The sequence below is a fragment of the Hemibagrus wyckioides genome, linkage group LG06, assembly GCF_019097595.1.
Source record: "Hemibagrus wyckioides isolate EC202008001 linkage group LG06, SWU_Hwy_1.0, whole genome shotgun sequence".
NCBI lineage: Eukaryota > Metazoa > Chordata > Actinopteri > Siluriformes > Bagridae > Hemibagrus > Hemibagrus wyckioides.
This window is the reverse complement of record NC_080715.1, coordinates 1,413,445-1,485,533: the sequence shown is the minus strand read 5'-3', so window position 1 is coordinate 1,485,533 and position 72,089 is coordinate 1,413,445. Positions and strand designations below refer to the sequence as shown.

At 42.0% G+C, this 72,089-nt stretch overlaps 3 protein-coding genes across 3 annotated transcripts; 1 reads left to right on the top strand and 2 right to left on the bottom strand.

Annotated features, from left to right (window-relative positions):
- The first annotated feature begins 31,886 nt into the window (after positions 1 to 31,886).
- cdk5r2b (cyclin dependent kinase 5, regulatory subunit 2b (p39)) lies at positions 31,887 to 32,846 on the top strand. Its single transcript, XM_058392872.1, has one exon. The coding sequence runs from the start codon at positions 31,887 to 31,889 to the stop codon at positions 32,709 to 32,711; it is 825 nt and encodes a 274-aa protein (XP_058248855.1). The 3' UTR covers positions 32,712 to 32,846.
- A 3,530-nt stretch (positions 32,847 to 36,376) lies between these two features.
- fev (FEV transcription factor, ETS family member) lies at positions 36,377 to 41,946 on the bottom strand. Its single transcript, XM_058392873.1, has 3 exons — positions 41,259 to 41,946; positions 40,676 to 40,747; positions 36,377 to 37,682 (listed from the first exon to the last, which is right to left on the bottom strand). The coding sequence occupies exons 1-3, from the start codon at positions 41,329 to 41,331 to the stop codon at positions 37,132 to 37,134; spliced, it is 696 nt and encodes a 231-aa protein (XP_058248856.1). The 5' UTR covers positions 41,332 to 41,946; the 3' UTR covers positions 36,377 to 37,131.
- Positions 41,947 to 54,230: 12,284 nt separating this feature from the next.
- Positions 54,231 to 58,274, bottom strand: cryba2b (crystallin, beta A2b). The gene is made up of 4 exons (XM_058392951.1): positions 57,939 to 58,274; positions 56,100 to 56,241; positions 55,854 to 55,996; positions 54,231 to 54,475 (listed from the first exon to the last, which is right to left on the bottom strand). The coding sequence occupies exons 1-4, from the start codon at positions 58,103 to 58,105 to the stop codon at positions 54,328 to 54,330; spliced, it is 600 nt and encodes a 199-aa protein (XP_058248934.1). The 5' UTR covers positions 58,106 to 58,274; the 3' UTR covers positions 54,231 to 54,327.
- Positions 58,275 to 72,089: the final 13,815 nt, after the last annotated feature.

Sequence of the window (72,089 nt, the reverse complement as noted above, 5' to 3'; positions counted from 1 at the left end):
CAACCTTCTCGCCCGAGGCCAAGATCTTCCACCTTGTTCAGGAATGCAGGCGTCTGACTGCTGCATTTTCTTAAACTGACACTTTCCTTTCAAGCTCTTGTTGTAGCAGTGCCGTGGCCTCGGGTCGTCTCTTTACACTCACCTTTTTTATTTAAAATCACTGGTCTTCTGGTTGAAGCAGAGCCCCAAGGACACTAAAGAAACTATAGTGTAGAAAATTGTCTTCTTCCTGTATTTTAAATAGTTGCAGACATACAGTACATAGTGTTCTTACTTCACTGCCGAGTGGGAACGGGTGGATTTGTTTTTTCAACAAAGACCTCAAAATAATGAGTGAAAAACAACCAGGTCAAATAAAGGCTCAGATCTCTTCACTTCACTCTCCATAGCTAGAGCTCATATTTGAACATTAACTAATATTAACTTTCAATTCTTGAATATTTTGCTCAGAACAGGCCTAGTTCTGTAAAATCTGTAAAAAAAAAAAAAAAAAAACACCCAGAGCTGAGGTCAGAGAGGAGACCAGCAGGCTAAACTGACCGCCTGCTAGCTGCAGTCATTCACCCAGAGTTTACAATAGACACTGTGTCTGTTCTGTCTTTAAAGTACTCTGTTTAACAAAATCATGGAATAAACTAGATGAGTGTGTAGCATTAAATAAATCTTTTCCACCAGAATAAAGTTTCATACAGTACATCAGCCTCACCTGTAGCAGAGGAGGTATCACAATGATTTATGATGATAATCTAGGTGTCACACAAAAACATAGACAGTTCTTTATATAAACACAATGTACATTCCCACAAAAAAAAATTCTACCAAGATGATTCCACTAATTGTTATTTACAGACACCCAGAGCCAATTCTTCTGTGAATTTGCATATTTCATTTCACGCCATGTTCTTTCTTTAGACAAAGCATTAGTTTCAAAGCATTATGTTACGTTTTAAATTCCAATACCATAGCAAACAAACCACTTATTAAAATAATGACATTTTACATTAGCAATGGCTACGTGCCTAAATATTTTAAACTAATCTTTTATCAAAGCCCTGATTTAAAAAACCTGACCTCAACTCATCAGCTGTCCAGCTACAGGTCAATATCAAACCTCTCCTTTATCTCCAAGATCCTAGAAAAGGCTGTAGCACAGCAGTTATGTTCTGAGCTACACAGGAATAACATTCATGAAATGTATCAATCAGCATTTAGTCCTCATCATAGTACAGAGACAGCACTGGTTAAAGTGGAAAATGACCTGTTACTGACCTCTGGGTTGTGTCTCCTTGCTGGTGCTACTGGTTCTTAGTCCATATTTTGACACCATTGACCACACTACTTGATAGGCTAGAACATGTTGTTGGTGATAAAGGAACAGCCCTCTCCTGACTCAGGTCTTATTTGACTGACCGTTATCAGTGTAAAGATCTAAATCTCTTCTTTTCTCTTCTCTAAGCATACTAAGGTTATGTTCCGCAAGGTTCTGGTTTAGGCCCACTGCTTCTCTGTGTCACATTCTCATTCTATTTTTTACTTATCAAAAACCTGCAGGCTCAATGTAGTTTAACTTTAACAAAGACAATTACAGTATAGCCTACAACCTGTTCCTAAACATCAACAAGCCTAAGGAAGTAGTGGTGGACTTAAGAATGGAACAATCGAGGACTTTCACAGTTCTCAGAATATATGGGATCTATCTGTGGATAGAATGTATTTCAACCAGAACTCCACATAGGACTCAACTGACTGGACTTGCTATGTTTCCTACACACACCGCACATTTGCACATTACAGGACTGTGGTACACAATACATAAAACATAAACATATATGTTGCACATTCTGCTCCCGTTTATACACAATGAGGACTTGTGCACATCTGCACTTTAAAGATGGACATATCACTGCTTCTCATCATCTCATCACCTTATTTCACTCCATGACCACCGTACTGCTGCTGTCTGCATACTGCGCATTATTGCACACTATTCACTTTATATAGTTCTGTATAATACAGTTGTTTACATTTTACATTTCCTTATATATATTCTATATTTTATATACATATTCTATACATATATTCTGTATACATATATACCCTACCTTACTTTATTTACATTTTATTTTATTTATATTTTATTTTATTTTTTATTTACCTACTGGGGAAATTGTAGTTTTTATATTTTATATTTCATATTTTATAATTTATATTTTATCCTTGTCTTTTTTTCTGTCCTTATTCATTTTTCTTTTTTCCTTTTCAAGGGTCAAAGCAAATAGTGGTGTAAGCATTTCACTGCATATCATACTGTGTACCATTATATATGTGACAAATAAAATCAGTGTAACAAAGCTCATCAGTGAGGATCTGTCATAGACTGTCATGAACATTACCACCTGCAACAGGAGTAGCAATGAGTTCTGCTGAACAAATCACCAGGTCAGCACTATCCACCCTGCAGTTTGGTGACCACTGGGATTTGAACTCACAACCGTTCTAGCAGTAGTCCAAGATCTAAACCACCAACATCCTGTGCTTGTGCATCATGTACATTTACATTTCTGGCATTTGGCCTTATCCAGAGAGATTTACAATCTGTAAATTTGTTACAATTAATCTCATTTTTTACAACCGAGCAATTGAGGGTTAGGGGCCTTGCTCAGGGGCCCAGCCGTGGCAGCTTGTTGGACCTGGGATTTGAACTCACAACCTTCTGATCAACCTTAATCACTGAGCTACCAACATCACAACAGTGTACATCCATATGAAAACACAGCTAAATACAGATATACTCATAGGTGTATTTTGTTATGCTTTTGCTTTGCCTGCATTCTCCCTTACCCCTGAACCTATTGCATTATTATCTGTATAGTCTATTTATCGCTCTTGCTCTGCACGGGCTTTGACGTGTTGCTGCATCTCCTCTTTAAAGCCAGATCTAGATGATTCACATGTTATTGTTATGAGCAAGATCAAATAAGAATGTTGTCTATATAGATGAGAACAAATCGGTTTAACTTTACCCAAAATAGGGTAAAGGCTTAGATTGCCAAAATTGTGTGAAGCAAATCATGATAAGAAGTGACAGTCACTGCATCGATTATGTCTGGTGAGCATCCAGGCTCCGAGTGTGAGGGGTAATACTGCTTGACTGTTACTTTTTCTCTCCATAAAGAAGCAATGGGAGATTTGGAAAAGCAAATATACCCTTATAGTGAAAGCATACTTTTCCACGGCTCAGTTTTCTGGTACTGATTTGGATAGAGAGATACAGGAGGGATGTACAGAAATCATGACAGCAGAGTTCTGTCAATTTGCCATTTCTCTAAGAAACAGAAGGCTTACGGCTGGCTAACCACAGTATTCCCAGCACCGTGGGTTTTTGAGACATCTTGGAGATGTGAGGAAGGTGATAAATTCAGTATACACAGATATAGGGAAATAGTCTAGATTTCCATTTTGCTCCAAGATGCTTAGTAGGTGCTTCATAACAACTATGGGAATTTCCTATTGGTGTTATTTCCTCATACAGGTTTCCAGCTACATTTGAGGCAATTTGAGCCCGAAAATATTGTGAGTGTGATCACCAAAATAAACAAGATGGTACAGTACATTTATGAGCTTCTAAAGTGGTGGTGATGGGATGCTGACCTGGGATGCAGAGCCATGGATCACATTAATGTTCCATTTCTCTGCAGGACAAACAGCAGCCCTCATGAGTGGGAGCTAGTCAAAAGGAGAAGCCTTTCCAAATTTCCCATAGGATTGATAAAATCTGAAGACTTCATCACACCACCCTGTTGTTGATTATTTTTCTATAACAGCACAACACACACACGTGTTATATAAGCATGATGAGGAATACTGATCCAGGACAGAAGGGGTTAAAAGCTCGGATATTTATGATCTGGTTTATCAGGTTAATATTTTGGCTGTGTTTGAAGAATGTTGCACTGGGTGGTTTATGTAATTGTTATCAGTTGAAAGATTTATTTGAACACACTGAAACGCTCCTGGCGACTTGGCAAGTGTTTTTTTAATCATTTGGCACTGATGACAGAAACCCCAAACAGAACCCCAGCAGAACATCTCATTCATTTCCACCTGTTCATAATGTTATAGAACATAATGTCTCACCTTTATATAACATTTGTTGAAACAGAACACTGTTCTAAATACTACAACTGAGTGAAAAGAATGAGAGACACATGTTCCTGAGGAAAACCTCCACCGTCAAACGCCAGCCTTTATTACAGTGACTGAGTCCAGAGCAGGCTTTAACCACACCGCCAGGTCTAACTGCACTGGAATGGTCAGAATGTGTTGATTATTTATTTATACCGCAGTGGAGATGCAACACGTTATCACTTCTATGGTAACAACTCATTCACAGGGATGTGTACAGTAGATACTCCACATGATCAGATTAAAATGTGTTGATATAGTGAGGTTTTATGGTGTGTGTGTGTGTTATGATGTTTTAAAGATAGAGTTTACACTTCTTTGCAGTTTCTCAGTAACATGCATGACAAACTGAGATTTTTTTGTCTGATTAATTTAATGAGAGAGAGAAAAGGCGAGGCTGGTGAGGGAACAAGCTGCTATAAAATAAAATATTTAGTTACTCATGAAAATTTGCAAGATTGCATTTAAATTTAGACTGCAGTTTTGAGTAAAAGTCATCTATAGCATTAACGTGATCCAATTATATCTATTGTTAAATTAGCCTGATTTAATAGCGTGTGGTCCAGAAGCATGACCACGTCTCAGCTGCAAGCCTCCAGCTGTGAACCTGAGCTCCAGAGAGTGCCTACTGTTAGGTTTTATTCAGAGCTTTGAATCAAAGAACCTTTGAACAATTCCTTTTGAGTGCAGCTCCCTTCATTCATGTGGAACTAATGTACACATTTAAATCAAATAAATCCAATAAACCTTTTCCCAAAATGGATTTTCAGCCAGCTAAACAATCTTATATACATTATAGTATTGGGACACCCCTCCAGATCATTGAGTTCAGGTGTTGTTTTTCAGGGGTTGGGCTCGGCCCCTTAGTTCCAGTGAAAGGAACTCTTAATGCTTCAGCTTCATACCAAGACATTTTGGACAATTTCATGCTCTTTGTGGGAACAGTTTGGGGATGACCCCTTCCTGTTCCAACATGACTGCACACCAGTGACCAAAGCAAGGTCCATAAAGACATGGATGAGTGAGTTTGGATTAGTCTCCTCTCTAATTCATTCCAAAGGTGTCGGATTGAGTCCACACCAAACTCATTCAACCATGTCTTTCACAAAGCATGAAATTGTCCAAAATGTTTTGGTATGAAGCTGAAGCATTAAGAGTTCCTTTCACTGGAACTAAGGGACCGAGCCCAACCCCTGAAACACAACACCTGAATTCAACGATCTGGAGGGGTGTCCCAAAACTTTTGGCAATATAGTGTATGAATATGTATATATATAAATGAAAGAGAAATCTGGCCTGAAATCAGTCCAATTACAACTGTTTATCCAGTTACATTATTTTTATCCAGCATTTTTACTTGAAGTGTGTATGAAGCAGAATAATCCTGTTTTATTGACTTTTCATGCTGATTAAACATCACACCATATCACTATATCTTCACTCCACTCTTAGAGCTGATTTGATGATGATGATGATGATGTTTTGCGTGATTCACTGGAAATAATTTGCACTTTAACTGTGTTGCTGGAACTCACCGAGCCTGGAATCACCTTTCACATTACATCAAGTCAAACTATTTCATATAAGCTTTTATCAGCTCATGGAAGCTGAGTCATGTTACCTGGCCATCTTTCTAGTTCTTTAAAGACTTCCAGAGAACTGCACCTGGATGACTGACTGAGAATCTCACAATATTTCTGCTATTTAATTATAACTCAGTGTTATTTGTACAGCAATTTCACAAAGCAGCTTTCAGAGAGAGAGGACTGACACAGCAGACACTGCCTCTAACCCAAACCTCTTTCTTCTCAATACACCTGTTTCTCATACAAACAAAACTTTCTACTGAATTATAAAGCTACATTCGGTGAAAGTCTTGCGTTGAAAAGTTAGCACTGTTCTGTTCTATTCGTTTCCTGTTAGAAACTGGCGTGTTAACAGCCAATCCAGTTGCCATCTGCTGGCTCCTGAAGCCCGAGGCCAGAAAAGTGTACAAAAGCTACTTCGTGACTAGTGGGCGGAGCTTCTGAGCCCAAACTTTAGAAAACACTACTGATTTAGTCAACATTTGTAGGATAGTAGCCTCGGTCCCTGAGGAGGAAACCTGTTTAGTTTTGACTGTTATTGTTTTTAATGACTAACACCTGAGTGTTTTCATCTCTCCTGCTCTCGGCCGGTCGCAGCTCACCCTGCTGCGCTGTTACTCATTAAGAATGACAGAGTGGGACTCGGTGTTTGATAAGTGATGGAGTAAACCCGGTCATTGGACAGGACTTTAAGGGCTGCTGAGGTTTCCAGCTTCACGCAGGTCTAAATAAAGCCAACAGAGTCCAGACTTCCTCTGCAGCGTCTCTACCACAGGCACAGATGGCCCTGATCTCACCGAGTCCTCCAGAAGATCAGTGAGGGATCTGTGGTCTGGACCAGGCCTTTTGGACCACGCTACACACACGCTAATGTTTATCACATGTTGACCGAGAGCTTCATAGCAAATATAACTCCGACAGCACACCGGTTCCTCCTCAGCTCCATATCACATTCAGAGCTTCAGACTTTTCACTACTAACACACAGATTAACTCTTCTAATGAAGGTCATACTGGACATGACTACATACTTCTGAGTATTGTCTCAGTTTGCCGTACTGAAGCTACGACTCCTTTTGGTCAGTGTGTAAACAAAACGCTGATACTGATCAGGATTGACCACGTTGCATATTTATCCTGGATGATGACTGGACTCATAATACCAGGTTTATAATACCAGAAAAATCTGTAATTTCTCAAAATCCAGTATGATCATTTAAAGAAAGAATTCATTATAAAGCCAAGGGAAATGAAATTAAATGAAATGGTAGGTATAAATGGTATTATAATATATATAATAAAAAATATGACAAAATTATGAAAATAATCATTAAAATGATAAAAAAAAAATTAAAAATAATGTGATAAACATTAGAATATTTTTGAAAGGAAACAAGAAAAAAATGTGTAAATAAATAAATTAATGAAAAGTTGTATGTCATACAAAAATAAATAATAATAATAATAATAATAATAATAATAATAATTATTATTATTATTATTATTATTATTATTATTATTATTATTATTATTATCATTATTATTATTATAACATGTTCATTTAAATTGATCATAGGGAGAAAAAAAATAAAATCCATATAGTAAAATAGAACAAAAGAATAAAAATAAAATATTGTGTTAAAATCATATGAATGTTTCCATAACAACCGTTATTTATTAAACGTTATTTTAGTAAACGTTTTTTAACTGTACTACACTGAAGTACTGATATCTCCTCACTGAAAACACCAAGACCTTAGTGTGTGTGTGTGTGTTTGTGTGTGTGTGTGTGTGTGTGTGTGTGTGTGTGTGTGTGACAGATCGATCCCAGTCTCCCAGTCCACGCCAACCTCATGACACTTTTGAATGTGATTCAAAACACATTTTTCTCATTTCCTCTCAGATTTACGTAAAATCTCTGCTGGAGGTATTTCCTATTATTCTCCTGTCATCAAAATGATGAACACTGAAGATGTTTTAACAAAACAGCCTCATGTCCTTTCATCTGCTGGTCAAAACCAATTTGGACTCAGCGGCGGGGAAACTGTTTCTGAAAAGCGTCTCAGTGCTCGAAGCTCAGTGAAGAAAAAAAAGAAGAAGAGAAACAGAGCCAAATGTTTGAAAGAAATCGGCGAAATGGTGGTTTGTAATTTTCTTTTAATTAGGGGTTATTTTCTTAGTGAGATCACCCACGTGTACACACACACACACACACACACAGCATTATAGGTACTCATTATCACTGGACACATTTAAGTCTTAAGCAAGTACATTTAAGCAAGTTTAACATTCATTAACTTTATTATTATTATTATTATTATTATTATTATTATTATTATTAAAGACTTGTTTCCGATTGGCTGGCAGGTGTGTGTAATTTTCTGACTTCTAATGTAGATCCCGATACACTGTTACCATGCCAACAGGCATAAATACCAGTTTGGTCTACACTAGTATTTACACTTAAACAAATTACCTTAATTACTCAGAAAGGAATTGTTTTGCTAATGTTAGCAAGCGGCATACACAAACTCTGAAGGGTAACCATGGCAACAGGCCTATAAGCATGAACCTGTTGATATCAGTGTTATATGCGTTTATCCAGATACAGAAATAGCCTTCATTTGTCACATATACACATATTACAGCAGAGAGAAATTCTTTCTTCACATATCCCATCCTTGGAGGTTGGGGTCAGAGCACAGGGTCAGCCATGATACAGCATACAGCACCAGAGCAGGGAGGGTTAAAGGCCTTGCTTAAGGGCCCAACAGTGGCAACTTGGCGGTGCTGGAGCTTGAACCCCCGATCTTCCAGTCAATAACCCAGAGCCTTAACCACTTGAGCCACCACCACCCCAAAAGATTCTTTCACACTGCTCACTGGATTACACACCATGTGTCCATAAAGGATTCTGAAAAAATTATGTGTTTGGTCCTGCGTGGGTCAATCAGACAATCAGACCAAACAATTTGTCCAATTGCCATCAGGCTGTAGTTTAATTTTTCTCCATCTGTCACCACGTCCCCTAAAATCTGCTCTCTGAAATAACAGACAGCGTCCCGGAGACCTTCAATTTAACAGTCTGGCTGTTCGTGGGGGTTCGATGTCAGACGGAGCGAGGTTGAGGGGGGTGGGGGGGGGTAAAACTAGGTGGGGGAAGGGGTGAAGCAGGGTGGTCAGTTAGCAGTAATGGTTGAAGGACTTTGATGTGGAACAGAGTGAGACTGCAGGCCGAGGGAAACAGCTCGTAACTGACCTCGCTGCAGAGGAACGTCATGAACTCTCCTGCTGCTCCTGCAGTGTGTGTGTGTGTGTGTGAAGAGCTTGTGAAGTTCCAGTCTGGTGTTCAGATGAAACATTAGACATGTGGTAAGTGTGGCTAATTCCCCAGTGTGGATCTAAGAAGCTTAGATGTGCTGCTTAGCAACAAAGATCAAATAATGCGACCAGAGAAGATGTGAGATGTGTGACACGATAATGACACGAGAACATGAGATGAGGAGATGAAATAAGATGAGAGTACAAGATATAATGACACCAGGAGGCAAAACAAGACAACATAAGATGAAATAAATTCAGGTCAGATGAGATGAAGTCAGACAACATAAACTCAGATGAGATAAACGTCTCTTGTTACTGGAGGTAAGAAGATATGAGGCGATACGTCATACTGTCCCACTATAGAATATAACTCTCATGTTCATCCTATCAGTATCTGATCTGATCAGTTGAACACCACACCTTGATACTGTGTTGTACTGCAGATACTCACCGCAGAATCACGCTGCAGTAACACTAGACGTTTCCTCATGAATCCAGTCCATGCTCTGATCCAGAGATTGAGACACCATTTTGTCATATTCAGCTTTTACTGGCTTTTTATGGCTCTGGCTAAGTTTCTGTGCAGTTTTGTGGGTGTGGCTAAGTGTAAAGCTTATTACTTAATTAATCAGAGATTGAAGCTGATTGGATTTTATCCACATACACACCTGAGAACGAAAGCGAAACTTTTATAAACATGACAGGAATTTTATTTCTGACTTGAGTTCAACTGAAAATGAAAATGAAGTTGCATGAGAACCCATTCTCCAAGTCGAACTATTTTGGGAGGAACCGGACTCCTGTCATTTTCAGTAATTCTCTGTTGGTTTTCTGGAGTAAATAAAAGGCTGTTGTTCTTTAAACCTTTAACCCGTGCCTGCACTACGTCTGTGTTTACACATCTGTTTCCAAATTAATGCAATCTTTCTGCATGGAGAAAAGAAAAAACACACACACAGATCGAAAATATCGGGATAAAACCCCTGTGTGAAATGTTTCAGAGTCTGCCTGAATGTCTAATCTAACCTCATCCCCACATGACCTTCTGCCGATTCATTTGGTGAATTGTGTGACTCAGCCACATTATCGGTTCTAACACAGTTCAACACACTGCATATTTATTTTTGGGCCAGAATCAGACACACCGCTTCGGTCCCGTGTTCTGTCGAGGAAATCTGTGTAACATCCAGAATAACTGGCAATGAATTGCTTTTGAGATGCGAGATGATGTTAATCAGGACATTGTGTGCTCCTCCACTGTCTGTGCGGTATGACATCATCACTCCGCGACCCCTGACACGGCGATGAGGTCACACTACTCAGGAGATCTTTCAGATGTTCACGTTCATCAGAGTCTGGACTTGAATCAGTGTAGACATGCTGAAATTGCTGCCTGCTGCTGAATGAAACAGACACTGCTGGGCTTCAGCACCACTGACCACCAGACATGAAAGGAGGTTTGATGTCCACTGAAAACTGTAGGAATGAGCAGGACTGTGATCTTTAATCAGATGGGTCTGGATCATACTGAGATCAGAGTCTCCCTCTGCTGGTCTCTGCACTACACTGCAGCCTGCGTAGGGATCAGGGGTTAGGGAGTAGTGCACAGAGAAACCATAGGAACAATAATCTTCCTTTAAATTCTGTAAAATAAATGATGTCCATAATCATTTCATGTCATCTCACACCATCTCACCACATCTCACACCATCTCACACCATCTCAACACCATCTCATCACATCTCACACCATCTCACCACATCTTACATGATCTCACCACATCTCAAGCCATCTCACACCATCTCAACACATATCACCACACCTCACACCATCTCACCACATCTCACACCATCTCAACACCATCTCATCACATCTCACACCATCTCAACACCATCTCATCACATCTCACACCATCTCAACACCATCTCATCACATCTCACACCATCTCAACACATATCACCACACCTCACACCATCTCACCACATCTCACACCATCTCAACACCATCTCATCACATCTCACACCATCTCAACACCATCTCATCACATCTCACACCATCTCAACACCATCTCATCACATCTCACTCCATCTCACCACATCTCACACCATCTCAACACCATCTCATCACATCTCACACCATCTCACCACATCTCACCACATCTCAACACCATCTCATCACATCTCACACCATCTCAACACCATCTCATCACATCTCACACCATCTCAACACATATCACCACACCTCACACCATCTCACCACATCTCACACCATCTCAACACCATCTCATCACATCTCACACCATCTCAACACCATCTCATCACATCTCACACCATCTCAACACCATCTCATCACATCTCACACCATCTCACCACATCTCAAGCCATCTCAACACCATCTCACACCATCTCACCACATCTCACACCATCTCACACCATCTCACCACATCTCACACCATCTCACACCATCTCACCACATCTCACACCATCTCATCACATCTCACACCATCTCATCACATCTCACACCATCTCATCACACCTCACACCATCTCATCACATCTCACACCATCTCACCACATCTCACACCATCTCACCACATCTCACACCATCTCACCATACCTCACACTATCTCATCACATCTCACACCATCTCACCACATCTCCCACCATCTCACCACATCTCACCACATCTTACATGATCTCACCACATCTCAAGCCATCTCACACCATCTCACACCATCTCACCACATCTCACACCATCTCATCACATCTCACACCATCTCATCACATCTCACACCATCTCATCACACCTCACACCATCTCATCACATCTCACACCATCTCACCACATCTCACACCATCTCATCACATCTCACTCCATCTCACGACATCTCACACCATCTCAACACCATCTCATCACATCTCACACCATCTCATCACATCTCACACCATCTCATCACACCTCACACCATCTCATCACATCTCACACCATCTCACCACATCTCAAGCCATCTCAACACCATCTCACACCATCTCACCACATCTCACACCATCTCACACCATCTCACCACATCTCACACCATCTCATCACATCTCACACCATCTCATCACATCTCACACCATCTCATCACACCTCACACCATCTCACACCATCTCATCACATCTCACCACATCTCACACCATCTCACACCATCTCACCACATCTCACACCATCTCACCATACCTCACACTATCTCATCACATCTCCCACCATCTCACCACATCTCACCACATCTTACATGATCTCACCACATCTCAAGCCATCTCACACCATCTCAACACATATCACCACACCTCAAGCTCTCATCACATTTCACACCATCTCAACACCATCTCATCACATCTCACACCATCTCATCACATCTCACACCATCTCACCACATCTCACACCATCTCACCACATCTCACACCATCTCACCACATCTCACAACATCTCACACCATCTCACCACATCTCACACCATCTCACCACATCTCACACCATCTCATCACATCTCACACCATCTCATCACACCTCACACCATCTCATCACATCTCACACCATCTCACCACATCTCACACCATCTCACCATACCTCACACTATCTCATCACATCTCACACCATCTCACCACATCTCACCACATCTTACATGATCTCACACCATCTCACCACATCTCACACCATCTCACCATACCTCACACTCTCATCACATCTCACACCATCTCAGCACCATCTCATCACATCTCACCACATCTCACCACATCTTACATGATCTCACCACATCTCAAGCCATCTCACACCATCTCAACACCATCCCATCACATCTCACACTATCTTACACCATCTCATCACATCTCACACCATCTCACCACACCTCACATCATCTCACATTACCTCACACCATCTCACCACACCTCACACCCTCACCACACCTCACATCATCTTTCTACATCTCACCACATCTAACACCATCTCCACCGAGCCTATCAATGTCTCACAGTGTCTCATGCCAATTCTCAACATCTCTTGGCACAACATCTTACACCATCTCACATTATTTTACACCATCTTACACCATTTTTACACCAGCACCTGCTGTGAATTTCTCCACATCTCTTGGCACATCTCAGAGCATCTCATGGCACCTTGGAATGTCTCTCAAATATCTTTCAGTGTATCGCAGCATCTCTCAGACTTCTGCACCATCAATTTCTCCTGCCGTCTCATGGAGTCTTTCACCTCTCTGTCATTCACCAGTCCTGTAACAGACATCAGCAGTGATGAGCAGCTGCAGGAGTTTACACCAGGTTTCTCTCAGATGAAGCGTTGATGCTCTGGATCCATCTGTAAATTCAGAGGTTTATTTTGGGAGGAAGTGGCTTTATCAGCAGGAACTGTGGGTAATGAGTTTTGTCTCCAGGGTTCAGCCTGTTGTTTGATGATTCTGGCTTTAGTGAGACTTTATCTCTCCTGTAGTGCTCACAATTTCTCTTCAGATTTTATAGCAATATTTATGTTAAAATTCCCCAATTAATCTTCTCTCATCTCTTTTCCTGGATAAATACACAGCCACAGAGTGTGTTCTGCTAGACAGTGCACATGATGTTACACTCTGAGGAACACCTTCTGCTCAATGTGACCTTCATCACAGGGTTTTCTGTCTGTTACAGAAAGTGAAGCCAAATCGTGATTTTCCGTCTCAGTCCACACGGAGTAAACATTTAAATCTGGTTCTTTTAAATAAAAACAAACATCATTCAGACTGACACACAGGAGGGGGGGGGCAGAGAGAGAGAGAGAGAGAGAGAGAGAGAGAGAGAGAGTGTCCCTAGTTATGTTAGTTATCACAAACATTATATGTAAATTCCCTCTTTTATCTTTTTCCACAATGTAATCATTCTATATAAGTTCTTGGAAAGCTCAAACACAGATTTCTCAAAAAATACAAAACATGACATTGTCATATTATTAGAAACATGGTGCTGTGCAGACACAGACACTCACTGTCCCTCAGTCTACAAAGAAATTCTTCTACCATCCTTTAAAAGAGGAAATATAAAACATGGCAGAGACTCTGGTGGAGTCTCAATATTTGCCTTCAGCTTAAAGAAGGTATAGTGAACAATGAGAAAAGGCTGTTTATCTGTGCAGTTTATACTCCACCTGCAGTCCCCATACTACAGGAATGATTTCTTCCACAGTCTCCACACAGAAAGCTGCCATTTCCAGGCTCATGTACTGCTATGTGGAGACTTCAATGGCAGGACAGGGTCAGAAAGTGAAACCATAGACATACATAAAAAAAAGAACATATTTAATACACTCCCCTATCTGGCCCCTAAAACAAAAGAAAGAGTCAACCCAGATCCTGTTGTAAATAAGAATGCTCAAGAGTTAATGCAGCTCTGTCGAGGCCTGGGCCTGTACATGTTTAACAGGAGGCTCAGAGGAGACTCATTAGGTCAGTTCACTTACTGCTCCGCTCTAATGTAGTCAACTACGCCTTAACTGACATGGACCCCTCCTGCATAAGTGCATTCACTGTCAGACCACAGTTACCTTTATCAGATCACTGCCAAATTAATGTCTTCCTAAAAAGAATCCAGCCACCAAACAACACAAGTAAAAACTACAAACTGCTAAAACTTAATCAGTGTTATAAATGGACCCCTAATGGTGTGTCTGAACTTCCCAAGGCTATGAATTCTGCTGAAGTTACTAATCTTATAAACAAATTTCTAATAACTGAGTTCCAGCCCAATCACACTAATGTAAACCTAGCAGCAAGACAAATAAATTAAATATACTACACATCTGCAACTAAAGCAAACCTGACCAAAATAAATAAAAATCATATCCAATAACCCAAAAGTGGTTTGATCCGGAGTGGGAATCTGCCAGAAAGAAACTCAGACAGCTATCTAACCAAAAACAACTACAAAACACTGAACTCACACAAAAATACTGCTAAACACTTAACAACTATAAACTGAGAAATGGAACAATCGAAATAAAAAACAAAGCCCGGACACGTCCATTAAAGACCCAGCAACATGGAAAACCTATTTTGAATCAATCTTTTGAGAAATTTTCCTCCAAAATCTTACAAAAGATCAAAAATTAACCCAAATTAAATTAGACAATTTAGAAATGATCATAAAAAACAACCAGAACCCACTTGACTACCAAAATACAGAAAAAGAGCTGGTTGAGACACTCAGGAACCTCAAAGATAAAAAAGCATGTGGCTCTGATAGCATCAGGACAGAAATGCTCCTGATCTGCAGAGGGCCTTATTAAAACTCTGGCTGCTTTCCTGATATCTGGAACCAGGGGTTTATATCCCCATCTTTAAGAGTGGAGATAAATTAGACCCCAACAACTCCTGGGGCATCTGTGTGAGCAATCATCTGAGGAAGGTTTTCTGCTGTATCATTAACGCCCGGATACAGGCCTTCCTTACCGAACACAGCATCCTGAGTAAGAGTCAGATTGGTTTTTTACCAAATCATCACAATTGATCACATTTACACCCTAAACACCCTAATCAGCATGTTCACCAGAAAAACAAAACTAATATATTTGCATGTTTTGTAGCATTTGATTTGATTGACAGGAATATTTTATCAGGTTCTAAAAAGTGGTGTAGGGGGTAAAGTTTATGACATCAAGTCTATCTATCTCAACAATAAATGTAGCATAAAGCTCGACAACAAAAGGACAGAATACTTCACTCAAGGGCGAGGCGTGAGACAGGGATGCAGCTTGAGTCCAACTTTGTTCAGCATCTACATTAATGAGTTAGTGGTGTTACTGGAACAATCTGCAGCCCCTGGACTCACCCTGAACAATACAGAAATTTCTGCTCTATGCAGATGACCTGGTGCTGCTGACTCCTACTAAACAAGGCTTACAGCAGCACCTGAACCTGCTGGAGCAGTACTGTCAGAACTGGGCCCTGACAGTCAATCTGGCCAAAACCAAAGTTGTCATCTTCCAAAAAAAGGCCAGATGTCAGGAGGACAGACACATGTTCAGTCTAGGAAACACCACCCTGGACTTCTCACTACACTACAACTACCTGGGGCTTAAACTCAGTGCCTCAGGAGGCTTTGATCTGGGAGTGAATGCACTGTGAGAAAAGGCACCAAGAGCTCAAGAAGAAATTCTACAGAATAGACATTCTAATTAGAATTTGGTGTAAAATCTTTGACAGTGTTATCGTGCCTGTTGCACTGTATGGATGTGAAGTTTGGGGCCCCCTCAGTACACACGACTACTCTACATGGGACAAACATCCCACAGAGTCCCTGCATGCAGAATTCTGCAGAAATGTACTAAACAAAAAACACCATCCAATGCATGCAGGGCAGAATGAACTCACACACATACACACACCATGAACACACACACAGACAGAGAGAGAGAGAGAGAGAGACAGACAGAGAGCTAGAGAGAGAGAGAGAGAGAGAGAGAGAGAGAGAGAGAGAACAGTACCCTCTGCTGGTTAGGATCAGATGCACTGGATTTTTCCATTTGGAATTAAATTATAAACCCTCTACAGTAATAGTTTATACGGTTCAGTAATAAACCAGTTAACCAGTAGTAGTTAACTCAAGTAGTTCACAGGTTAATGCTAAACAAGTAATTAATAATCAAATCAAGAATATTTACTTACATTTACTTATTTTATTTAATCTATTAACCTTTAGGTTGAAGGCTAACTGTATAATAATTTACCATTAATTTAATTACTATTGAATAAGAAAACTAGAGAATAATATATATATATATATAATTAGGAAACACACCTGCTTTCAGGCGTTTCATCAGGTCACCTCAGTGTCCACTCAGCTGTTCATTCTGGACAAGACTGAAGCATCCTGGCCTAGAGACATGTTTCTGACCATTATGGCTTCTCAGATACAGGTTTGTTACCCTTTTGGTGTCCCACTTTCCTTATTTGGTCATTACTTCCTGTGCTTGTTAACTCTCTGTTTCTGTGTTGAGATGTTCCACCTGGGCCTCATTTCACACCACTCTATTTCAGCTCCGGGTTTCGCTGAACAGGATTTTCAGCATTTTGTGAGCTGTGTGTGTGTGAAGTAAAAAAAAAAAAAAAATACACTATAATAATAATATAAAAACATATACTCATTTATATACTCACAGTCTTTGTGGTGAAAAAGCAGACAAAATGATTGAACACATTAACAATCAGGTTTAAAGGGAAACTGCTTTTTATTGCTCATTAGCAGATTTTTGTTTCATCTGAACCCTCATAGATCAGACTTTATTCATGTGTTTGTTAAAAAAAAAAAAAAAAAAAAAAAAAAAAAGCTGTATAAACCTCAATGAACAAAACGGAACAATATGGCATTAAATACGATGCTCGCATTTCTTCATTTTAATGCCTGGAGAATGATTTGATTGAAGGTGAGAAGAGATAAGGGATGAAACTTTGATCCTGGGCTGTAATACTTTTGTTAGTTTGTTGTTTATTTATTTACTTTAAAGATTGACAGATTTTCCATGGTTATCAGATTCATCAGGGAATTTCAGCTGGAGTGTTAATCAGGAGTTGAAGTGGAAGTTTCCCACTCTGGTTCTGCTTCATCTGTGATCTGTTCCACAAAACCCGCAGCAACAGAACAGTCTTTTAGGAGATGGGAATCAATTCTAAAAATGTTTTTACCTGTGATGGGGTTTTGTTACTGTTGGTAAGCTTTCTAGCATGTTAGCAAACAATTCTTAAAGTAGCAGGATTTATTTACTTTATTTTTCAACTTAATTTATGGAGTTTGGTCACTCCAGTTTCTCAGAGCATCATGAAAGATCATTTTTAAAATGTGAAGACTTTTTTTTTTTTTAAAGAACAGCGTGAATTTTATTTATGACTAAATCCATAAAGCACTACTGTTCACTTCATATAGTAATACATCAGATTTATTAACTGTTGGGGGTGTGTGTGTGTGTTGGCAGTAGCTTTCCAGCTGAAAGCAGAACTCTGTCATGCTGAGTTATATTGCGCTGATGGAGTGTGTGATTTCAGGTTATTAAAGATGGTGCTGGACTGATGAAGGCTGTTGCTGATGGAAACTGTCCACCACACACACACACACACACCCCAAAAAACACTGCAGCCATGTTACACAACTTACTCAGACTTGTATAAACTGTATTGATGCTGCACATGTGTAAAAGTTTGGTCACGTGTGAAACCCAGAAATCGAGACATTGCATCAGTTTGGATTTGCTTTGCTCAGTGTGTTTCAGCTCCATGTTGCCTCGGTCCTACAATTCTCTACATTGATATAAAACTTGTGTACAAACATTTCATGTACAAATTTCATATTGTACTGGGGTTTTTTGTTTGTTTTTCTTTTGGACATCAGGTCTGACCTTTTGAAGATCCTTTTTATTTCCTTTAAATTATTTTAAAGGAATTTACAGCTGAGGATGAAAGTGGTTTCTGAGAATATAACACAGTCTACAAGTTACTGATGAAGTTTCAAGTGTGTTAATCGTGTCCAAACCAGAGCAGTTCTACTCCCTGATGTTCTGTAAGTGAACTGCAGAAAAGGAACTTAAAGTACAAGCAAATAATCCAATTCAATGATATTTGTATAACCCTTCACAATGGACACTTCACTAAAATATAAAAATTCTGAATAAACATTTGAGTTTAATATTTATATTTATTCCTAATGAGCAAGCCAGAGGTGAACTCCCTGAGATGATATGAGGAAGAAACCTTTCTTAGTGAGCGAAGGTTGGTGAGGTGTAGAGCTGGGAGCGAGAAAAATATTCACCTATTGCAGAGGTTTACCAGTGTGCCGTCTCGCTTGGCCCGCTTCTGAATTTTCCACTTACGGTTGCAGTGGAATGCGGCAGCTGTGCCAAATAAAATGTGGGGATGTGGTAGCTTAGTGGCTAAGACGTTGGACTACCAATCGGAAGGTTGAGTTCAAATCCCAGGTCCACCAAGCTGGGCCCTTACTTGCTCATCTGCAAACACTGACTCGAGTTTCCTGATGTCGAGCAATTCATTCAATTCAATTCAATTTATTTTGTATAGCACCTTTTACAATGAACATTGTCTCAAAGCAGCTTTACAAAAGAAGAAAAACAGAGAAAGGGGAGGGGAAAAATGAAAAAATAATTAATTAATTAAAATAACTAGAAATAAGAGTAAATCATCAAATTTAATAATTAAACTAAATTATCCCTAATGAGAAGCCTGTGGTGATGGTGGCAAGGAAAAACTCCCTGGGATGGAATAAGGAAGAAACCTTGAGAGGAACCAGGCTCAGAAGGGAACCCATCCTCATTTGGGTGACACTAATTAGTAAATAATGTAACTAACTGATTAATGTCCTTTCTACAACAGCAACCAATGACCCATGAGGAACTATTAGGTCAGTGTAATTTCTAAGGTCATTATAGACACTAATTCTTTGCTGTCACAGGCTGACAGATGAAATGGCAGATCTGTGATGGTGTGAAAGTCCCCAAGTGGCTCTGTCCATGGCTGTCTCCTGGTCCACACAGATCCATCCACAGCATCAGTGGGCACCACCAAGTGACGAGACTCTGACCAGGGGTAGGGCAGCGGTCGCACTGGAAACTGGCAAACACTGGGAGGTCAGGAGTGGGGTGTATAGCTCCACAGAGAAAGAGAAAGATATTAAGAATTATTCTGATCATGTGATGTTTAAGACAATGTAGATTATGTGTAAAGTGCAGGCAGGGACTCCGGCAAGACTAGCTATGACATCATAACTAAAAGAGAGAGCCAGAAGGTCACAGACATGAAGGCTTCCCGGGACATAAAGTGTCCAACCACTTCACAGTCAGTGACCTGAGTGACTTGTGAGGGTGGTAAGATGACAGCATCCAACACATCCCAGTCACCAAACACTCTATGACCATGAACCTTCCAGATCTGCTCCTTTACCTAAGAAAACTATACATTAAAAGCTCAACTAAACAAATGTGTCTTCAGCCTAGACTTAAACATTGAGACTGTGTCTGAATCCCAAACACTAATCTGAAGGCTGTTCCATAACTTTGGGGCTTTGAAAGAGAAAGCTCCGCCCCCTGCTGTAGCCTTTGCTACTTGAGGTACTACCAAGTAACCAGCACCCTTTGATCGGAGTAGGCGTGGCGGATCATAAAAGACTAAAAGATCGCTCAGGTACTGCGGCGCGAGACCATTTAGTGCTTTATAGGTCAGTAACAGGATTTTATAATCAATGCGAAATTTGACTGGGAGCCAATGTAGTGTGGATAAAATAGGAGTGACGTGTTCATATCTTCTGGTTCTAGTTAGGACTCTAGCTGCTGCATTCTGGACTAACTGGAGCTTGTTTCTGCTCCTACTGGAACATCCAGACAGTAAGACATTACAATAATCCAACCTAGAGCTAACAAAAGCATGAACTAGTTTCTCTGCATCATGAAGTGACATCATATTTCTTATCTTGGCAATATTTCTGAGATGGAAGAAGGCTACCCGAGTGATATTATCTACATGAGCTTCAAATGAAAGACCAGAGTCAATAATCACACCAAGATCTCACCAAGACATCACTGCATCAAGACAGCTGTTCAATGAATGTGAGGCACAGATTTGCAGTTTAGAGTCTTCTGGCATTCACTGTGATTTTTACGGCAGATGCCTTTGCCCAATTCTGATGCAGCTGATCCCAAATGACCTTGCACTCACTTATTCACGAAAGGCTGGCACGAACGATGTATGGAGTGTACCTGAGTTCATGGCATTTTTGCAACTTTAAGTTCAGAGCAGAGAAAGAGCACAACAACTCAAGACAAAATTGCGTACAAAGGGATGCTGTCCAGAAATCATTCAACAAGATGGCGTCAGGTAGTGAGACATGGCCAAAGAGACTGAGTACTCCATCAGCTGCTGTGCTGCACACAGCTTGCCTTACAGTTCCAGCAAATTGTATATTTTGTGACAGCACAACCCATAAGTCAGAGCGTTTATCCCGAATATTTAGTATCTGCACGCAAAGAGAAATTGAAAAAATTGGGCAGATGTTTTGTGTGTCTCAGTACGAGACGCATAGCAAAATTCTGCAGAGTTAAGGGAGTTGCATGTCTGCTCTGCAGTCATCGCCATCATTGGTCGGTGTGTGAACAAAGCAAAGAAAACCCAGAAACTTCTAGCATGAAGACAGACACTGTGGTTTCATCTGTATCAAGTACAGTAAATATCAAATCAAGATAACCAGTGTTGCTGCAGACAACGAAAGCATGGACTGAGGGTCCAGGAGGGAAAAAGATTGCATGGTGTTTGATAGATGGAGGTAGTCAATGAAGTTTTGTTCATGAAAAGCTGGTGAGAAGTTTGCAGCTGCCAGTAGTGAGACAAGAGACATTGAACCTTCACACCTTTGGCTCTCCCAATTCTGTGATGACCAAAGCATAACACTAAAAATAATTTTAGAAAATGTGTGGAACACAGAACAGAAAATCGAGATTGAAGCTATTGAGACCCCACAAGTGTCCTCAACTGTTATGAAGGTACCTGATCAAATTCAAACACTGATAAGAGAGAAGGGACTGCAGCTCGCAAATTTTCTGGTTGAGGGTGCTGACCCAGAACATCTAGTGCTCATTGGATTCCCTTGTGGCTCTGAAAAGCCCCTTTGGCTGGACCGTTCAAGGTATTATCAGAATTTAGTAACAGAAAATTATCGGTCATTCAATCTCTAATATCTTTGACACACTCAGTTAGTCTAGACGAATTAGATATTTCATCTGGTTTTGATGAGATATATAACTGGGCATCATCAGCATAACAATGGAAACTAATCCCATGCCTTCTAATGATGTCACCCAATGGAAGCATGTATACCGAGAAAAGCAGAGGTCCTAAAACTGACCCTTGTGGGACCCCATATTTTACTGGCACCACACTGGACAGTTCTCCATTTAAATCTACAAAGTGGTATCGATCAGACAGGTAGGATCTAAACCATTTTAATGCCTGTCCCTGCATACCTGTGTGATTTTGTAAGTGATCTATGAGGATATTATGATCTATAGTGTGGAATGCAGCACTAAGATCAAGCAGGACTAAAATGGAGATGCAGCCTTGGTCCGAAGCTAAAAGCAAGTCATTAGTGATTTTAACTAGTGCAGTTTCTGTACTATGATGGGGCCTGGAACCTGACTGAAATACTTCAAGGATATTGTTTTCCTGTAAGAAGGAGCATACTTGAGCTGTCACCACTTTTTCTAGTATTTTAGATATAAACGGAAGGTTTGAAATCGGTCTGTAATTTGATATTTCATCAGGGTCTAGTTTTGGTTTCTTAAGAAGAGGCTTAATAACTGCTAACTTGAGAGATTTTGGGACATGGCCTAGAAATAATGAGGAGTTAATAATATTGAGAAGAGGCTCTCCAGCTGCATGTATCACTTCTTTCAGCAATCTATTTGGAATTGGATCTAACAAACACGTTGTTGGTTTAGCCGTGATGATAAGTTTAACTAGCTCTTCCTGCCCTATGCTGGTAAAGCATTGTAGCTTTAAATGTGGAGCTTTAGGCTGGTCTGGATCACCGGATGCCATCAGTGGTTGAACATCCAATATTTTGTTCCTGATACTATCAATTTTTTCAGTGAAGAAATTTATAAAGTCCTCACTACTAAACTGTGCTGAAATACTCTCTCCAGAAATCTGATGCTTTGTTTGTCTAGCCACTGTACTGAATAAAAATCTAGGATTGTTTTGGTTTATTTCTATCAGTTTGCTCAGATGCTCAGCCCTAGCAGCTTTTCAGAGCCTGTCTATAGTTGGACACGGAAAAACTTCTGATTTGGTTTTTCTCGATTTTCGCTCGAGGTTACAGGTTGCTCTCTTGAGGGCATGAGTATGACTGTTATACCATGGTGCAGGAGTTTTTTCTCGCACCTTTTTTAGTCGGATGGGGGCAACAGTGTCTAGTGTGCTGGTGAAAATAGTGCCTATGCTGTTGGTTGCTTCATCTAAATCATCTGCATTTCGGGGTTTAGTAAGAAGTTGAGACAGATCTGGCAGATTGTTTGTAAATCTATCTTTAGTGGTCGAAGTTATGGTTCTACCAAGTTTATAACGTGGGGAGACGTGTCTAATATGTTCTACAGGTAGAGTGTACACTAAGAGGTGATGGTCTGTGATGTCATCGCTTTGAGGAAAAATGGTTATATCAGTAACATCAGTCCCATGTGATATAACTAAGTCTAGTGTATGATTAAAACGATGAGTTGGTCTATTAGAAAAGGACAGTTGTTTGTCCATGGTTACCCTAAGGTTGTGAGCAGTGGCAGAAGGGGAGATCATTGAGTTGTTCAGAGATAATTCAAGATCCTGGGCTGGGGATGAATCAACTGGGAAGACCAGCAGTTCAGTTTTGCTGGGATTAAGTTTCAGCTGATGAGCTGTCATCCAAGATGAAATGTCCACCACACTGAAATGACACACTGAGATCCGAGCAGAAGCCATGGTATCTGAGGGAGGGAAGGAGAAAATAAGTTGGGTGTCATCAGCATAGCAGTGATATGAAAAGCCATGTGAGGATATAACTTTGCCAAGAGAGTGGGTGTAGAGGGAGAAAAGGAGAGGACCAAATACTGAGCCTTGTGGGACACCAGTAGAGAGTCTGCATGGAGCAGATGTCAATCTGCAAACATGTCCATGTTACCTGATATGAGCGACCATCCAGGTAGGAAGCAAACCATTCCCATGCTGTTCCACAAATTCCAAGACTCCTGAGGGTGGACAAGAGAGTCTTGTGGTTAAGTGTCAAATGCTGCAGAAAGGTCGAGGAGGATGAGGACTGATGAAGCTTGGCTGATCTAGCAGCATGTAGTTTCTCAGTGACCGCCAAAAGGGCAGTCTCTGTGCTGCTTTGAAGCCAGACTGGTTGGGATCATAGAGGTTATTCTGCAAGAGATAGTCAGACAACTGATTATAAAAAATTTGTTCAAGAATTTTTGAAAGAAAGGACAGAAGTGATACCGGTCTGTAATTATTGATGTCAGAGGGATCCAAAGCAGGTTTCTTCAGTATAGGGATAACCCTTGCTTGCTTAAAGGCAGTTGGTACCTGTCCTGATGTAATGGATCTATTGATGACTGTGGTGATGAAGGGCAGGAGGTCAGGTCAGATGGTCTGGAGCATAGTGGAAGGGATTGGATCCAGTGGGCAGGTGGTGGGATTGCAGGAGTGGATGATTTGCAAAACCTCTTTTGCTGCTATGGTTGAGAGATGCTTCAGTGAAGGAGTAGCTGAGTCCTGGCTGTGTAATGTAGATGAAGTTGGGGCGGACATGAAGGTCTGGCAGATCTTCTCAATCTTCTCCGTGTAAAAAGTGGCAAAATCAGTGGTCAGGGAGGATGGAGCAGGTGGAGTCTGAGGGTTGAGTAGTGCAGAGAAGATGTTGTGGAGCTTTCGGGGATTTTGTGCAGAAGATTCAAGCTTTTCCTTGTAGAAGGAAGTCTTGGCAGAAGTCACGCCCGAAGAGAATCTGGACAGAAGCATACGATAAGAGGTGAGATCTGTGTCCAGTTGAGATTTCTTCCACTTCCTCTCTGCTGTTTGTAGTTCTCTCCAAGCCAAGAAGCAGGACAATAATGTATTCCTGCATTTAGTGGATAAAAGGGCAGAGAAGGTCTATGGTTGATGAAAGAGAGGAGAGAATAGTGTCTGTAGCTGAGTCCAGGGGTAGGGAGGAGTGCAGGAAGCTACAGAGGAAGGAGAGATAGAGTGAAGGTTCTGGTGAATGAGAGAGGGATGCTGGGAGTTATGTTTGGGTAGGACAGGGAGAATGATAGTGAAGGATACCAAGTGGTGATCTGAGATGTGAAGTGGGGTAGCAGTCATGAAGTGGGGTAACAGTGGGGTAGCAGTCATGTTTGTAGCTGGGGAAGGGCAGGTGAAGACCAAGTCCAGGACGTTTCCTCCCTTGTGTGTTGGAGGGCAGCTGTTAAATGACAAGGAGAATGAATTCAGAAGAGTCAGAAGCCCAGAAAACTGAAGCTTGTCTGATGGGAGATTGAAATCTCCAAGGACCATCAGAGGGATTCTTGAGTCTCTGTGCATGTGTGCATTGTTCTGAAGCACCTGCATAATGGGAGGAGATTAAACAGATGGTGTCCAGGGTCTGTAATGTCCTTTGTGATATTATATTCTCAGCCCTCCTCATGCAGCGAGTGCTGTAAAAAATGTTCTAGTAATGGCTGCTCTATGAAAAGAATATCTTGTGGCATTTTCACAAAACACTGAAGGGCTTTTTTTACAACATTTCTGCAGCTGCTCTCTGTGGTGCATCTGTACAAGTTAACAGCTTTTGGGGGAGATTGGCTCTCCTTAGTCTCCTGTGGGCATAGTGGTGTCATACCCTCCACTGCTGAGGTTTTGTGAGCCCAATAGTGGTCCTCTGAGATTGTGATTTGCAGGAACTTAAAGTTGGGGAGACTCTCCACAGCCTGTGTGTTGATAATGACTGAAGTCTGTATGGTATTCTTGGTCTTGTCCTAAAATCCTCAAAAATCTCCTTGATCTTTTTAGTATTTAAGACCAATTCAATTTTATTTATATAACACTTTTAACAATGGACATTGTCTCAAAACAGCTTCATAGAACATTACCCTTGGACTTCTGTACTATGTTTGTTAGACAAAATCATCCCTAATGAACAAGCCTGAGGTGACTGATGAGGAAAAATTCCCTTAGATGGTAAGGGATGTGTGATACAGATACAGGATATGTAGAATGTTATTGTGTGTATTTAGAGGTTGTTGTCCATCTCTGGATGCCTCAGGATCCTCGCAGGGTTGGCCTCTGTCTACTGGAGCTGGCACATCTCTAGATGCGTATGCCTGGATAAAGAGATATCTTTAATCTACATTTAAACTGAGAGACTGTGTCTGAGCCCCCAACACTATCAGGAAGACTATTCCAAAGTTTAGGAGCTAAATACAAAAATGCTCTACCCCCTTTTGTAGACTTTAATATTCTGGGAACTACCAGAAATCCAGAGTTTTGTGATCCTGAAGAGCGTGGTGGATTGTAACATGTTAGAAGACTGGAGAGATACGTGAGAGCTAAACCATTTAGAGCCTTGTCTGTAAGTCTGTCAGTTCAGCGTTCAACACCATAATTCCTTCCACGCTCACCTCTAAGTTGGAGGTCCTAGGTCTCAGCACACCCCTGTGCCAGTGGATTTCCAACTTCCTGACAGACAGACCACAAGCTGTACGGATGGGCAAACACATCTCATCCTCCATCACCCTCAGCACTGGAGCTCCTCAAGGTTGTGTTCTGAGCCCCCTGCTGTACTCACTGTACACTTATGACTGTGTGGCCACTTCCAACTCCACCACAATCATTAAGTTTACTGATGATACTGTTGTGTTGGGCCTGATCTCAAACAACGACGAGATGGCCTACCTACAGGAGATTAAAAACCTGGAGAGCTGGTGCCAGGTGAACAACCTACTCCTGAACATCAGCAAGACTAAGGAGTTAATAGTGGACTTCAGTACAAAGCAGGAGCGGTCATACCAACCGACCACGATCAGTGGAACCCCAGTGGAGAGAGTGGACAGCTTCCGGTACCTAGGTGTTCACATCACGCAGGACTTGACTTGGTCCTGTCATACCAACACCCTGGTGAAGAAGGCCTGCAGTGTCTATACCACCTGAGACACTTTAGGGACTTTAAACTTCCCTCCCAGGTGCTAAAGACTTTTTACACCTGCACCATTGAGAGCGTCCTGACGGGTAGCATCACTTCCTGGTTCAGGAACAGCACCATGCAGGACAGGCGAGCCCTCCAGAGAGTGGTGCATTCAGCTGAACATACCATCCACACTGAGCTCCCTGACCTGCAGGACATCTACAGCAAGCGGTGCCAGATCAGGGCCAGGAAGATTGTGAAGGACCTCAGCCACCCCAACAATGGAATCTTTTCTCTGTTGCGTTCAGGGAAGTGCTTCCGCTCCATGAAGGCAAACACAGAGAAAATGAGGAGGAGCTTCTTCCCACAGGCCATTCGGAGTCTGAAACAGGAAACACCTAGAACCTGATACAGATACGGGGACTCTCTCTGCTTTTTTTTCATCACTTTTCATCACTTTGCATAACCTTGCACATTTGCACAAACTGACACTTTGACACTGGACTGGCACCAAGTCACTTTATACAATTATTCCAATTATTCCAGCACATGGACACTTCAATGATGAACACTGGATCACCTCAATATATACCATATACACAAACATCCCATCACGTTCATGTCCGCATTTATGTGTATATATGTGTGTATACCACTTTGTTTATATATATATATATTATTTATCTACTTGCACCTATATTTTCATATTCTTACACCTATATTTTCATATTTTTACACATATTTTATTTTATTTTTATTTATCTATATTATATTTTTTTACTTTATTTTCTATTTTCTATTTTTATACTTTTAAGATAATCTAGTTTTATTTTTATGGATCTCTTTCTCAATACTTTTATATATGTTTACATACTGGACAGTCGTGAAAAAACATTTCACTGCATGTCATACTGTGTATGTATGTGACAAATAAAATTTGAATTTGAATTTGAAGTGGTAAGTTTATAGTCAATTCTAAACTTAACAAGTAGCCAGTACAGGGATGATAATATTGGGGTTATATGATCATAATTTCTTGATCTGGTAAGAACTGTGGCAGCTGCATCCTGAACTAACTGTGGCTTGTTTATTGAAGATATAGGAACACCACCTAGTAATGCATTACAATAGTCCAGTCTGGAGGTCATGAATACATGCACTAGCTTCTCTGCATCAGCTACAGATAAAATGTTCCTAAGCTTGGCAATATTTCTAAGATGGAATATTAATACTAATATTACGCCCAGGTCTTTCACTGTCCAGCTAGTAGTAACAGTACATCCTTCTAAATGTAAGCTGAATTGCGAGAGCTTCTATGTACTGGTTTTTGGACCAATAAATAATATCTCTGTCTTATCAGGATTTAGTAATACAAAATTATCGGTCATCCAATCTTTAATATCTTTGACACACTCAGTTAATCTAGACAATTTAGATATTTTGTCTGCTTTTAATGAGATATATATCTGGGTATCATCAGCATAAGAATGGAAACTAATCCCATGCTTTCTAATGATGTTACCCAATGGAAGCATGTATACCGAGAAAAGCAGAGGTCCTAAAACTGACCTTTGTGGGACCCCGTATTTCACTGGCACTATACTGGACAGTTCTCCATTTAGATCTACCATATGGTATGGATCAGACAGGTAGGATCTAAACCATTTTAATGCCTGTCCCTGCATACCTGTGTGATTTTGTAAGCGATTTACGAGAATGTTATGATCTATAATGTCGAATGCACTAAGATCAAGTAAGACTAATATTGAGATGCAGCCTTGGTCCAAAGCTAAAAACAAGTCATTTGTGATTATAACTAGCACAGTTTCTGTACTATGATGGGGCCTGGAACCTGTCTGAAATTCTTCAAGGATATTGTTTTCTTGTAAGAAGGAGCACAGTTAGCAAACACCACCTTTTCAAATATTTTAGATATGAATGGAAGGTTTGAAACCGATCTGTAATTTTATAATTTATTAGGGTCTAGTTTAGGTTTCTTAAGAAGAGGCTTAATAACTTGAGAGGTTTAGGGACATGACCTAAATATAATGAGGAATTAATGTTTAGAAGAGGCTCTCCAGCTGTAGGTATAACTACTTTTATCAATCTAGTTGGAACTGGATCTAACAAACACATTGAATTCGCCATGGTGATAAGTTTATAAAGCTGTTCCTGTCCTATACCTGTAAAGCATTGTAGCGCTAAATGCAGAGCTTTAGGCTGGACTGGATCAACAGGATGGTAGTCATTCAGACAGGACACTGGAGACTTCTTTGGCACAGGGATGATGGTGGTAGACTTTAGGCATGTTAGGATGATGGTGCTGCTCAGGGAGATGTTGATGTTGGTGAAGACATCTGCTAGCTGTTCTGAACATTCCCTGAGCACTCTGCCAGGAATATTGTCTGGTCCAGCAGCTTTCCGTGGGTTAACTCTGCATAGAGTTTTCCTCACGTCGGCTGTGGTGAGACAGAGCACCTGGTCCTCTGAAGGAGTGATGGTCTTCCTTGCTGTCACGTCTTTCCTTTCCTCAAATTGAGCGTAGATGCTGTTCAGCTCATCTGGAAGGGAGACATCACTGTCACAGGCAGGTGGAGCTGCTTGTAGTTGGTGATGAACTGGATGCCTTGTCACATGTGCCGAGTGTCACCACTGCTCTGGAAGTGGCCGTGAATTCTCTGGGAGTTTGTGCGCTTTGCCTCTCTGATGGCTCGAGACAGTTTCAAGTCTCTGGATTTTAGCAATGCATGCACCTTTGCGGTCATCCACAGCTTCTGATTGGAGCATGTGGTGATGGACTTGGAGACAATCACGTCATGGATGTACTTTCCAATGTAGCTGGTCACTGATGACATTTATTCCTCCAAGTCATTGGTTTCACTGTTGGTTGCAGCCTTCATGAACATGTCCCAGTCAGTGCACTGAAACTTGAAACAGTCCTGAAGAGCAGAGATGGCACCTGCTGGCCAGGTCTTAACCTGTTTCTGAACCGGTTTAGAGCATCTGATGAGTGCTCTGTATGCTGGGATCAACATAACAGAGATGTGGTCTGAGTCCTGAGGTGGGGCGGGGCTTCACACGATACGTGCCGGGAATGTTTGTGTAAACAAGATCCAGTGCGTTCACTCCTCTGGTTGCAAAGTCCACATGCTGATGGAATTTAGGGAGAAGAGACTTTAGATTTGCATTGTTGAAATCTCTGACGATAATACAGTCCATCGGGGTAAGCATTCTGCAGCTCACTAATAACTCTGTAGAGTTCACACAGAGCCTCCTTAGCATTAGCGCTGGGGGAATGTACACTCTGACAATGAATATGGTGGTGAATTCCCGGGGTAAATAAAATGGTCTGCATCTAACAGTCACAAACATCACCAGCGATGAACAGTAACTAGAAACAAGCACAGAGTCCTTACACCATTCCATGTTGATGTACACACCGCCACCGCGAGTCTTACTGCACAGGGCTGCATTTCTGTTGGCACGAAACACGGTTAGCTCAGCTAGCTGAATGGCGGCATCTGGAACTCTGTCACTGAGCCACGTGTCTGTAAAAACAAAAATGCAGCAGTCTCTGTACTCATGCCGTGTAGTTTGCTGGAGTCCAATGTGGTCCAGTTTATTATCCAGGGAGCAGACATTTATTAGAGGTATGTAGGGGAGTGCCGGCCGACTAGGATTTGTTTTTAGCCTAGCATGGACACCCACCCTATTGCTGCGCTTCCTCTTTCTTGCATAGCACTTCTGTCTACTCCTCTCCTGGCCACCAGCATCATGCTGCGCCGCCATCTTGGCGTGTACCTAATGTAAACCTCTGCTGTAGTCCCTCTACAGCATGTGCTCTGGCTTTCAATACCTACTAAGAGGTGGTTGTTTTTTAACACCCAACTATGGTGTCTGTCGAGGTGAGGCAGGAAAAGGGCAGTGAAGTCTGAGCTGTCTGTAAAGCTACCACCAGCTAATGTCTTGCTGCTCTCCTATTGGTGTTGCTATTGCTAGAGGCATGATTTGTCATCTTGCCTCAATGATGACTACATTCTAGCACCTAGCCATAAATTTGAGGTTGTAGTTTTTAAAGTAACTGCTCACAAATGAATGTTAAGCTCCTGAGATACAGATACATTTCCCATTCCCATTTCATTGAGATACATTGTATCTCAGATACATTTACCATGTACTTTTTTTTCTATTGTGCTTATTTAATTTATTTAATTTTATATTGAGGTCATGTGATCATTGCACAGAGGGTGACTCCCTTCAACTTGTGTGTATGTAAGAGAGAGCGCATGTTAAGGACACTTAATCCTAAGAAACCAAAGAATGCATGCTGTTAGTAACTTAATTAACTCAGGGCATGAAATCAGAACCTTTCCACATCCACAAAAACATTAAGCCCTGAGCGCACACATTACAGTTCAAACCTTTGGAGAAAGTGATCACCTTTTCTCAAAAATTACTGCATTTTCATGGATGGTGCCAATACTTCTGAGTTCGATCTTACTGGATGGTTTACTGTGTTGAAAAGTGTTTTTTAAGATTAAAACTGGGAAACACTGTCCAATTCAGTTATATTAGGCAGGTCCTACTTTTGCAAATTCACAATTAATGGCAAAAGTATTGGTGCCATCAGAAGACTGGGCTAATGTCATGTTACATAACCAAAAAACAAAGCATTTTTCATGAAAAGTTGTATTTGACTACTTGCTGTTAGCTAGGTTTACAATGTTGACAACTGATTCTAAATATCTCAATGAATGATTTATATGTAATCATTCGTCTTATTTTCATCCAAACTGATGATGTGTAGACTATATGTTGATGGTCTGGTTTTAAAATCACATGTCTCAACTGAGGTAAAGACACATGACCTCAAAGGAACTAAATTTAGCTCTAAAAGCCAGATTACAATTGGTCTGTGTTCAACAGTCATCTTCAGACCTGATTGGATTATTCTGTGCTGTGGACAGAGGAGTTTGTGTGCATTGCTGTGGAGGGTGTGTGTGGTCCCGTATTGTCCTCCTCTTTTGAGTTTCTGATTCCTTTCTTGTCACAGAATAAACATTTTGAAGTCCTATGCTGCAGGAATAATGGGCACAACGATCTCTGTATCCCCAATGCTGCGGGACGAAGTGGAGGAACACAAGAAAAGAAGCCTGAGCAAACCTAGGTTGATTGTGACAGCTTTCGGTTTCAAAATGGTGAAGCAGAAAAGTGCCAAGAAAGTCAACCCACATCCTCTATCATTTCAAACCACCCATATCAATGAAGATTTAAAAACACCATCCCAAAATTGTCCACCACAGTCTGGAGAAATCGAGGAACCACAAGAAAAACTGGAAGAAACCAAACTTCCAGTAACCAAACAGCTGGAAGATGTGCAGCAGAACCAACCAAGCCGCCAGTTCCTCACATCTCCAGTCCGTATCATTGTCCAAGCCTCCACTGGGGAACTGTTGCTCTGTTTGGGTCGATTCCTGCGCCGTCGTTGCCTTAAAATTTCTGATCTGACCTCAAACGAGGTGATCGCCTGGTTGAGGAACGTGGACCGGACACTTTTGATGCAGGGCTGGCAGGAGGAGGGCTTCATAACCCCACCCATCCTCGTCTTTGTCTACCTGCTGTGCCGGGACGCCGTGAGTGAGGACCTCAGCAGTCCAGGTGAGCTCCATGGTGTCTTTCTCACCTGCCTGTACCTGACCTACTCTTACCTGGGCACTGAGATCTCGTACCCGCTCCAGCCTTTCATTATTGACACCAATAAGGATGTGTTCTGGACACAGGCTTTGGATGTCATTGATAAACTCAGCTCTGAAATGCTGAGGATCAACATGGACCCACAGTTCTTCACCGAGGTTTTACAGGAGCTGAAAAATGAAGGAGAGGTGAAGAACAAGACTGGTCTGGACCGCTGAAATTCGAGATTGTCATGATGGAGGAAATATTTATTTTGTCTGTTCAGCTGTATAACTCCTTATAAGAATAATTCTCTTTGAGCTGCTAAGGGCCGACGCCACGGTGTGTAAACATAGAATTTATATTTATTTAAAGAGTCTCAGTCTCCTCTTTAAGTAAGTTGGGGTTTAAGGACTGTGTATCATAAATGACCAATAGTTTGTTTTGGAATCACACAGAAGGTTGAAAAAATCTGTGTATATCGTAATTTAAAACCCAAAAACAATTTTAAATAATTAACAAGCAAAAGGGAAATATGAGATGTGTATATTTAGTTTAATGTAAAAAAAAAAAATGGACAAACAACTCGTATTTCCTTTCAGAAACAAAACTTGCACAGCACAAGGTGTGTTACTCTGTTACCAAATAACACAATTAACCAAAGTACACTTTGTATATTGAGACATTAATTTGTGTATTAATTAAATTAATCTGTTTGGTAAAAATAAAATTGTGCTATGCGGCTTTCTTCAGGTGCTTCTAGTAGTTTTTTGGGGCGATGACCATTATCAAGTGCTGCTTGTCTGTGTGTGTATTTCTCTGAAGTTTGTACAAGAACAAAAGCCTTGATCCAGCATTCCTTTCAACATACAGTATAGATGTAGAGTAGAGTGTGTTTCTTTTCATCATCTGTCCTAGCTCATTAGGTAACTGGGATCAGAACAGAGGAACAGTCAGAACAGCTCCTGAGGAGGAGACAAGAAGATTCAAACTGTCACCCATCTAATAAATGGGTCTGAATCGTCACCACTGAGCCTCTGACTGCCCAAAGAACATCACATCCATCATGTTAGCCACCAAGGCCACACTATAAACATGCTAAGATTCTCCATGTAGAATTTCTTCCTTTTTCTGAAGCACATTTCTCTACAGACTGGAGAAAGAGAAAGAGGTATGTAATATAACTGGTGTTTGGGTAAATTAGATACGTCCATGCTTAATGTTTTTATTTGTAAAAGTATGTAAAAATGTTTTTATTTGTCTCTTCTGAGATCAGAGAAAGTCAATGAAACAGCAAACCTGTGAGTGAGTTATGCAGGATCATTCTGGTTAAGTACAGATTAGCACTAATGCTCATGACACTGTTCAGCTCAGGACACACTTTAAGACTGTTAGCTCAGAGGTCATGGGTGGAGTTCAGATCAGGAGTCATCAAGGTATGTGTGAGAGTGAGACACAGAATAGTGGAATATGCGTGATGGAATGGAATAGTGCCTCATCCATGGTGTTATCCTGCTTTATTCCTAGTGTTCCAGGGAAAAGCTACAGCTGAAGCTCCACATTCATGTTAGCTCCACATTCCAATGTTTTGTTTTGGGGGTTTGGTTTTGTTTTATGAAATCATGCAGGAGTATCTCTACTGGATCATAAGTGAAGTTCCTCCTCTTGGTTCTTGTCCACATGCTCTGAATTGTCCACAACACACAGTACCACAATCAGGATATTAGGCTTTTTAAAGGGAGGTTGCTTACCATATATGGTGATTTGGGGGTGTTTCTTTAAGTAAATGGGTGTGGCCATGCACAAACTTCCAGTATGTATAGATGTGTGTGTGCTGATGTGATAAAACTCAGTCTCTTCTGATTCTTGTGCTCAGGTTTAAAAGAATACTCTCCTTTCATGGATTCTTGAGAAAATAAGTTGATCTAAAACACTGAGCACAGTGAGCAGCAATTTTAATCCAATTTTAGCATCAAGATCCAACATCTCTTATTTCCGGCACCGTGGATCATTTACGATGCTTCGATTCTAAATTTACCAACACAAAAAAAACTGATTAAACAAAAACAGTATTAATTGTATGATATAAATGTTACTTTACCAGGTGATGTGAGGAGTCAAATTACTCTTACATTATTTCTGTCTTCTCTTCAGTACTCAGATGCTTTTCTTATTTCTACATAATGTATAAATTCTGTTGATTTACTATTATAAATGGATCTGCGGTGGCCGAGAAGTCTGAAACACAAAAACAAATCCGGAAACATAAGGACGATTCAGACAGAGTGGAAAAGGTAGGTATAGTGAATGCAAACGCAATTCTTCCCTCTGATTGGACGAGACATGGGTCACTCAGGATCTACAGGAAGTCCAGCAGTATCTGCAGCAGTAGAAAGTGGATTGGTGTGTGTATGAACACAGCTCTGCTCTTATAGCGCTCCTTACATCCTTTAATCTGGAATAGTTTGGTCTTCCGGAACATTCCTGGTGTGTTTTTAGAAATCGCAAACTAATCTTTACTCCATGATACACTATCAGTATATCCAACATCACACTGACCATATGAACGTCCTTCTGTCGGAGAGAAATTATATACCTAGCTTAGAATTGGTCTAAAAGTAATATACTTAGCTTTAATTTAGCAATATTCTGCCTAAAAGTAGTATCTATCTATCAGAATTATTTAGCTATTGAATAGCTAGCTTTGATTAATACAAGTCTATAACAATCAAGTATAACCTTTATAATAATCATGCAGAACCAGCGTGCTAGTATAATAACCACACTGAGACTGGACATAGAAAAAAGAGAAAACATTAGAAGTTACAGCTGAGTGAGGTGCATATCGTGTGATTATGTAATCATAAATAATGCTTTGCAGGCACCAAGAAAAGGCAATGAAACCCTTAAAGGCTCAGGGCCCAAGATATGCACTAAGGCAAGGGGAAAACAGTGGGTGTGGAGCCAGGTTACTGTGATATGACAGTGGTGGGCTGTTAGGGCAGTGTGATCTAGTCTATGGTCACAACAGCATTGGAACGCCAGCGATGAAGCGGGGAGGATATGAGACAGCATAATTGCAAGGCTTACTTAAACATAGCAGCGCATCTAACTTGGATCAAGCAGATAAGGAAATGTCAAAATAACATAGAAGAAGAGATCAGGGTATTTAAACATGGTTGTGGAAGGCAGCAAGTGAGGCCAAGATGATCTGTGGGGAGCAGTGTGTGCGGTCGAAACGACCCGTATGTAAAATATAAAATGTAAAATATTCAAATTAGAGACAAGTAGGCGCCATGGGGCGCCTGGGGTATAAGTAGAGGGGAATTTCTCGGGGGTTTTCAGACCAGCTGCTCTCTTCAGAAATGCATGTGATTGACTGCATGTCTGAATAAAGAAACCTGCTTCTTCTCATCTGCTGACTGAGATCTCCGTTATTTTGGCTAAGTATTTGATAGTTAATAATAAAGTTAGATTTCCTATTTCCTGTAGATCCTGAGTGACAGATGTCTTGTCCAATCAGAGGAAAGAATTCCATTCACAAACTATACCTACCTTTTCCGCTTTGTCTGGTTCGTCCTTGTGTTTTCTGATTTGATATTGCGTTATAACACTTCTCAGCCACCATATGGATCAGCTTGAAGAGTGTTTATAAGCTATAAAGACCACTCTAAGTCATGATTATTAGTACGTTAGTGAATCCCAGTCTGCTGTAAAACTCTTTATAACCTTTCAACTGAACAGCTCCACTGCCTTATTATTATTATTATTATTATTATTATTATTATTATTATTATTTTGATAATCAGGAAAAAATTCTGCACATGTTGTGTATCAAACTGATGAACTTTAATTCATGTTAGCGTAAATGTAAGAAAACCCGTTCTTAGCGTTGAAGAATTCAGTGAGAAGCAGCAGCAGAACATCAGCTTTAGAGCTTCATTTATTTACAGTTCTTCATTTGTTCCAGATTTAATTCATCCTGATTCAACAGCCAGGCCCCTCATCCTAATATCAGTGCAACATGCTACAAAAAAACCTGGAAATCTTACTATAGCAACATCTTTATTGTTTGTGACCAGGCTACATTCATTAGCATGCAACTGTCTAAAAATGCTTAGCGATAAAAGTTGCTAATAAAGACAGATTGTTGTTTTGTTTTGTTTTTTTTATGAATGTTTTCTGGTTAATATTGTTCACACACATGTGCATCAGGCTTTTATAATTACATTCCAGCTGAGCTAGCCAGCACTTGTGTTGTTGTTTACATTGTTTAGCTCACTAGCTTGTTGCTATATCCAAAATGGCATCATTGCCACACTAGGCTACGACACATCCTGCAAATTATTTACAGATTTAATACTAATTACTCTGCTAAATAATGATCCCGCAACTTATAACAGCTAATTGTTCACAAAGTCTGTGACTCTGTGGTTGGATTTGCAGTTAGCCGATATTCAGAGTTTATGCTAACTCTGTTTACAGAGGCCCGGGTTAGAAATCTGTTAGCACAGAGGTACCGCGAGTCAAAGTGAGCGGATTTGTTATTGTACTCGGAGAAGATCAGCGACATGGAGAGTTTTTTAAGATTAGCTACAAATCCAGTCACCTTGACCAGCCTTTTCTGGAAAATTCCGACACCCACATGGCTCTGCCCACTCAGTTATAGTGATTGTTTATGTTGTTGAGGTGGTTGATGTTGTTCACGCAGCTGATGTGCGCCGCACTGAAATGCGTAGGCGGCTGCAGGCCATGACCCGGGTACAGTGTGGGTCCGGATCCGGTCCAGTACGGAAAGCCGTGAGGACCGACGCCGGGAGCCACCAGGTTCAGCTTGGAGATTCCTGAGAATGGAATGGAGGTGAAGTTGGTGTGGAGTGTGTAAAGGGCCTCGGAGGAAGAGGAGGAGGAAGCGGAAGAGGAAGTTGGCTGGCAGGCCTGCGCCAGACCCCGGAAGTCGAACCTGTAGGCGTAGCGCTTGCCGTGAACTTTGCTCATGATGTTCTTGTCATAGTAGTAGCGCAGAGCGCGGCTCAGCTTGTCGTAGTTCATGTTGGGTTTGCTCTTACGCGCCCCCCAGCGTCGGGCCACCTCGTCTGGGTCGGTCAGCTTAAACTCACCGCTCGCTCCCTCCCATGCTATACACGACACGTTGGAGCTATCCGACAGGAGCTCCAGGAGAAACTGCCACAGCTGGATCTGACCACTTCCTGCAGAACAGCAGTGTTTGTTACTATTTTTTTTTTTAAATAATCCCAATCCCAGAATGTCTAAAACACGATAAACAGAGCAGAGATACAGAGTAAAGTAGGTAAGACTTTACACAGAGTCAGTGGAGACTAATGTTTATACAGTGATCGGGTGAACTCGGTCACCTGGAGGTCAGTTACACTCGGCTGAGGAGAAGTTCAGGTGGTGAGTGAGGTGTGTGGGGTTTTTGTTTGTTTGTTTTTTTTTAATGTTGTCATTAGCTAAATAAATGAAGCTTTTTTTTAGAAACAAAGATGTAAAGTCCAGCTCGATTCCCAGACCAAATCCAAACTGTTTTTATTATATTGAGTCAGAAATTCTACAGAAATCCTTTTGCATTGGGACTTGAATACATGACACACTGTAAGCTCTTTGGTGGAGGTGGGGTTTATCTTCGTCCAGGGCAGACTGGGGTACCGGGGTATTTGGGTAACTGGGTAAGTGCTCAAGAGCACAGCAGTTGGGGAGGAAGTGCTGGAGCTTTGTGTTCATCCTTAATGCCATGATTGTAGGAAAAATCAACTGTGTTTTTGGATAATAATAATAATAATAATAAATAGCTAGTAATTCCTTCTCAAAATACAACAAAGAAATCACAACCCAAAGATCATTGTTTTCCTTTATCCTGGATGAAATAATATTGAATTTTGTGTTTGTTTTTTTTTAGAAACTGCACATCTTTTTTTTTAATCCAGTGATTTAAACATCATTCCTAACAGGGGGTTTATTACTAAAATGTTAATTATTTTATTTCTGTTCTTTAAGCGGAATTCTAATCTCATTAGAGCATTAGAGCTGTAAAGTAGATCGAATATAAATGATTTATTTTCATTTAAACCTTTCAAATTAAAGTATTTTTTTCTCACGCTAAAACATTAATATTGTTTCACATTAAGACCTGAACAATGCGGATTTTATTTCTGTCCTCATTTACTAAAGCCGAAATAACCTTTTATTTTACTCTGAAATGATATGAAGACTAAAAGAGAAGAATAAAGGAAGTGATCAACGGAACAGCAAACCGAGGGGATATTTTAATAAATAAAAGAAAGAAAGAAATATTAATAATCACTCGTTATCAGTGTTATTTTTATATATTTATTTATGCATTCATTTTATCATGTTCCTTCATTTCCGAATTTTATCACGGACTCGGACACTATAACAGACTGGAATATTTATCAGTGTGAAAAAATGTCTAGAGTTTAAACGGAGAAGTAAAATTTAAGAATATATTTGTGGGCTCGTTTGTCGCTGCTCAGTTTTTTAATATAAATTGTTAATAATATAAAAATCGAGTGTTGAATAGAATGTACATTTCCAGCTTTATTTAGTCCGTAGTGAGATTGTGAGCTCGTGAGTGCGATGTGTTTTCTCTGATTGATTAGTTAGTTAGTGACTTAATGTTTTCTTCAAATACACAACAGTTCAGTATTTTATATTCATAAAACTCTATAACATAAACAAACAAACATCTACAATGACCGCGAAATATTTAATAATAATAATAATAATAATAATAATAATAATAATAATAATAATAATAATATCATACCGACAGGTGATTAATAAACTCATTACAAAAGGAGAAAAAGCTGAAATCAGTGTGTTTTAAAATAAATGAGTGCATTATCCCTCCTTCACTTTCATTATTCGGGATTTTAGATTATTTGTATTAGATTCTAGATTTTCTATTTCAGGTAAAATGATGATCGCTAATAACAATGATAATGAATGTGTCTCAATGTTTTTAAAGCTTTTTTCTCTGTGTAGGGTCTCAGAGGTGGATTTAACTTCATCTATATTTCTGAAACCCGTCACAGACCGGAAGAGACATTTACTGGAGTATTGTTTTTAAAAATTGCGGGATTTATTTGGATTTTATTTTGTATAATCTCAGCTCTTGAACTGTCGGAGATTTTAAACAGAGGATTCATTCACAATGCTTTAAATCTGCTTAAAAAAAACATGAATAATACGAAGCCATATTTTCATCACCGGAAGTCGTGTATTTTATTAAATATTTTATGAGATATAAATATATTTTACGAGATTCTCTGACTGAAACACAGATACTGATCATTTATATTCCAGTTCTTTATTGCTAGAGAAGTCGTGAAAAAAAGTTTGTATTAATAAAAATTTATTCTGAATCTTCTTCCAGAAAACACACTTCAGTATTTTTATTTATTATCACAGATATATTAATGTCAGTTTAATGTTAATCTAATGTTATTACCATGCTTGTTTGATTTTCAGGAAGCGCGCGCGCTTTATTAACAATTTATTCCAATTACGGATCAAATAAAATAATAATAAAAATATATATTTAAATTGATATTCTTGAATTGAATGAAATATTTAAAATTACAATTTGCGATTTCATTTTAACACGAGAAACGGCGATAAAATGTGTTTCTTAAATCGTGCAGCTACAGAAAAAAATAAAGAAGCTGAATTTGTCGCCTGTTTAATTAAAGACCAGGATAAATAATTTTATTAGCGTTAATTTAACAGTGTAGCAAAAAAAAAATCAATAATAATAATTAACAGTATAATAAAAACATAAATCGGATCTTTTTCTTTACTCAGTATTAATCCCCTAATGTAGAAATATAGATGCAAAACATTAGTTAGTTTAATATGTGGAGATGATTTTTGCTTTTAAGAAATTAAAAAAGAAAAAAAGAATGTTGAAAGTTGGATGTGAAATAAATAAATAAAAGTTGTTGGGGTTTTTATCTGTGAATATAATTAAACCCAAGAGAGAGGATTCTTGAACAGAACAGAAATGTAAAGGTTTATATCTTAATTTTATATTTAGGAAATTTAAAAACAAATTCTGAAAATAAATGTCGACATAAATGTCTAAATATAGAAATAAATGAAATAATAATAATAATAATAATAATAATAATAATAATAATAATAATAATAATAATAATAATCTTACCTTTCTGTACTCCTGCATTGATGGGACTCCAAGACGAACTTTTACTTTCCTTCAGTAAATTTTCTGTCGGATCTTAAAAAATGAATAAATATAAAAATATGTAATTAAAGAATACAGTTTTGTACATTTGCTGTATTGTAGATTAATAGTTAAATAAAACAATGGAAATATAGTTAAAACGGAAAGAGTTGGATATTTAAAGAGAGGGGAAAAACAATCCCATAAAAATACAATAAATGAAGAAAGAAATCGTTTTTTTAATCTCATTATTTTTAGACAGCTGAACAGAGGCATTAAAATGCTGAAGAGAAATTAGAAATCTGAAAGCTCGCGCTTCTGGTGGGATTTTTTTGCGCTCTGGACTTTTTCTGCTGAAGTCAGGAAGCGCGTTCAGGAAAAAGGATTTCCGACATCCGACAAAAGAGGAGCCGGATCTCCAGCACGCAGCATCAGCACCACCACCACCACCACCACCACCACCACCACCATCACCACCATCAGCACCATGCACACCTCCTCAGTGACACTCACATCCTCACTTTAAATAAAAAAACGTCTGATTTCACACAAAAAGGCGCAGTACCTGAGAGATACATGTTAAACACCAGGTTCTGTCCTGCAGGTCTGTGCGCTGCTGAAGGGGAGCAGGCTTTCATTCTGTGTGTGTGTGTGTGTGTGTGTGTGTGTGAGTGAGTGAGGGGGTGAGAAGATTTTTTATTAAACTTTATCTCAAAACTGTGATCTGGAATAAATGCGAGGCAGATTGAAGTTTCTAGGCAACTGTCTCGAGCTCCATCTCTGAGCACCACTATTCACCGAGGACAATTTCCTCTGCAGCATTGCTTTAATTAAAAGAGCAATTTACCTCTGTCATCTTTTCTACCAGCAATCAGCATCATAAAAAAGAGAAAAAGGAGGAAAAGAGGAACGGATAGCGAGCCAGCGCCGCTTATCATCCCGCTATCTGCCTTTAATAAAGTTCCTGCCTGCACATGCGGGGTTTCTATGGAGAAGTGGAGTGTTTGACATGCGGTGAATGATAAATCTCAGCGCGCGCTCTCTCTCTCTCTCTCTCTCTCTCTCTCTCTCTCTCTCTCACCCCTTTACGCTGCTTTAACTCTCAGTAAACAGCAGGGGAAAAGCGCTCGCGCTGTATTTTCTCTATTTTTAAAGCACGCGCTTCACTGCGTCTCTGCAAACAGGAACATTTCAGAAGGACCAGACATCTGGCACGTGCACGCAACATGGGGTCATAAATGTAAAAGCCGGACCACTTTATGTCCATATAGACACGGACTATATAATCACACATGTATTATATTATATTATATTATATTATATTATATTATATTATATTATATTATATCATATTATATCATATTATATTATATTATATTATATTATATATTATATTATATTATATTATACTATATTATATTATATCATATCATATTATATTATATATCATATCATATCATATCATATCATATCATATCATATATCATATCATATCATATCATATCATATCATATCATATCATATCATATCATATCATATCATATCATATCATATATTATATTATATTATATTATATTATATTATATCATATGATGTATTCTTCTGAGCTGTTGATAAAATATAAAACACGTGCACAGGATAAATAAATAATTCCTCAATATTCAAACAAATCAGGTTTTAGTAAAGCCGGATGATGGTGTGAGTGTCTGTGTGTGAGTGTCTGTGTGTGTGTGTGTGTGTGTGTGTGTGAGTGTCTGTGTGTGTGAGTGTCTGTGTCTGTGTGTGTGTGTGTGTGTGTGTGTGTGTGTGTGTGTGAGTGTCTGTGTGTGTGTGTGTGTGTGTGTGTGTGTGAGAGAGAGAGAAATAGAGGTGAGTTTAAACTCCTGTTCATTTACAGACCCTTCACAATGAATTCAATAAAATGACATGAAGACAAAACATCTGTCTGAGTACATTTACACATTTATCTTTAATTATTTCTCGCACGTGAGTCATATACAAATAGTAGACAATAGTGTTTTCTTTTTCTTTTGTTATTTACTGAGAGTGTTTGTTCATTGTGGTCATGTTGGATCAGTAAAGTGTTAACAGCGCCACCTTGTGAAGGAAATACAGGACTGTTCGATCAGCTGCTCCTCATCTCTTCATCTTCACAAGTAAATAAATAATGTCAGATTTGTGTATTGTAAGTGGTACATTTGTAAGTTGTAGATTTATTATAAATATTTATATTTGTTAATAACTTGATGTATGATCGGTTTGTTTGTTTATGATTGAAGCGTGTTGTAATAGACTAACAACCAATAACCAACAGTACATACTGAACACCAGTGACCTCTCCACTTCTGCGAAGGGTCAGACATTTCCACTTCACTCCACTTTCTTCATTTTATTGATGAATATGATTTGTGTGTCTTATTTGATAATAAAATAAAATCATATAAAAGCTCCAGCAGAGTGAAGAGATACTGAATCTTTATTCAGACCTGCACAATCACTAACATACTCAACATGGCTCCAATTTCATACTCAAATAAATGTGCTAATATTTTTATTATTTCATATCTAATATATAAAAGTAATTCATGCATTAATATTTATCATTTACACTTAAACATTTATATTATTTGTCATTTTGTAAGGGTAATTTTGGAACTTCAGACCGAGTTCAGTACATCACGTCTCCTCCTGGATTCTAGAGCTGAAAGTGACTCGAGTCATTTGTCTAAATGATTCATAGCGATTCATTTATTTGTTCATTCTGATCAAACACACTGATCTCACAGGACGCAAAATCCAGTGATTTTAAAGCAGACTAAAGGAGTGTGGAAAATTCGGCAGTGCTCATATTTAATGTTAATATTCATATAACAGACTTTTTTGTACTTTTTTTGAACACAAATAAAAGTGTACAAGGAATTTTTGTTGAACGATTCTCCATATAAAATACAAAACAAACACAAACAGGAATAATGGCTCACTGAACACATGAGCCAATCTGACATCCTTGAAATGATTCACTGACTCACAAATCAGGTTTAACATCAACTGCAAATAATAAATGACTTTAAATAATAATTATAATAAATGAATTGTGTGGGTATAAAGGAATTGTTTTTAAGTGAAAAACAAATGATGTGGAAAAATGTTTGACGAGTAAATGAGTAAAAAAGTGAAAATAAATGCATTGTAAACAATAACATAGACATATGGCTATTTTGCCCATAAGTGAAGTGGAAGAAATGTTGTCCAGTAAAGTCCAGAAACGGACACTGAATCATTTGAGAATGATTCATGATTCTTTTATGCTTTCTCACATTTTTATCTAACGGTCGTCAGTAAAAATTTATTTATTTATTTTGTAATAAATTTATAAACATGAAGAGAGAGAATGAAGAGCCTGGTGAAGGAATAAAAATGTTTACATAAGTGTCACCAGGATCTAATTCGCTTCACAGATATTAAATGTTACTATAAATGGATCAAAAACACATGATATGATTAAGATAGAAAAATGTTGTGCTATAAGAGGAATAAAACATGGAGATTTTTAATTTTTTTTTTATTACACACTTTATCAGACTTGATCCCGCCCACTCAGCTTGATTGATAGATAACATTACTGTTCACTAGAACTTTTACCCATAAGGAAAAGAATAAGGAAATAAAACAAGACTTAATGTCTAGCTAGAATCTTAATGTCACTCTTCAGCTTTTCATAAACATAGTGAAGAGTTCAGACCATATATAGACTTCCTGTTTCCTGTCTCTCTCTCAGGCTCAGTTGTGGTGTCTGCGGCGTTCCAGACTTGCTTTAGCTGCCTGAGTCTTTTAAAGCGATCGCAGGCAACTTAAAACAAGCCTCGAAAGCTAGACAAGGACTCGAGCGCCACATTAGCATGTTCCTAGCATGTCATTTCCAACACAACAACTCACGATGATCTGTTCTTCACAAGATCTTCATATATTAGATCCTAAATCACATCCATCCAGCGGATTAACCCCAGAAACCTGTCAGATAATCCATTGTCTGTTTTCCACTTACAGAAGACTGAAAGTGACTCACCGTGTCTCCTGAGGAGTCCACACACACACACACACACACACGTTTCTGTCCTCTCCAGCCACACACACACTCACACACACACACACACATCGGCTCTGCAGCAGAGCAGAGACTTCACACCACTTTTAATACTCCACACCTGAAATGTGTTTGTGAAAGGTGGGTACAGTTGAACATTTATTAGGAGATCCTGGTCTGGGTGTGGAATTTTCTGCCAGATACCTGTGTGTGTGTGTGTGTGTGTGTGTGTGTGAGTGTGTGTGTGTGTGTGTATTTGCAGGCTCCTGGACAAACAAACCAATAGACGGACTCAGAACAGGATGCTGATTGTGAACTTTTAAACCGTAGCTACAGAGCGAAGTTGAAATCATGTGAGTGTGTTAACGTGAGCTGTGTGTGTGTGTGTGGGTGTCTGTAATGTCATGTGTTACATCAGAAATTGTCTATCTCTCTGTCTGTCTGTCTCTGTGTGATGACGTGACAGCATTTCAAACATTTTCTTGCCCTGAAATGTGAACTGGTGTAAAATGTTCGGAAAATAAATTAATTCTGTCTGACAATTAACACTGTCAAAGCACTGACACTGGAGACTCCTTCCCTGTTACCTGCTCCTTCTTTACATGACATTAATGAATCTTTTAAACATGTTTATGTGGAGCTACATGTCCTGCTGAAGGAGCTGATTATTGATATAAATAATTAGCCAAATTATTAATATACACTGACCAGCCATAACATTATTGTTATGTAATAACAATAATATTGTTATAATATTGTGTTGGTCCTCCTTTTGCTGACCCGTCCTGCACTGTGTATTCTGACCCCTTTCTATCAGAACCAGCATTAACTTCTTCAGCAGTTTGATCAACAGTAGCTCGTCTGTTGGATCGGATCACACGGTCCAGCCTTCTCTCCCCACGTGCATCAATGAGCCTTGACCGCCCATGACCCTGTCTCCGGTCCACCACTGTTCCTTCCCTGGTCCACTTTTTATAGATACTGACCACTGCAGACCAGGAACACCCCACAAGAGCTGCAGTTTTGGAGATGCTCTGATCCAGTGGTCTAGACATCACAATTTGGTCCTTTTGGTCAAACTCAAAGCTCAAATCCTTACACTTGTCCATTTTTCCTGCTTCTAACATCAACTTTGAGGACAAAATGTTCACCTGCTGCCTAATATATCCCACCCACTAACAGGTGCCATGATGAGGAGATCATCAGACTTATTCACTTCACCGGTCAGCGCCTAGTGTTATTGATGATCAGGGTGTGTGTGTGTGTGTATATATATATGCACATATGTGTTTTGGGTAAAACACATTTGGTGGTCAAAGTCAGAATCCAGAATCCAGGTGATTTGTACATGTGATTTATACATGGTGTGTGCTGGGTTTTTTAGCTGATCTGTTCCTTTAAAAAACAACCGTTCTGAGAACATTCAGTTCCTCTGCCTGTAGTGTTTTTAATATTTAATGTTTGATTTCTGTGGAAATATTTGCTTTAGGAACCGTCGTGTCCTGATACAGTTACAGTGTGTCAGAGTTTAACAGAAAAACCAGTGAGACCACACTCATTATTTATGGAAGTACAAGGAAGGATGTAGTGAGAAAGGTGTGTGTGTGTGTTTAGTTCTGAATCCTGTGGATCGACTGGATCTGGTTGATGTAAGCCAGAGAGAGAGAGAGAGAGAGAGAGAGACTTTGACTTTTTACGCATCTTTATTTACACAAGTCACATATAAGTCACAGTGACTTAAATAAATAGATAAATAAATACGTATTAAAATAATGTCAGTAAATTATTTTAAATATGAGTGATTAGTTTAGTTCTGCTGCAAAGTTCATTTTTCCTTCTGCAACAGAACACATTATCACAACACCACACACATTTAAACATCCAAGTCATTCATACTTTTATAAAAATTAAAATCAATTAAAATTCTTGATTTGATTTTGATTCAGGATTCTTATGGCGTCACAGTCAGTGTTCTGTGTTATTTGGTTTTTCCGGCTCAGGTATATCACCATTTTGTCCTGACCAAATATAAAATTAATCAGTTGGCACCTGAACCGGTGTTTTCTGACGTACTTAAAACCAGAAATAAAACACTGAAAAGTAAAAACAACATTAAAAGCTCTTAAAATGCTCCGTAAGAACACAAACAGTGACTGTAACCTGGAGCAGTGAATAAAAACATGAAAAACTGTTTCTCTCTGTGAACAAAAAGGACAATCATGTGCAATATCAGGATTTAAAACAGAAATAAAAGAGTTCACAGAGATAATACAGTGTAAAATCCTCCATTGGAGGTCAGCAGATTTTTTAGTTAACGGTGGTTTATACAGTGCGTCCACTCTGGTTTAAAATCATCAGTAAAACCATGTACACTTCTCCATGGGGTGTCCACCCTCCCACTCAGCTTCTTCTTATTTAAAACCTTTACACACGCTCTGTAGAGCAGCTTCCCCGACACTGACCCAAAGTCCATCTCCCCTTCACCCCGACACTCCAGGAGGGGGCCTGCACACCCGTCGAGGTCAGGAGTGATGTTCAGCTGGGGAAAGGGTTCGTCCTCTGTAGGACCAGTCTCTGTGTGTGAATAGTCCATTAGCTGAACACGCTCCTCTGATGTCAATGCAGATCTCCAGCGGTGTAGGAGCTGATTGACAACACGCAGGGACCGCAGTCCCATACACGCTGCCAGGTCCTCTGCCCTCGACAAGTCCGACATGTTCAGTGAGGAGCCTCTGGATGAACTGGAGGCGGAAGGCTGCGGCTCTGCTGGACAGCTGGACCAGCCCCTGTCCTCCTTCTTCTTTGGGCAGGTGGAGAACACTCTGTGGAATCCAGTGTAGACCGTCCCAGAAGAAGTCCACCAGCAGGGCCTGGATGTTTGCCAGCAGGTTTGGCGGCGGATCCACGCATGCCAGCTTGTGCCAGAGGGACGACGCGGCGAGGTTGTTGATGACCAGCGTTCTCCCCCTGTAGGACATCTTTGGAACCAGCCGCTTCCACCTGCTCAGTCTGCCCTTCACATGTTCAACAGAACCTTCCCAATTTTTGTTTAAAATCTCATTGTTCCCCAGGTAGACACCCAAGTATTTAAAACCACCTCTTTTCCACGCTAAGCCTCCTGGTAGTGACGGTTGCCCACCTCCCCACTCCCCAACTAAAATGGCTTCACTTTTAGACCAGTTAACCTTGGTGGAGGATAAAATTTGAAAGTCATTTAAAATATCAGTTAAAACATTGACATCATTCTGTGTGTTTATCATCACTACCAGATCATCTGCATAAGCTGATAAACATATTGAGGCATTAGCATGTGGAATATTAAAACCAGAGAGATTACTTCTTAACTTATTTAAAAGAGGTTCAATACCTAGAGAGTACAACATTCCAGAGAGGGAACAGCCCTGCCTGATCCCTCTGTACACTCTAAAAGGAGCACATAAACCACCGTTAACCTTCAGTACACTCTCAATGTTATTGTACAACACCTTGATCATGGCTATAAAACCTGGGTTGAACCCGAAGGCTTCCAGCACCTTCCACAAATATTCATGTTCAACCCGGTCAAAAGCCTTTTCCTGATCTAGAGAAATCAGACCAGTCTTTAAGCCCAATAGCCTGGAGACGTCCAAAATGTCATGAATTAGATACACATTATCGAATATGGACCTATCAGGCACACAGTACGTCTGGTCCTGGTGAATGAGCTGCTCCATTACCTTAGTCAGTCTCGAGGCTAATGCTTTTGAGAGCAGCTTGCAGTCAGTGCACAGTAGGGAGACCGGGCGCCAGTTTTTCAGGTGGGTCAGGTCTCCCTTCTTCGGTAGCAGGGTCAGGACGGCCCTCCTGCAGCTCAACGGGAGTTCACCTCTCCGTACGCTGTCCCGTAGGACATCCAGCACGTCCTGCCCTATGACGGCCCAGAATGCCTTGTAGAACTCGACAGGGTGACCGTCTATACCTGACATCCATCCATTCTCCATCTCCTGGAGAGCCTCATGAACCTCCTCCAGCGTCAGCTCTGTGTCCAACCCTCTGGCCGCTCGCTCAGAGAGCTTTGGCAGGTCCATGAGGAAGCTGTCCTCCACCGCTTGTGCCCCTGACCACTCACTGCTGTACAGCTTCGAGTAGAAGCTTACTGTCTGCTGGTGAATTTCAGTGGGCTCAGATAAGAGATCCCCTGATTCTGTTCACACAGCATGTATGAATCTTTTCTGACCATTCTTCTGCTCTAAACTGAAAAAGAACTTTGAAGGAGCATCCATCTCAGCAGCGCTTTTAAAGCGTGAGTGGACCAGCGCCCCCTGTGCTGTAATGTCTAACAGGTCGTCCATTTTGGCTTTTTTATGTTTGAGGGCTTCAACATGCCCTTGATTTCCAGTGGCCTCCAAACGCTGGAGCTCCACTATTTCTATCTCCAGAGCTTTCAGAGATCTAACAATGTCTCTTGTGACATTGAGAGTGTACTGTTGACAGAATTCTTTGACTTGTGCTTTTGTCACATCCCACCACAGCTGAAGTGAACTAAAAGCTGCCTTCTCATGTTTAAAACAATTCCATAAATAAATAAAAGACTCTTAAAAATTAGCATCTTCTAAAAGAGCAGTGTTAAAATGCCAGTAGGCACTCCTAGGTTTAACCTTCTCTTTAGTGATAGTACACTGGACCATGCTGTGGTCAGAGATACCTGCTGGAACAATAAAACACTTTGTAAAAAACGTTAGCTGGTGTTTAAAACCATAAAAACAATCTAATCTCGCCAGGGAGAGTGTGTTATCTATGGCATGGGCCCACGTGTACTGTCTCTTGTTCTTATGAAAAGCAAGATGGAGCAAGATGACCAGTTTTTCCACATTTAAAACACTTAATATCTGTATCAGAAGAAACAAACAGATTGTAGTCAAAGCCTTCAACTCTGAATTTAAAAACAGCATTCAGCTCTTTAAAAACCATGAAGACCATTCTCCTGAAGGACACCAAGTCCTTCACCAGTGGGGACTTACAGCCAAGAGGGATTCTCTTAATGGGGGAGACAATTCGCCCGTACTGAGACAGTTCTTTACAGATAGCTTCATCAGAGATAAAAGGAGGGATGTTGGAGAACATAATTTTCTTAGCTGGGGAACTGAGGGGAGAAACCAGTATTGACTCATTATTAATCACAATACCTTTCTGAATCAGATTTCTGACTTTCTCAACATTATTCAGAAACACCACAATGGCACTGTTCATTCTGGAGGCAGAGACAATGTTCTCATGCCCCACCACGTTACCGACTGCTAAACAACATTCCTCTACACTCGCCGGACACACAACACGGACACCATGCCGGACACACAACACGGACACCATGCCGGACACACAACACGGACACCATGCCGGACACACAACACGGACACACAACACGGACACACAACACGGACACACAACACGGACACCGCGCCGGACACACAACACAGACACACAACACGGACACTGCGCCGGACACACAACACGGACACACAACACGGACACACAACACGGACACCGCGCCGGACACACAACACAGACACCGCGCCGGACACACAACACGGACACACAACACGGACACCGCGCCGGACACACAACACGGACACACAACACAGACACACAACACGGACACCGTGCCGGACACACAACACGGACACACAACACGGACACCGTGCCGGACACACAACACGGACACACAACACGGACACACAACACGGACACACAACATGGACACACAACACGGACACCGTGCCGGACACACAACACGGACACACAACACGGACACCGTGCCGGACACACAACACGGACACACAACACGGACACACAACACGGACACACAACACGGACACACAACACGGACACCGTGCCGGACACACAACACGGACACACAACACGGACACCGTGCCGGACACACAACACGGACACACAACACGGACACCGTGCCGGACACACAACACGGACACACAACACGGACACACAACACGGACACCGTGCCGGACACACAACACGGACACACAACACGGACACACAACACGGACACACAACACGGACACACAACACGGACACCGTGCCGGACACACAACACGGACACACAACACGGACACCGCGCCGGACACACAACACGGACACACAACACGGACACTGCGCCGGACACACAACACGGACACACAACATGGACACACAACACGGACACCGCGCCGGACACACAACACGGACACACAACACGGACACACAACACGGACACACAACACGGACACTGCGCCGGACACACAACACGGACACACAACACGGACACACAACATGGACACCGCGCCGGACACACAACACGGACACTGCGCCGGACACACAACACGGACACACAACACGGACACACAACACGGACACACAACACGGACACCGTGCCGGACACACAACACGGACACACAACACGGACACTGCGCCGGACACACAACACGGACACACAACACGGACACCGTGCCGGACACACAACACGGACACACAACACGGAAACCGCGCCGGACACACAACACGGACACTGCGCCAGACACACAACACGGACACACAACACGGACACACAACACGGACACTGCGCCGGACACACAACACGGACACACAACACGGACACACAACATGGACACCGCGCCGGACACACAACACGGACACTGCGCCGGACACACAACACGGACACACAACACGGACACACAACACGGACACCGTGCCGGACACACAACACGGACACACAACACGGACACACAACACGGACACTGCGCCGGACACACAACACGGACACACAACACGGACACCGTGCCGGACACACAACACGGACACACAACACGGAAACCGCGCCGGACACACAACACGGACACTGCGCCAGACACACAACACGGACACACAACACGGACACCGCGCCGGACACACAACACGGACACACAACACGGACACCGCGCCGGACACACAACACGGACACACAACACGGACACCGCGCCGGCGAGTCAAACTCTCACACAACCTCGCGTTCAGATCCGCCATAACCATGCTTCACCGAAACGCTACTCACACACACACAGTTATTATCCGCACACACACTCACACACTCACACACTCACACAATAAGTATATAAATATTCCGAGATCTTAAACGGAAAGAAAAAAAGCACTTCAGTGCCGAAAAAATTTGGCAAAACGCCAACCGCTCTCACCCGCTCTACACGCCACACTCACCTCTCCACCGTGCATGCGAGAGAGAGAGAGAGAGAGAGAGAGAGGCCATTTACATAATTACTCAAAAAAGTAGATGAATAAATAAGTAAATAAATATATAAAAAATCATTCTAACTTTGGTGTAAAAGACAGTTCTTTTTTTAAACCAGAGCACACGGCTTCCCCGTAACTCCACATCAGCTGGAACTTCACCAGCTCCTTCCTGCTTTTATAGACGATGAAATCAACAATCATCCCTGTTTCATGAGTCTCTTAACGGTTGTTGTTAGATCTGTCTGTGTGTTCTGGGTCACTTTGTTTTTCCTGCTGCTGTAGACGGCCAGTTTCGCCTGGTCCACGATAAAATTAATCAGCTGACACTTGAACCTCTCTCTTCTCATGTATTTAAATCCAAGGATAAAAACCTGTGGGCATTAAAAGACTTAAAGATATTCAATAAAAACAGTGGACGAAGCCTGAAACAGTTCATAAAAGCATGAAACTGTTTCCCTCTCTAAACAAAAAGGACACTCATGTGTGACCTCTGGGTTTAAAATGCAGATAAAAGCATTTACAGAGACAATGCCATGCAGTATTGTCCACTGCAGGTCACCTGTCCTTTTTGTTAACGGTGATCAGCCCAAGGACACACATGATATGGGGCTCCTCAAGAAGCCAGTGAAGAGTCGCCCTCCTTCTGCAGGGGCAAAAAACTTGATAAAAAGCAGGTAATCCACCTGGGTTCAGCTTTGTAGTGTCCATTTAAAACCAGTGACCTGTCCAGTCCCCATCATCCTACTGTGTGCAGTATTTCACTTGCTGCTGCTCTCCTGGAGAGGTTCTCTGGGCCCATGAGTTTTTTTTTACAGTTTTTGTACAAACTGGAGATGGTAAGTGAATCAATCCTTGTCCACTCTCCTCTTTGGGAAAGTACAGAACACTCTGAGGTAATCAGTGTAACCTATCCCAGAAAAAGTCCACCATCATAGCCTGCAGCTCTGAAAGCAGCTTTGGATGGAGGATCAATAAAGGCCAGCCTGTGCCATAACATTGATGCAGCCAGATTGTTAATGACCAGAGTTCTGCCCCCATGTAAGACATTTTTGGAACAAGCCATTTCCATTTATTTAAGCGTCCTTTTATTTGTTCACAAATGCCTTCTCAATTTCTCTCAACAAAGGTGCTGTGTAAGAAAAATAAAATGATGATGGCATCTAAGATCTTAATGAAGTTGTTTATTGCTGTGTAGCAGTGACACAATACATCACATCTGAGGCAAAAAGAACCCAGGACAAATCCTGATCAAACATTTTATACAGTGTTTCCTGTTTGTAATTTAAATGAGTTTCACTTTAAATGTAAATTATTGTAAGAACCGAGTATCCCCCAAATGATGGTGATACTGTCATCTAGCCGGATGTCCTTTAAATGGTCATCACGGTCACATACACCTGGGCTAGGTACTGTTCTAGGTGTTATCACCCAAATGGTCGGGCAATACTAAATGGTAATTATGGTCATGTATACCCTTTGTTCAGTGATGGTCCTTGATGTCTTGCTTCCGCTCCCATAATAATAATTGATTGGATTAAGAGTTCTAAATGTTTGGTAACGCTGCTTTAAACAAATATGAAAATACCACACAGACAAACTGAACTGAATTAAAGATATTTCTATATGATCTGTAAGCCTTTTTGGGGATGAGTTCTTTCTGATGAGTACTGTGGAGTGGAATCTGGGTTGAAGCAGTCTGTAGTCTCCCAGGTACACACCAAAATATTTAAAACCACCAGTCCTCCATGTTAAGTTAATTGGGAGATATGGTTCCCCACCTTTCCAATCCCTGTTTAAAATACCTTCACTTTTTTCCCCAATTCACTTTTGCAGATGATGCAGTTTTAAATTTCTTATAATACCTGTTAAAATGTCAATGTCACTCTGTCCATTCGCTATGACCACAACATCATCTGCATGTGCTGACACACATTATGTGGTATTACAAGTTGGCAATGACAGACCAGTGATATTTCTTCTTATTTCACACAACAATGGTTCTATGGCTAGGGTGTACAACATGCCGGAGAGCAGCCCTGCCTGATACCCCTAAACACTTAAGGTGCACTTAATATTTGCTTTAGGAACTGTCGTGTCCTGATAGTTACACAGTGTGTCAGAGTTTAACAGAAAAAACAGTGAGACCACACTCGGGAGGATTTTCACACAGTTTAATCATTATTTATGGAAGTACAAGGAAGGATGTAGTGAGGAAGGAGAGAGTGTGTGTGTGTGTTTGAGAGACAGAGTGTGTGTATGTGAGAGAGTGTGTATGTGATCGTGTATGTGTTTAATGCTGAATCCTGCGGATCGACTGGATCTGGTTGGTGTGAGCCTGCGTGCCGTACTCATTATAGTTTCTAAACTCGCCCTCGCGGCGGTCTCTCTCCAAGATGTACTGATAACCACGGTAACCTGGGAACTGGTACGCCACCCAGCTGGAGAGAGAGAGAGGGAGGGGAGAGAGGGGGGGGAGAGAGGGGGGGGGAGAGAGGGAGGGGAGAGAGGGAGGGAGAAAGGGAGAGAAAGGAAGGGAGGGAGGGAGAAAGGGGGAGAGAGGGAGGGGAGAGAGGGGAGGGGGGAGAGGGAGGGGAGAGAGGGAGGGGAGAGAGGGAGGAGAGGGAGGGAGAGAGGGAGGGAGGAAGAGAGGGGGGGGAGAGAGGGAGGGGAAGGGAGAGGGAGAGAGAGAGGGGGGGAGAGGGGGGGGGAGGGGGTGGAGAGAGGGGGGAGAGGGGGGAGAGGAGGGAGAGAGGGAGGGGAGAGAGGGAGGGAGAGAGGGAGGGAGAGAGAGGGAGGGAGGGGAGGGAGAGAGGGAGGGAGGGAGGGAGAGAGGGAGAGAGGGAGAGAGAGGGAGAGAGGGAGGGGGAGAGAGACAGAGAGAGGGAGAGAGGGAGGGGGAGGAGACAGAGAGAGGGAGAGAGGGAGGGGGAGAGATACAGAGAGAGAGGGAGAGAGAGAGGAAGAGAGAGAGTGAGAGAGAGGAGGACAGGGGGAGGGGGGGAGGGAGTGAGAGAGAGAGTGAGAGAGGGGAGGGAGAGAGAGAGAGAGAGAGAGGGAGGGGAAGTGAGAGTGAGGGAGGGGAGAGAGGGAGGGAGAGAGAGAGAGAGAGAGAGAGAGAGAGAGAGAGGGAGGGGGAAAGAGAGAGGGAGAGGGGAGAGAGAGAGGGAGGGGGAGGAGAGGGAGGAGAGAGGGAGGGAGAGAGAGGGAGGGAGAGGGAGGGGGAGAGAGGGAGGGAGAGGGAGGGGAGAGAGGGAGAGAGAGGGAGAGGAGAGGGAGAGAGAGGGGGGAGAGGGAGGGAGAGAGGGGGGGAGAGAGGGGGGGGGAGGGGAGAGAGAGGGGGGGAGAGGGAGAGGGGGAGGGAGAGAGGGAGGGAGGGGGAGAGAGAGAGGGAGGGAGGGGAGAGAGAGAGGGAGGGAGAGGGAGAGGAGAGAGAGAGGGAGGGAGAGGGAGGGAGAGAGAGAGGGAGGGAGAGGGAGAGAGAGAGAGAGAGAGAGGGAGGGAGAGGGAGAGAGAGAGAGAGGAGGGAGAGAGAGAGGGAGGGGGAGAGGGAGGGAGGGAGAGAGGGAGGGGAGAGGGAGGGAGGGAGAGAGGGAGGGAGAGAGAGGGAGGGAGGGAGAGAGAGAGAGAGAGGGAGGGAGAGAGGGAGGGAGAGAGGGAGGGAGAGAGAGAGGGAGGGGGAGAGATTTTGTCTGGAACTTTAACTTAGGAAGGATCATGTATTAATCAGAACCTTCTGACCAATCAGATTCCAGCATGTAATAATGCATAATAAAGTCCGACTGGACACAGTGATGTAATACAGCAGCGTGTTCTTACGCTCCAGAGTTGACTTTGATGGACGGCACTTCCTTGCTGCACCAGCCCATGGCCTGCAGAGACGGATAATCATCACACAGCTCGAACTTCCGACCCTGGAAATCCTCACACTCGTACAGGGACAACTTACTGTCGCTGTGCTTCTGTAGGACAGGGAGAGAGAGAGACGGGTCTCAGGACTGTGTGTGTGTGTGTGTGTGTGTGTGTGTGTGTGTGTGTGTGTGAAAGAGAGAGAGAGAGACATACAGCACATTGGATGGGTCTGAAGGACAGAAGGTGTTCAGTGCGGTAGCTGCTGTTTCCACTCCAGGCCTGATAACATGGATAATCTCCCTTCTCCAACACAAACTGCTGTCCCTGGTACTCCGGGTACTCGTAACCTACCCACCTACACACACACACACACACACACACACACAGGATAAGGACAAAGAGAGGAGCTGTGTAAGTAAATACAGGAGGTGAGTCAGGAAGATGATGTGGAGGAACAGTAGAGTAAAATAAAAGAAAAGAGTTGAGAGAATGAATGAATGAATGAATGAATGAATATTGAGACAGAAAGAGAGTTACTAGAGAGAGTGATAAAGGGAAAAGTGTGATTGAGAGTTTGGAGGAACAAATAATAATGAAGTGAAATAAAAGAAATAGGAAACAGGAGAAAAGTGAGGAGAGAGAGAACAAAGAGAGGGAGGGAGAGGTGACATAGAAAGACGGTTACACAGACACCTAGAGAGACAGATGATATGAGACAGGATTGTGTGTGTGTGTGTGTGTGTGCAGTTTGGGATTAATACAGTGTTTAATGAGTGTGTGAGTGTGTGTGTGTGTAGAGCTTTGTACTCTGCTAATCAGCAGTGAAACACAAAGCAAACATCACATGGTGTGTGTGTGTGTGTGTGTGTGTGTGTGTGTGTGTGTGTGTGACAGCTGCTGGCCTTTTTGTCACACTATCACCACACAGTGTGTCTCATTCACACCCAAAACACACACACACACACACACACAATTATCTTCTCATTAATAGACTCTAATCTCCCCCTTTATGTGTAATTCACAGAGAGACAAAAAGTGGGTGTGGCTTAACTCTGAAATGAGAACTAAAATTAAACTTGTGTTCAGTACAAACATTAGGAATCATAAAACACTTTAATATTATTAGAATATTAAACACACTTTATGTAGCCAGGTTAAACACACACCAGCTCATTACTATACTGGGATTTTTAGATTTATTTTATTTGTTTCATCTCATTAATATTATGGTCAAATCTTTTAGCTGTAAATTTTAATATCTAATAAGTTTGATTTGAGAATTTTAAAGTTCAAATTCTAATGATGCCGAAAGAAGAAGAAGAAAAAGAAGAAACTCTAATGATGCTCATCTTCATGTTCTTTTGAACACTTAACTCATTTGTTAAGAATCAAATCACCAGAACTGTGAAAAAACATATATATATTCTGAGGAAGTGAAGCAGCTGAAGTTCTCCTGTTTATCAGAAGGAACACGGAGCAGAAGGTTCCTCCAGCTAACGAGTGGAGATGAGCTCAACCAGCGAGCTGAGGAACTTTTCAGGAGTCTTTCAAAGAGTCGCTAACTAAAAGGGTTAAAGAAACCTGTCCAATTTTCATGAGAAGTAAAGGGATTCGCAGCGGCCTGCTGGTGGCGCTGTAGCACAGAGTCATAAACGAGGCCACTGACGGCCAATCAGGTCTCGGCATGCATTGAGCTAACATCACAAAACATGCGTATTTTCTTCTCTGGAAATTATCAAGAGCAGTTCCTGTGAAAAGTGCTTGGACCCCAGACATCGCTGCTTGCTGCTATGTTTATCATTTTGCAGCACTTTAATATCTAAAATCTTTCTTTGCTTTTATCTGGTGCTAAAACGAAGTAATCTAAAAAAACACCTTTGAGCAGTAAAATAATAATAATGTATTAAGAATAATTTTAAATAACAATATTTATATTTATTTAAAGATAAATATAAGATGTGACGGTGTGATGAAAGTGTCTCCTGAGCTCTGATTGGCTCCTGGCCTGATTGATATGTAAATGTAAATATGGGGGGTTCAGAGGTCACTCACGGTCCGTTCTCCACTTTTATGGAGCGGATCTTCCTGAAGTCTCGGTCCAGGATGTTCTGACACTCCATGGTGAAGTGACAGTACTTTCCCTGGAAGTATTCCTCCTCGAACACCGTGATGCTCCACTGACTCCGCCCCCTCTGCTCCATCTGCTGCTCCGGATTCATCTCCACCGATCTGTGTGCGCGTACAAGTGTATGTGTGTGTGTGATCGCTGCTCCACCGCTCTGCCCCGGGGTGTTTATATACCTCACTGACCCCTGCTGAAGCCCCGGGGTGAGAGGCACAGGTCTGCAGAGTCAGCACACACACACTCAAAACCTGCATTAACACACAATCGACACACAATACTGTGAGCTTCAGGGACACAATGACACTGACTGAATCAGCACAACCTGTAAAAAACTGTGTGTGTGTGTATGTGTGTATGTTGGATGCACCCACACTGAGCTCAGAGTACTCTTATATAGTTGCACTATTTGCATTTTGCAACACATTGTGTGTGTGTGTGTGTGTGTGTGTGTGTGTGTAATGAGGAATGTGTGTACTGTTACTGGCTCTGTGTAGATATGTTTCCTATCCCAGACACTGCGACTTGGTATTTGGTGTGTTGTATAGTGTGTAACGGGGTAGGTGTTTGTGTGTGTGTGTGTGAATTTTGTGTACATGTATGTACTGTGTATCCTCATATTGTGTATTTGTGGGAACTGTGAGTGTACACCGATCAGGCATAACATTTATGATTCAAGATTTAAAGAACTTTATTAATCCCAGGGGGAAATGAATGAGCAGTGACCGGTGAGGTGAATAAGACTGAGTATCTCCTCATCATGGCACCTGTTAGTGGGTGGGATATATCAGGCAGCAAGTCAACATTTTGTCCTCAAAGTTGATGTTAGAAGCAGGAAAAATGGACAAGTGTAAGGATTTGAGAGAGTTTGACCAAAAGGACCAAATTGTGATGGCTAGACCACTGGATCAGAGCATCTCCAAAACTGCAGCTCTTGTGGGGTGTTCCCGGTCTGCAGTGGTCAGTATCTATAAAAAGTGGTCCAAGGAAGGAACAGTGGTGAACCGGTGACAGGGTCATGGGCGGTCAAGGCTCATTGATGCACGTGGGGAGAGAAGGCTGGACCGTGTGATCCGATCCAACAGACGAGCTACTGTTGATCAAACTGCTGAAGAAGTTAATGCAGGTTCTGATAGAAAGGGGTCAGAATACACAGTGCAGGACAGTTTGTTGTGTATGGGGCCGCATAGCCGCAGATCGGTCAGGGTGCCCAGGTGGTCAAAATGTTATGGCTGGTCGGTGTATATTCTTGTGTGTTTTTTGTGAATGTGTGTAATTGTGTGGCAGCAGATTTTTATCAAGAAGGTCTCGGGACATTTTTCCATTAATCCTTCCTTCAGTGATATGAAGTTTGCCTGTAGTGTATGGTGAAGAACAGACCCACAACATGATGTTCTCACCTCCAAACTTCACTGGTGGTCTAGTGTTTTTGGGGTGATGTCCATTGCCTTTTTCCTCCAAACATGGTGCGTATTATGGCATCCAAAGAGTTCATTGTGGTCTCATCTGACCAGACTATATTCACCCAGTATTTCACAGGCTTGTACAGCAAACTTTAAATGAGCTTCAACGTTTTTCCTTTAGCACTGGAGTCCTGCATGGTGATCGTGCATACAGGCCATGGTGGATGAGGGCATTACTTAATATTTTCTTTGAAACACTTGTACCTGATAATTCCAGGTGTTTCTGAAGCTCTCCACAAGTGCTCCTTGGCTGTTGGACACCTCTTCTGATCATTCTCTTCACTCTTCTGTCAGAAATTTTGTGAGGAGCACCTGGGTGTGGCCAGTTTATGGTGAAATGATGTTCGTTCCATTTCCGGATTATGGCCCTAACAGTGCTCAGTGGAACATTCAGAAGTTTTGGAATCTTTCTGTGAACAATGCCCTCAGTATGTTTCACAACAATAAGGTTCAAGAAGAGATCAAAGAGATCTTCAGTAAGATTTAGTTTTTTTCTGTATGCTGAAATGAAGCTTGTGGACCCTGCTGGCAGTACAAACAGTATACAGGAATTTGTTGATTATTATTCTTTCTACCGTGTGGATTTTTCCAAAACATTGTTTCATTTCTGTTTTTATTTTAAGGGCCTTAAACATCTGGGTCTGCTGGGTCTGTGACTTTAAAAAGAACTTTTACAGCTAAACACTTCCACTTTTTAGCTAAGTGTTTGAAAAAAGATGGTTTGAAAATTCTATTTTCTCTTTTTGTATATTGTGCGTGTCTTTCATAGATGTATGATGTAAATTTAAAATTCCTAAAAAAAAAAAAAAAAAAGGATAAAATTCTTCTTGAGTAAGTCGTTTCCACTGTATTGTCTTGTATTTTAAGGTCTAAAATATACCCTTGGTAACTGGCTGCATTTACGGAAGGCAGATGATTAGTAAAGACAAAACCCTCTATCTATCCCAGTCTCTTACCCATGCCTCCTGCCTTTTTGTTTCTGTAGTGTTTATACAGTGTGAACATGTTGTGCAGTAAACACTGTTATTGGTGTTTAAGTGAATGTGGATTATGATGCAGTGGGTTTGGTTATGGTTAGGTTAAAGGATATGGGTAGGGATCAGGGATAATGGTCAAAAATGTGAATTGGACTTAGGGGCTATGATCAGAGTTTAGAGCTGTGGTTAAAGGTCTGAGGTCTAAGTTGAGGTTAGGGGTAAAGTTTAGAGATTAAGATCAGTATCTGGGCTGAAACTGCACCCTTTGCTGCACAGTCCAAAGGCCTGGTATCCCTGTGTTCACAAAAGCAACAAACAAATCCAAACAAAGAAAACCAGTTGCCAAAATACAATAAGTGATTGACAGCACCATGAATAACTTGTGCATGCTTTAGCACAATGTTTCCACTTGCACCAGTGTCAGGTTCTCCAGGAACAGGATCAATTATTCTCTGCAAATATGTCGAATGAAAGCACCAGGCCTCTTTTGTATCACAAAACAAAAGGATTTTGTATCCCCATGTGTATGGATTCTTGGGGATATGTTACTTTAGACTAGATCTATCTTCAAATGCCACCATTTGCTCATCAATAGACAACATTTGATCTTGAGGAAGACCCTGAAATTTTGAGAGAAGTGGATCAATAATTTGCCTGATTTTGAAAAGCTTATCATAATTTCCATTGTTGTTGGCTGCCATATTGCTGTTGTCATTTAAATGAATTTTTTTTTTATTATTTCCTCCTATCTGTCTCAGGACATCACAACAACCACCTGCACTACTGGACATTCACTGGACCAGTACATTCTTGACCTTGGTAAATGTACAACACTCATGTACAATACAGTGCCAATAAACTGCTCCGATTCATTTCAATCCAATTTGAGGTCACTGCTTGGATGACTTTGTTCTACAATATTATCCAAAAGATCAGCATCAGAAAAGTCTTGGAAGTACTGAAAGGGCAGTCTGATTTAATCAGCATCAGGAAGAGCAGCTTACCAAATTGGGATGTCTTGCAGAGTTCTGTTGCACCGTCTTCCACACCACCTTTTGCCATCTTGCAGTAGCAGCTGATCGCCTTCTTGCACAAGTAGCACTGGTGCTGGCACGTTATCATGATTGCTGTTGGAGTCTTCATCACTGCTGCTTTCATTATTGGTACTCTCATAACTGCTCCAGAAACATCACCTGGTGATAATGGTGTAGGTCTGTAGTCTTCATCGCTATCCTTACTGTCATCAAGACAACTGTCATCACTTTTGCTTGGTGGAACCCTGGTTTGAAGTCCACCAGCTCGCTTCCCATAGAAAGTTGATGTCTTTATTTAGTTGTGCCTAAAAATAAAGGGCAAAAATCGCATTTATATTCCATTTATATATATCGCATTTAAATCTATGCACAGGAGTTCGAATTTCTATGATATTGCACCTAAATACAACATTATTCATATGCAGCCTTTACTGTGCCTAATGTAGCAAAAAAGTGACACAGCAAAATCTGCAAATAACTGCCAGAATTTTTCACGTTGTCTATTCCGATATGTCAGCAGTAGAAGCAAACCATAAGCTGGTACGTATTTTTATCTTACCTCAAATTTGGACAATTTCTTGAAATAAGCAGCCAAAATCCACGTTCACGGCCACGCCAACACTTCACTTCCTTCAGGTAGCTGTAGTTTCCAGTATGACCGCTAGATGGCATGACCAGTGCTTTCATCAGCTATACATCAGCAGGAATTGGCGGGATACATACTCGGCTGCATTCAGGCTGGAAGCGGTCTGAAGTAATTTCTACAAGGCATCTGGTCGGTTTGGGTCTGGATACCTGATGAAGCATTAGTTACTGCCTGCAAACCTGCCTCTGTATTAATAACTGTATTTACACTTTCAATGTGTGCTAGCTTAGTGGTTAAGGCGTTGGACGTTGGATCAGAAGGTCATGAGTTCAAATCCCAGGTCTGCTAGGCTGCCACTACTGGGCCCCTGAGCAAGGCCCCTAACCCTCAAATGCTCAGTCATATAAACATGTAAGTGACATTAGCGATGATGTTGGGGTCAGGGGTTGGAATTGGGTTAGGGGCTTGTTTTAAGGGAATGGATTGCCCTTCATTGTGTAGCTGATAAGTTATCTGGCCTACTTGAATGTATGACCCTGTAATTTTGGTGAATTAAATATCTAGTGTGTTTATTGCAGGATGAATTTGGTGGCTCCCATTTGGATATTTCTGTGACGGAACTACAGTGGATTGGATTTAAAAATCATTAGGGTTAGGGTTAAGGTTAATGTGCCAGATTACAGATAAGTGGTAAGTAAATAAATTCTGTGGTAGTTTTCATTAGATCATTAAAAATAAAATCATTAAAGAATATCAAATCAGGAGTATTTAAGTGCTGGTAGGTAAGTGCTATCCAATGAATAAGTGCTAAAACGTGTATACACCGTAATTCTAAATCAAAACACCACAATCCAAAAAAAGGGGTGGGGGTGGGGTTCTCCATAACTCTGTTAATGTCTTCTATTTTCATTCTAAAAATAACAATAATATTATTAATAATCATAATACCAATGATGACAAGGATAGGATCTTGAAGATCCATGCTACATGATTTTATTCTAAAAAAAGGTCAATGTTGAACCTACAACTGAAAATCAGTTTTTTTTATATACTATATGTATGTATTTTAGAGATTTAGTTGATCCACCCAAAAGTTAAATATTAACTGCACTGTGTTGACTGTCCAGTGTATCCAGTACCTTTCTACCTTAAAAAGTAGTTTGTTCATTTCAAGTAGTGGATTTCCATGAGACTTCCATGAGATAAATAGATTTATTGATGTTCTCCAGATTCCGCTGCTCCTGTAGGGGCAAAAAGTCTGAAAACTGGATTATTGGTGTGTGGATAGTGGCATTGGGAAAAGTTGTGAGGGCCGTTCTCCACAGGCCCTGTAATTGTTTAATGGCTGTCTTATGTGGTTGTTGTTGCTTAGTATTAATCCCTGCTGCCAATATTATGTGCTGTGTACTTGAAGTTTCTGTAAAATTTTGGGTAAATGTAAAAAGTTGGCCCCCAGAAAACTGTCTACCTGTGTGTTTGTGTTCTTGATTGTAGGGATACGGCTCAGATTGGAATCTCCTGTGAACACTTGTTTTGTGAATGGTAATGGACCAGTCTACTGATTTTTCTATAAGTGTCTGTATGGTATGTTCCTAAGTGGGACTCTGTCTAGGGGTTCTCCGCTTGAGGAGTCAGAGGACACTCTAGAGTGTTTGGCCACTGGAGCAGGTTCAACCCAGAGGGAGGATTCAGATTGGGTAGAGAAGATCTCTCTTTACTCTGCCCCATCATCCTTATCCCTTTCTGCATAGCAGTGGTTTTACCCGTGTCCCCGTCACTCTCCCCAGATGTGGTTACAGTTCTTTAACGAGAAAAATTACAGGAGTTATAGTTCTGTCAACTGTTTTAGGTGTGGATATGATTGAGAATACCAGGCTCACCTCCCTGTGGTGGACTAGGGCTTGTACAGTAACCTGTTTATGTATTGGTTCTGTTGTAAAAGATGATGTAGAGGAAGATGATTTGGGATCTTTAATATTGTGATGGGATGATATTTTATGGGCCTGGGCCTGTGGAGAACTGGCCTTTTGGAATGTAGTGGGACGTGAAGTACGGCCCACTATGTCCTGAAATTTGGACTGTTTATCTAGAATGAGTTGTTTACAAGAAATCAAGTTGTTTTCAATTAATTTATGTTTATACCTGTTGTGGGCCCACTTCACTTCCACTTGCCATTTCAAGTCCCTAAAACTGGTGATATGTTTCATGAGGCTGTTAATGACTGTTGTGTAATGCACCATGTTATTGTGCATCCAATCTAATGTGTTTTGCATGATTTCTTCTTTTCTGATGTCGCTGGGTGAAGATGGCTTAATAAATTGAGTGAGTTATTTTTTTAACTTGTCTAAACATGCCTGTTGGAAAGGTATGTGTGTGTAATGAATCCTGTATGTTCCTCATGTGATGTTGTGCCTGTATGAGTTTAAAATATATTTTAGTGACAACTTTGTCAATTGTACCATGGCTATTCCTGCTGTGGATGTCTGCATATTTTCCTCATCTCCAGTGGAGTGTTGGTCTCTTTGTTGTTGTTCTGCAAGGTAATCATAATGCTAAAACACCAATAGTCAAATACAGTAAGAAATAAAGGTAATTGATAGTCGTTCTTACTCTCACACAGGCTTTGTCGGGTTTAAACTAAGAAACCTGTTCAAGCAGAAAGTCCTAAGTGTGGGTATGAACAATGTGAGTCCCTCAAGTCAACTCCAAAACTGGGCGTGGTGAAGAAGGAAAAGAAAGGAGGTTCCCGTTGATTTCCTTTTGAAGCGGTAAGTCAAGGTTCAATTTTTTCCCTTCTGATGGTAGTCTCCTTTGCCTGTCGGTTTGGTTAGCTTGGTGTTTTAATGGTTTTTGTTGCTGTTATCTTCCCTCCATGAAAGTTGTAGTAAAAGAGATACCTTTTAAAATCCTAACCTTTCACAACCAAAATGCTTCTTCAGAGGACTATTAACTTGAGTGGGGTGTTAGGCCTACTTTTATAACTGATGAAGGATGGGTGTGGTTAAGCTAGGGTGTGGTCTCATCTTGTAAGGTAAGTTGTGATTGGTTGGTTCCTTTAACACCAGAGGAACAGCTTTAGTTTTCCCTCCAAAAAGACAGAGGGCATGACATGGCAGTCTCTGACTGGTTAAGTATACTTAGAGTCTGCTATTCTGATTTCAAAGGGAAAAAAGTGCTGAAAAATTAATTTTATATTCAAACCCACCACAAATTCACTTCAAATCCTTATGTTGCATTCATTTTGGTAGGGATGGCTAGTCTTGACCTCCGTTGTGAAAATATTGCAATCTAATGTCAATGATGTGGTTCCTCATCTGGTTTAGGAACCCCAGACCTGGCCCAGACTAAAATCGGACCAAGATGTCTGAGATTTTTGTTTTTCCGGTAAGCCAAAATGACTCTGTACCTGTTGTTGTGCTATTTGAAAATTATTTTTGATTTGTCTGTTTAGTATTTGTGTTTGTTGTGTATAGGTGGTTATTAACAGGATAACACTTCTGCAGCTCGGCAACCAGGTCCGAGGAGGTCGATCTTTTAATTGTTGTATGGTGGCGGATTTGATGTACCTGAGGAATCTTTCTGTATCCCCTCGGTTTGAGGGCTTTGAACAGTTTTTGTGTGGCCTTGTGAAAATCCTGTTCATCAGTACAGATTCGACGGAAGTGTATAAGTTGTGATTTAATTAGGCCTTTAAATGAATGTTTTGGATGAAAAACTAGATTTATGGAGTAAACTGTGTATCTGGTTTTTTTTTGTTGTTTTTTTTTAATTCTCTTGCTTTGAATGATCTAAGGTAGGCTGACGGTTCACTCAGAAACACTGTAGTATCAAGGAATTCGATGGATAATGGGTCGGTTTTGTATTTAAATGTGATTAAGTTATCTGTATTTGTCACATATACATTACAGCATAGTGAAATTCTTTCTTCGCATATCCCATCCTTGGGGGTCGGGGTCAGATCGCAGGGTCAGCCATGATACAGCACCCCTGGAGCAGGGTGGGTTGGGGGCCTTGATCAAGGGCCCAACAGAGGCAGCTTGGTGGTGCTGGGGCTCAAACCTCTATCTTCCGGTCAACGATGTTCAGGTGATTTGTGTTTGCTGTTTTAATAAAGTGGTCAGACTCCTCTTCTCCATGTTCCCACACTCCAAGAATGTCATCCAAGTATCTGTAAGAGATGTGTGGTGTGTACTTACATTTTTCCAGAAGAGATGTTTCCCAATCAACCATGTAGATGTTAGCATATGCCGGAGCAAATTTTTTGCCCATGGCCATTCCTTGAATTTGTAAAAATATTTGATCATTGAAATCAAAGTTATTTTGGTTTAAATTTATTTCAAGTAGTTGTAGGATATGTCCTAATTTTGGTTGTCCTAATGTTGGTGTATAGACTATCAATGTCTATGGTGAAAAGAAGTATCTTGTCTTTCAGAATATTAGTTTTTCGTTTATCTACAAAATCGTATGTGTCTTTGAGGTAACAGTTATGTTTTTGTGAAATGGGATTCAGAAAACTATCAGTGTATTCTGCTGTACGGTAAGATTCACTGCCACAATCGGACACTATAGGGCGCTCCCTGGGGATCTCGTGAGGTACTGTCCATGCTTCTGGATGGGTATGTATTTTTGGTGGGAGGTAAAATAACCTGGATCTAGGTGTGTCTGGACCTAATAAGTAATTTTTCTATTTTGAACTGATGTAATGTTTCCTTGACTATTGACTGTATATACTCTATATATATATATATATTATATATATGAGGAGTCATATATGGAGTCATATATGAGGAGTAATATATATATATATATATATATATATATATTAATATTATATATATATATATATATATATATATATATATATATATATATATATATATATAGTTCTGGAAAAAAATAAGAGAGCACTGCCCAATCTCCAGATGTGAACACTATTGAAAACCTCTGGAATGTCATCAAGAGGAAGATGGATGGTCACAAACCATCAAGTGTAAGAGTGTGTGTGAGGGGTGTGTAAGGGGGTGTGTGGGGTGTGTTAGAGTGTATGTGAGGGGTGTGTGGGGTGTGTAAGGGTGTGTGTGAGGGGTGTGTGGGGTGTGTAAGAGTGTGTGTGAGGGGTGTGTGGGGTGTGTGTGAGGGGTGTGTGGGTGTGTAAGAGTGTGTGTGAGGGGTGTGTGGGGTGTGTAAGAGTGTGTGTGAGGGGTGTGTGGGGTGTGTAAGGGTGTGTGTGAGGGGTGTGTGGGGTGTGTAAGAGTGTGTGTGAGGGGTGTGTGGGGTGGGTGTGTAAAAGTGTGTGTGAGGGGTGTGTGGGGTGTGTGTGAGGGGTGTGTGGGGTGTGTAAGAGTGTGTGTGAGGGGTGTGTAAGGGTGTGTGGGGTGTGTAAGAGTGTGTGTGAGGGGTGTGTGGGGTGTGTAAGAGTGTGTGTGTGGGGTGTGTAAGAGTGTGTGTGTGGGGTGTGTAAGAGTGTGTGTGAGGGGTGTGTAAGAGTGTGTGTGAGGGGTGTGTGGGGTGTGTAAGAGTGTGTGTGAGGGGTGTGTAAGAGTGTGTGTGAGGGGTGTGTGGGATGTGTAAGGGTGTGTGTGAGGGGTGTGTAAGGGTGTGTGGGGTGTGTAAGAGTGTGTGCGAGGGGTGTGTGGGGTGTGTAAGAGTGTGTGTGTGGGGTGTGTAAGGGGGTGTGTGAGGGGTGTGTGGGGTGTGTGTGAGGGGTGTGTAAGGGTGTGTGGGGTGTGTAAGAGTGTGTGCGAGGGGTGTGTGGGGTGTGTAAGAGTGTGTGTGTGGGGTGTGTAAGGGGGTGTGTGAGGGGTGTGTGGGGTGTGTGTGAGGGGTGTGTGAGGTGTGTGTGAGGGGTGTGTGAGGTGTGTAAGAGTGTGTGTGAGGGGTGTGTGAGGTGTGTGTGAGGGGTGTGAGGGGTGTGTGAGGGGTGTGTGAGGTGTGTGTGAGGGGTGTGAGGTGTGTGTGAGGGGTGTGTGAGGTGTGTAAGAGTGTGTAAGAGTGTGTGTGAGGGGTGTGTGGGGTGTGTGGGGTGTGTAAGAGTGTGTGTGTGGGGTGTGTAAGAGTGTGTGTGAGGGGTGTGTGGGGTGTGTAAGAGTGTGTGTGAGGGTGTGTGTGTGGGGTGTGTAAGAGTGTGTGTGTGGGGTGTGCAAGAGAGGGTGTGTAAGGGTGTGTGGGGTGTGTAAGAGTGTGTCTGAGGGGTGTGTGTGAGGGGTGTGTAAGGGTGTGTGTGGTGTGTAAGAGTGTGTGTGAGGGGTGTGTGGGGTGTGTGTGAGGTGTGTGGTGTGTAAGGGGTGTGTAGGGTGTGTGTGAGGGGTGTGTAAGGGTGTGTGGGGTGTGTAAGAGTGTGTGTGAGGGGTGTGTGGGATGTGTGGGGTGTGTAAGAGTGTGTGTGAGGGGTGTGTGGGGTGTGTGTGAGGGGTGTGTAAGGGTGTGTGGGGTGTGTAAGGGTGTGTGGGGTGTGTAAGAGTGTGTGTGAGGGGTGTGTGGGATGTGTGAGGGGGGTGTGGGGTGTGTAAGGGTGGGTGGGGTGTGTAAGGGGGTGTGTGGGGTGTGTGGGGGGGGTGTGGGGTGTGTAAGGGTGTGTGGGGAGTGGAAGAGGGTGTGGGAGGGGTGTGTGGGGTGTGTAAGAGTGTGTGTGGGGTGTGTAAGAGTGTGTGTGAGGGGTGTGTGGGGTGTGTAAGGGTGTGTGTGAGGGGTGTGTGGGGTGTGTAAGAGTGTGTGTGAGGGGTGTGTAAGGGTGTGTGGGGTGTGTAAGAGTGTGTGTGAGGGGTGTGTGGGATGTGTGGGGTGTGTAAGAGTGTGTGTGAGGGGTGTGTGGGGTGTGTGAGGGGTGTGTGGTGTGTGTGAGGGGTGTGTGGGGTGTGTGAGAGTGTGTGAGAGGGGTGTGTGGGGTGTGTGAGTGTGTGTGTGAGGGGTGTGTGGGGTGTGTGAGAGGAGTGTGTGGGGTGTGTAAGAGAGTGTATGAGGGGTGTGTGGGATGTGTAAGAGTGTGTGTGGTGTGTGAGAGTGGGTGTGTGAGTGTGTGTGTGAGGGGTGTGTGGGGTATGTGAGAGTGTGTGTGGGGTGTGTGTGAGGGGTGTGTGGGGTGTGTAAGAGTGTGTGTGAGGGATGTGTAAGGGTGTGTGGGGTGTGTAAGAGTGTGTGTGAGGGGTGTGTGGGGTGTGTAAGAGTGTGTGTGAGGGGTGTGTAAGGGTGTGTAAGAGTGTGTGTGAGGGGTGTGTGGGGTGTGTAAGAGTGTATGTGAGGGGTGTGTGGGGTGTGTAAGAGTGTGTGTGTGGGGTGTGTAAGAGTGTGTGTGAGGGGTGTGTGGGGTGTGTAAGAGTGTGTGTGAGGGGTGTGTGGGGTGTGTAAGAGTGTATGTGAGGGGTGTGTGGGGTGTGTAAGAGTGTATGTGTGGGGTGTGTAAGAGTGTGTGTGAGGGGTGTGTGGGGTGTGTAAGAGTGTATGTGAGGGGTGTGTGGGGTGTGTAAGAGTGTGTGTGAGGGGTGTGTGGGATGTGTAAGAGTGTATGTGAGGGGTGTGTGGGGTGTGTAAGAGTGTGTGTGAGGGGTGTGTGGGGTGTGTCACAGTGTGTGTGAGGGGTGTGTGGGATGTTTAAGAGTGTGTGTGAGGGGTGTATGGGGTGTGTAAGAGTGTGTGTGAGGGGTGTGTGGGGTGTGTAAGAGTGTATGTGAGGGGTGTGTGGGGTGTGTAAGAGTGTGTGTGAGGGGTGTGTGGGGTGTGTAAGAGTGTATGTGTGGGGTGTATAAGAGTGTGTAAGAGTGTGTGTGAGGGGTGTGTGGGGTGTGTAAGAGTGTGTGTGAGGGGTGTGTGGGGTGTGTAATAGTGTGTAAGAGTGTGTGTGTGGGGTGTGTAAGAGTGTGTAAGAGTGTGTGTGAGGGGTGTGTGGGGTGTGTAAGAGTGTGTAAGAGTGTATGTGTGGGGTGTGTAAGAGTGTGTGTGTGGGGTGTGTAAGAGTGTATGTGAGGGGTGTGTGGGGTGTGTAAGAGTGTATGTGAGGGGTGTGTGGGGTGTGTAAGAGTGTATGTGAGGGGTGTGTGGGGTGTGTAAGAGTGTATGTGAGGGGTGTGTAAGAGTGTGTGTGTGGGGTGTGTAAGAGTGTATGTGAGGGGTGTGTAAGAGTGTGTGTGTGGGGTGTGTAAGAGTGTGTAAGAGTGTATGTGTGGGGTGTGTAAGAGTGTATGTGAGGGGTGTGTGGGGTGTGTAAGAGTGTATGTGAGGGGTGTGTGGGGTGTGTAAGAGTGTATGTGAGGGGTGTGTAAGAGTGTGTGTGTGGGGTGTGTAAGAGTGTATGTGAGGGGTGTGTAAGAGTGTGTGTGTGGGGTGTGTAAGAGTGTGTAAGAGTGTATGTGTGGGGTGTGTAAGAGTGTGTGTGGGGGGTGTGTAAGAGTGTGTGTGTGGGGTGTGTAAGAGTGTATGTGAGGGGTGTGTAAGAGTGTGTGTGTGGGGTGTGTAAGAGTGTGTAAGAGTGTATGTGTGGGGTGTGTAAGAGTGTGTGTGGGGGTGTGTAAGAGTGTGTAAGAGTGTGTGTGTGGGGTGTGTAAGAGTGTGTAAGAGTGTGTGTGAGGGGTGTGTGGGGTGTGTAAGAGTGTATGTGTGGGGTGTGTAAGAGTGTGTGTGGGGGGTGTGTAAGAGTGTGTAAGAGTGTGTGTGTGGGGTGTGTAAGAGTGTGTAAGAGTGTATGTGTGGGGTGTGTAAGAGTGTGTGTGTGGGGTGTGTAAGAGTGTATGTGAGGGGTGTGTAAGAGTGTGTGTGTGGGGTGTGTAAGAGTGTGTAAGAGTGTATGTGTGGGGTGTGTAAGAGTGTGTGTGGGGGGTGTGTAAGAGTGTGTAAGAGTGTGTGTGTGGGGTGTGTAAGAGTGTGTAAGAGTGTGTGTGAGGGGTGTGTGGGGTGTGTAAGAGTGTGTAAGAGTGTATGTGTGGGGTGTGTAAGAGTGTGTGTGTGGGGTGTGTAAGAGTGTATGTGTGGGGTGTGTAAGAGTGTATGTGTGGGGTGTGTAAGAGTGTATGTGTGGGGTGTGTAAGAGTGTATGTGTGGGGTGTGTAAGAGTGTATGTGTGGGGTGTGTAAGAGTGTGTGTGTGGGGTGTGTAAGAGTGTGTAAGAGTGTATGTGTGGGGTGTGTAAGAGTGTATGTGTGGGGTGTGTAAGAGTGTGTGTGTGGGGTGTGTAAGAGTGTGTAAGAGTGTATGTGTGGGGTGTGTAAGAGTGTATGTGTGGGGTGTGTAAGAGTGTGTGTGTGGGGTGTGTAAGAGTGTATGTGAGGGGTGTGTAAGAGTGTGTGTGTGGGGTGTGTAAGGGGGTGTGTGGGGTGTGTTAGAGTGTATGTGAGGGGTGTGTGGGGTGTGTAAGGGTGTGTGTGAGGGGTGTGTGGGGTGTGTAAGAGTGTGTGTGAGGGGTGTGTGGGGTGTGTGTGAGGGGTGTGTGGGTGTGTAAGAGTGTGTGTGAGGGGTGTGTGGGGTGTGTAAGAGTGTGTGTGAGGGGTGTGTGGGGTGTGTAAGGGTGTGTGTGAGGGGTGTGTGGGGTGTGTAAGAGTGTGTGTGAGGGGTGTGTGGGGTGGGTGTGTAAGGGTGTGTGTGAGGGGTGTGTGGGGTGTGTGTGAGGGGTGTGTGGGGTGTGTAAGAGTGTGTGTGAGGGGTGTGTAAGGGTGTGTGGGGTGTGTAAGAGTGTGTGTGAGGGGTGTGTGGGGTGTGTAAGAGTGTGTGTGTGGGGTGTGTAAGAGTGTGTGTGAGGGGTGTGTAAGGGTGTGTGTGAGGGGTGTGTGGGGTGTGTAAGAGTGTGTGTGAGGGGTGTGTAAGAGTGTGTGTGAGGGGTGTGTGGGATGTGTAAGGGTGTGTGTGAGGGGTGTGTAAGGGTGTGTGGGGTGTGTAAGAGTGTGTGCGAGGGGTGTGTGGGGTGTGTAAGAGTGTGTGTGTGGGGTGTGTAAGGGGGTCTGTGAGGGGTGTGTGCGGTGTGTGTGAGGGGTGTGTAAGGGTGTGTGGGGTGTGTAAGAGTGTGTGCGAGGGGTGTGTGGGGTGTGTAAGAGTGTGT

Coding starts and splice junctions, on each gene's coding strand:
- cdk5r2b (XM_058392872.1), top strand. CDS start 31,887: ATGGGCACAACGATCTCTGTATCCCCAATGCTGCGGGACGAAGTGGAG.
- fev (XM_058392873.1), bottom strand. CDS start 41,331: ATGAAAGCCTGCTCCCCTTCAGCAGCGCACAGACCTGCAGGACAGAAC. Junction 40,748..41,258: donor GTTTAACATGTATCTCTCAG/GTACTGCGCCTT, acceptor TCATTTTTTAAG/ATCCGACAGAAAATTTACTG. Junction 37,683..40,675: donor CAATGCAGGAGTACAGAAAG/GTAAGATTATTA, acceptor GCTGTTCTGCAG/GAAGTGGTCAGATCCAGCTG.
- cryba2b (XM_058392951.1), bottom strand. CDS start 58,105: ATGAATCCGGAGCAGCAGATGGAGCAGAGGGGGCGGAGTCAGTGGAGC. Junction 56,242..57,938: donor ATAAAAGTGGAGAACGGACC/GTGAGTGACCTC, acceptor GTGTGTGTGTAG/GTGGGTAGGTTACGAGTACC. Junction 55,997..56,099: donor TCAGACCCATCCAATGTGCT/GTATGTCTCTCT, acceptor CCTGTCCTACAG/AAGCACAGCGACAGTAAGTT.